The sequence below is a fragment of the Oncorhynchus gorbuscha genome, linkage group LG18, assembly GCF_021184085.1.
Source record: "Oncorhynchus gorbuscha isolate QuinsamMale2020 ecotype Even-year linkage group LG18, OgorEven_v1.0, whole genome shotgun sequence".
NCBI lineage: Eukaryota > Metazoa > Chordata > Actinopteri > Salmoniformes > Salmonidae > Oncorhynchus > Oncorhynchus gorbuscha.
Genome location: NC_060190.1, coordinates 49,174,412 through 49,235,359, shown reverse-complemented (window position 1 = coordinate 49,235,359; position 60,948 = coordinate 49,174,412). Strand labels below are relative to the sequence as shown.

Below are 60,948 nucleotides of genomic sequence, written 5' to 3'. Positions count from 1 at the left end.
TTGTCGGAACCAGAAGCACAAGCATTTCACTACACTCGCATTAACATCTGCTTACCATGTGTATGTGACAAATCAAATTTGATTTGATTTGATTCCACCTACTCCACGGGCCTTTCTACAGGTGTGATGGTGTAGGGATGATTTGCTGGTGACACTGTGAGTGATTTATTTAGAATTCAAGGTACACTTAATCAGCATGTCCAGCACAGCATTCTGCAGCAATATGCCATCCCATCTGGTTTGCGCTTAGTGGGACTATCATTTGTTTTTCAACAGGACAATGACCCAACACACCTCAAGGCTGTGTAAGTATAAAATATATTTAGATTGGTTTAACACTTTTTTGGTTACTACATGATTCCATGTGCTACTTCATAGTTTTGATGTCTTCACTATTATTCTACAATGTAGAAAATAGTATAAATATAGAAAAACCCTGGCATGAGTAGGTGTGTCCATACTTTTGACTGGTACTGTGTGTATATATACATATTTCATAATTTATTTTATTAATTTTTGTATTTTGTTATTGGCATAATAAAAGTGCCAATTGATTCAAATGCAATATCTTTTGAATTAGTTATCCACACTGTAATGTTTTGAAATGCGGGATTTTATTTAGCATGTTTCCTTTTGACCATTTCAATTTGCCATTATCATTTGTGCTGCCGGCATAATCCTAGCTAGTCAAGAACACAGCAAAAGGCAGCGAACACATGTGATTTCCCGTGCTGCATAAAGGTCATCTAGTCCATTGAAGTTGACGAAGGGAAAACTACAATATCGTAGCAAAATCTTTACGAAAGAAAGATGGTGTTTTTGACTTTATCTTGCTGGATTCGCAATCGTGGACCTGATCGATATTGGAAGGTTCAAGAAGTTCTCAGTAATGCACGGGTAAGTTAGCACTGTAGCTACTAGCTAGCCAGCCATTGACTGACAGTTAGCCAGCTATTCTATTTAATTGACATTACAGCATTTAGCTGCTTTGTATGCAACCTTTACTCACCGTAGTGACAGTTTTACACTGCAAATGACTCCTCTATTAACGTTATATAGCTAGCTAGTTATGAAGCTAGTTAAGATGGCTAGAAATTAGCATTTCAGCTAGTTTCCCAAATAGCTGTCTGGTACTCATTTCAGGGCAAGTCTCATTCCAAAGAGGGGAGGACTGTGCCAATTTTAGACTTGTTATAGCTAAATGTAGCTAGTCCTACTCACCTCTTGCACATGTCATGCAGATACAGTGTACAAGTGTGGTAACGTTATAGCCAGTCGTCTTATTCAGTTAGCAACCTAGCTATGTGGTTAAGAAAGATGTTTCTAAATTTTACCTGAGTAACGTTACTAGAGGTCATCTGCCAATTAACGGCAATGAAGTAAAAACCAATCTACCTTTCCATTTGGGTTAAATTAAATTCCATTTTATCCTGGAGATGAATTAAAATTGTGCAATGTTATATACATGGACTTTTCAATTCATTCATTTCAATTCACTTCCTGTATTGTCAGAGTTAAAATGAACTTGGCCCAAAAGAACCCTCATACCCTTGTAGTGTCACCCTTTTTGCCCATTCCCATCATCTGTATTTCTCTTCCCCCTATCTGTGTGTCCATCAGCACTTCAGAGGTAGAAAGAACAGATGCTACAGCCTGGCAGTGAGGGCAGTACGAAGGGCCTTTGTATATGCTACTAAGGCTCGCAAAATAAAACGACGTAACATGCGTACGGTAAGAGCATGTTCAGAATTATAGCCATGTCATTGATCCATCTAATCTGATGTGCTAGCTATGCTATACCGTAGACCTATATGTGCACCCTAACATGTCATCAAGATCTCTCCTCTCATCATTATGATAATCAGCTACGTGTAGATGACTGCTATTGTGTGATCCTAAAACATGTCTTTCATCAGTTGTGGATCTCACGCATCGCGGCAGCATCACGGGAGCACGGCATGAAGTATCCCGCCCTTATACACAACCTGGTGAAGGTCAGTACATTAGGCCTACAGTATATGTCTTAACCTAGTTACCACTCTGTTCCAGCTAATGAGAATTCAGTACACCGCTGTATAGCGTTATTGTTCCCAAGGTCTGATTTCCAATGATGCAGCGGCTCTATAAGGAGGGCAACCACATGTAATCAGAGCACAGAAGATACTTAGAAAAGAAAAACATTAGCTGGAGGGGATTCACTGAAAATGTTATGTATTAATAACAAATAGGGATGAACGGTACAAGTAGAATGTTACATGATTGATTGTATGTACTTTACTGTAAACCCTCTGCACTACCCTCTTATTCCACTCCTTAAAGTTGTAACTCAAATCCTCTAATTCTTTCCTAAGATTTCCTTAGATATTTGTTAGTTCAAGGTGTATACTTATTTACACTTCCATCTCTTTTCTCTCCCGTTACAGAGTAGTGTTGAGGTGAATCGACGTGTTCTGAGCGACCTTGCCATCACAGAACCTAAGTCATTCCTGTCTCTTGCAAAGCTGGCCAGGGCGAGGCAACAGGAGGGATTCGGTGCAGCGCTGGGCGACGGCAAAGAACCTCCTGGTGTCTTCTCACGCATTGTCACACTACAGTGATCTTGCCACCTCCTCCATAGGCAATTGCAATGGACACCATACCACCTCTTTGCAAGTGACCCACCCATCCAATAACCCATTTTCCTTACCTGCAATACGACCAACACGGTTCTGCCCTGCAACCATTAATCCCTCTTTGAATCATGGCTACTGAATGGATACAGACAGAATCCAGCTCCAAACCACACTTAATGGGATGGTATTCATAGACGGTTGAGTGGTGGTCGGGGGCCAGAGTTAAAGAGAAAATACTTGACCTTCATTTGTAATGCCTTGTGTCTATGTATATATGTGTGACTGTGTATTTGTCAATACATGTGGAAAATGATTGTCTAGTAAATAAAACATTTTTATCTATTCAGTGTTCTGATATTGTTGTTAAGGTTACACAAATATATGACAATGAAACATTATGTACTTTATCCTAATGAGTGGTGGTCTCAATTTAGGGTTTCCAAGACTGACTATTAAATGAGGTTATGTAAAGCACTTTACGTAACTAATTTTTAAATTCGTGCTGTTCAACTTTGTCCAACGTAATTGTTATGTAGAATGTTCATAATTATTCAGTAACTGTTAATTTGTTCAAAAATTAAATTCAGGGTTTCCTTAAAATGCTACTGCATTGTATTACGTAGATATCCAAATAGAATATACAATGTTAGCTAATTCCAATTAAACTGCTTTCTGTTGAACGAAGTCCAACAAACTCCGTATGATGCAACTATCAATTCATTTTGTGACATGGCCTTCCAGTGAAGTTAATTATAAGACCTTCCTGTTTTGGGCCATTGCAGCTACCATACCCTCTTATGGGTGTGACTATGTGTTTAACCTCTGCAAAGGACAACCAATGAGAGAAATATATTTATCTTCTTAACCAATCAGCATGGTTGTCTTTCAGGAAAAATATGTCCTCTCCTGCACTTGCGCAAAGACGGCAGCGTGACACGCGTGTGGAGGAAGTGTAGTGACTGACAGCCAAACCTGATCACCTTTACCGGCCTGGGCTGCAGTTTATTCTCCGTTTACCTAAACATGTCCTGGCTGTTCGGACTGAATAAGGGGCAGCCCGAGGCTCCCCCGGAATTCCCGGTTCCACCGCCACCCGCTCCACCAGCTGGCGGCTCCGGAGGTGGCGGAGATAAACCCAAGGACAAATGGAGCAACTTCGATCCAACCGGGCTGGAGCGAGCGGCCCAAGCGGCGAAGGAGCTCGACAAGTCTCGTAAGTGTCTTGCATGATAACTATATAAAATATAGTACTGTAGAGCTAGTAGCTAGCTTGAAACATTTTGTTTATATCCCCAGAAAGACCGATACACCCGCAGCATGCTTTACAGCCTAAGCAGTGATGCTGATGCAACACGGGCCAGTGTCTGATATATATTCTCCTAGTTCCCACGGGTATCTAATCTAGTAAACTATCAAATCCTGATGACAGCTGTCAGTAGAACATAACACTGTAGTAAACGAGAATCACAGGTTTCACTACTTGGTTTGAACGTTGTGCTACACATTTTAATTCATGTTGGAAGTTAGTGTATTCAAGGTGAAAGGTGCAAAGGTCATTCTTTCACACCGTTTGCCAAATAGCTCTAGTAAGTATATAGTTAATCTTTGCTCTAGTCAAACATGCAAGCATTACACTTAGAATTTCAAAGTATACTGAACAAAAATATAAATACAAACAATTAATGATTTTACTGAGTTACAGTTCATAAGGAAATCAGTCAATTGAAATGAATTAGCCCATAATCTATGGATTTCACATGACTGGGCAGGGGTGCAGTCATGGGTGGGCCTGGGAGTGCATAGGCCCACCCACTTGGGACCCAGGCTCACTCACAGGGGAGCCAGGCCCAGCCAATCAGAACAAGTTTTTCCCCACAAAAAGGCTTTATTACAGACCAAAATACTCCTCAGTTTCATCAGCTGTCCGGATGGCTGGGTCTCCGATCCCACAGGTGAAGAAGTCTGATGTGGAGGTCCTGGACTGACGTGGTTACACATTGTCTGTGGTTGTGAGGCTGTTTGGATGTACTGCCAAATTCTCTGAAACAGCATTGGAGGCAGCTTCTGGTAGAGAAATGAACATAAAATTATCTGGCAACAGCTCTGGTGGACATTTGTGCAATCATCATGCCGATTGAGACATCTGTTGCATTGTGTTCTGTGATAAAACTGCACAATTTAGAGTGGCCTTTTATTGTCCCCAGCACAATGTAATGACCATACTGTTTAATCATTCTCTTGATAATCCATCCACCTTACAGGTATGGCCTATCTTGGCAAAGGATAAAATGCACACTAACGGGGATGTAAACAAATTTGGAAAATAAACATTTTTGAGAAATAAGCATTTTGTGCTTATGGAACATTTCTGGGATCTTTTATTTCAACTCATGAAACATGGGACCAACACTTTACATGTTGTGTTTAAATGTTTGTTTAGTTGGAATATAGCTACCGTCATTAAATTAAACGTATATCTGGACGACTAATGTCCAATACCTTGTCTTAATTTCAGGTCATGCCAAAGAGGCCCTGGATCTGGCTCGCATGCAGGAGCAATCTGTTCAGATGGAACACCAGACCAAAATCAAGGTACAGTTGCATTAAACAAGGCACATGCAGAGTAATGTGTAGGACACCAAAAAACAGTACTATCAATCTTACATCTGATCATGCTAATTGTTCCCTTTGTGTGTGTGATGGTGTAAGGAGTACGAAGCAGCAGTGGAGCAGCTGAAGGGGGATCAGCTGCGTATTCAAGGGGAGGAGAGGAGGAAAACTGTCGGCGAGGAGACCAAGCAGCATCAATCGGTGAGAGGAGAGCAGAGGAAGGGTTTAGTGGTACTGCAGAGGGGGTGATTGTGCAGTAGTATTCATTGTACTACATAGAATGTGGTCAATGATGGGCTAATAGCATGGATCATCATGTATGGGTAAACTGTAGAAGGAAGCATTTTCCCTGTAGTAGTTCAAAGATCTTGAGGAGTTTGTAGAGAGTAGAATTTTCTGTAAGCTTGAAATTGTTTGCACAATTAGCTTTAATTCTGTTGAAACAGAGGCTACAATGAGGGTGTGGAACAAGTGATTACATATCTGTCCAGCAGAGGGAGCCATACATTTGTTACTATGGTTACCTTCTCTATTCCTTCACAGAGAGCACAGTTCCAAGACAGACTTGCCAGACAGAGGTATGAGGATCAACTCAAGCAACAGGTAATATCAACTGGCATTAGCTGCAATATCAATTCAGTCCTGTCTTAGGATATAAAGAAGTACAGTGAAAATGCCATGTCCAACTCACTTGAGTGTGACCTCTCCTCGGTGTCCTCAGCAAGCCCTGAATGAGGACAACCTTCGGAAACAGGAGGACTCTGTGCTTAAACAGGAAGCCATGAGGAAAGGTACTGACCCCATATAGTATTCTCACGCAGCCTCCAGGAATATTTTTCTGCTTCGATATTCACTGGTCAATATAGCCATAAGGGGTCTGTCAATCACAAAATGTCCACTAATGTATCCTCTCCACGCAGCAACAATTGAGCATGAGATGCAGCTGAGGCACAAGAATGAGCTGCTACGCGTAGAGGCGGAGTCTAAAGCGCGGGCACGTGTTGAGCGGGAAAACGCAGACATCATCCGTGAGCAGATCCGCCTGAAGGCAGCTGAGCACAGACAGACTGTACTAGAGACTATACGGTGAGACAAGGACATACTGTACTAGAGACTATACGCTGAGACAAGGACATACTGTACTAGAGACTATACGATGAGACAAGAACATACTGGACTAGAGACAATATACGGTGAGACAAGGACATACTCTACTAGAGACTATACCATGAGACAAGAACATACTGGACTAGAGACAATATACGGTGAGACAAGGACATACTCTACTAGAGACTATACCATGAGACAAGAACATACTGGACTAGAGACAATACGCTGAGGCAAAGACATGCTGTACTAGAGACTACGCTGTGACAAGGACATGCTCTACTAGAGACTACACGCTGAGACAAGGACATACTGAACTAGAGACTATACGCTGAGACAAGAACATACTGGACTAGAGACTATACGCTGAGACAAGAACATACTGGACTAGAGACTATACGCTGAGACAAGGACCTGCTCTACTAGAGACTACACTGAGACAAGAACATACTGGACTAGAGACTATACGCTGAGACAAGAACATACTGGACTAGAGACTATACGCTGAGACAAGGACATACTGTGACTAGAGACTATACGCTGAGACAAGAACATACTGGACTAGAGACTATACGCTGAGACAAGAACATACTGTACTAGAGACTATACGCTGAGACAAGGACATACTGTACTATAGACTATACGCTGAGACAAGAACATACTGGACTATAGACATACGCTGAGACAAGAACATACTGTACTAGAGACTATACGCTGAGACAAGGACCTGCTCTACTAGAGACTATACGCTGAGACAAGGACCTGCTCTACTAGAGACTATACGCTGAGACAAGGACCTGCTCTACTAGAGACTATACGCTGAGACAATGACATGCTCTACTAGAGACTATACGCTGAGACACACCTTGTGTATTACACTACAGACCATAATGATAGATACTATTGTAGACCTGACTGTCTCTGTATATTTGTGTGTTTTCAGGACTGCAGGTGCTGTGTTTGGGGAAGGATTCCGGGCTTTTGTGTCAGACTGGGATAAAGTTACAGCTACGGTGAGACCTTGTAGTGGAAATTTCCTGTATTTACCAAATCATGAGAGCAAACCACACACAAGTCAGAGTTATCATAAAGTCCATCTTTAATTATATGAGCTCCATCACAACCCTGTGACTCTCAGATCAATTCAGTGTCAATAAATGAATTCTCTGAGAGTCCTTACACATTTAAACTGAGATCCTTTATAGCAAAGACACACATAGCCAGACAGCATTGGCTATAAATTATCATTCAGCTTTTTCTCCTAAACTATGTTCTTATCTTGCTCTCAGGACCATAAAACAAAACCTATATCAAATACACCCCTCCTGGACAAGAGACACAGTGACTGGCACACAGACATTGTGGAGCCAAGAAATAATTGGTTTAAAAGATATGTTTACATATGAAGACAATATTGACCTCTCCCCTCTCTGCGGCCCAAGTAACTGAAACCTTGACAGAGAACAGATACCTGCAACCGGCCAACAGTATTATTAAAAAATAGACATTCTGATGAGAAGTAACTCACAAGCATATAATGAATATAAAACATCTTATCTATGTTACCCAACTAATTCTGATTATTCCCCCACAACCTACCTTCCACTCTACATACTTGTTTATGCTCATCCTTATGCAAACTGCCAATGACTCATAAATATACTGAACAAAAATATAGATGCAACATGCAATCATTTCATAGATTTTAGTGAGTTACAGTTTATATGAGGAAATCAGTCATATGAGGAAATCAGTCAATTGAAATAAATGAATTAGGCCCAAATCTATGTTTTTCACATGATTGGGAATACAGATATGCATCTGTTGGTCACAAATACCCTAAAAATCATTGGGCCTCACAATGGGCCCCAGGATCTCGTCACAGTATTTTTGTGCATTCAAATTGCCAAATTGATAAAATGAAATTGTTTGTTGTCTGTAGTTTATCTGTTATCTGTAGCACTCTGTTCACAACGTTGACATCAGTAAACCGCTCGCCCATACGATGCCATACATGTGGTCTGCGGTGGTGAGGCCGGTTGGACGTACTATTCTCCAAAACAACATTGGAGGCGGCTTATGGTAGAGAAATGAACATACAATTATCTGGCAACTACTCTGGTGGACATTCCTGCAGTTAGCATACAAATTGCATGCTCCCTCAACTTTAGACATCTGTAGCATTGTGTTGTGTGACAACTGCACATTTTAGTGGCCTTTTATGGTCCCCCTGCACAAGGTGCACCTGTGTAATGATCGTGCTGTTTAATCAGCTTCTTGATATGCCAGGTGGATGGATTATTTTGGCAAAGGAGAAATGCTCACTAACTAATTGTTGAGTGTATATGTTACATGTTTATATCTGATTTGAGTTGTCCTTGGAGCGTCTCTAAATGTAGTGTAATCCCCCCCCCCCCCCCCCACACACCACCAGGTGGCAGGACTGACTCTGCTGGCTGTAGGTGTGTATTCTGCCCGGAACGCCACAGCTGTGGCGGGACGCTACATTGAGGCCCGACTTGGGAAGCCCTCATTGGTCAGAGAGACTTCTCGCATCACTGTTGCGGAGGCAATCAAGCACCCGATCAAGGTAGAGTCCCTGCTGTGCATTATACAGTGCATTCGGAAAGTATTCAGACCCCTTCCCCTTTTCCACATTTTGTTAAGTTACAGCCTTATTCTAAAATTGATTTTTTTTTTAAATGTTCCCCTCATCAATGTGATAACATTTATAAAAACATGTTTTTGCTTTGTCATTATGGAGTATTGTGTGTAGATTGATGAGGGGGGAAAAAACTGATTTAATCCATTTTAGAATAAGGCTGTAATGTAAAAAAAAAAATGTTAAAGTCAAGAGGTCTGAATACTATACTGTATATGTCCTTGATCTGATGCTTGTGGTGTTTTTTTTTATTGTGATTAACTTAAGTTTCCTAAACACACTTTTTTTAGTACGATGAAGGTGCATCTTCTTATTTTTCCCCTCTCTTAGATGTCAAAGCGCCTGACAAGTAAACCTCAGGATGCACTGGAGGGAGTAGTGCTCAGTGTGAGTACCGACACTCGGCACACACCTGAGCACCAGAGAGACATACCTTAGAGTCTCGTATCGATATTATACCCAGCACATGTATGAAAGAAACATCACATTTTATTGGTCACATATATGAGATTAGCAGATGTTATTGCAGGTGTAGTGTAATGCTTGTTCTTCTAGCTCCGACAGTAATATCTAACAAATTACACAACATATACACACATCTGAGTAGGATTTATTTATTTTTTTTTTTTACCTTTATTTAACTAGGCAAGTCAGTTCAGAACAAATTCTTATTTGCAATGACGGCCTAGGAATAGTGGGTTAAGTGCCTTGTTCAGGGGCAGAACGACAGATTTTTTTTTTTACCTTGTCAGCTCAGGGATTCAATCTAGCAACCTTTCGGTTACTGGCCCAATACTAACCACTAGGCTACCAGGATTGAATTAAGACTATATACAAATTGACGACGTATGTCAGAGTGGAACAAGGGGTAAGATACAGTAGAATAGTATAGAATACAGTGTATACATATGAGATGAGTAATGCCAGATGACTAGTGTTCCATTCCTTAAAGTGGCCAGTGTTTTCTAGTCTATGCCTATAGGCAGCAGCCTCTAATGTGCTAGTGATGACTGTTTAACAGTCTGATGGCCTTGAGATACAAGATGTTTTTCAGTCTCTTGGTCCCAGCTTTGAAGCACCTGTACTGGCCTCTCTTTCTGGATGTTAGCGGGGTGAACAGGTAGTAGCTCGGGTGGTTGTTGTCCTTGATGATCTTTTTGGCCTTCCTGTGACATCGGGTGCTGTAGGTGTCCTGGAGGGCAGGTAGTTTGCCCCCGGTCATGCGTTGTGCAGACCGCACTAACCTCTAGAGATCCTTGTGGTTGTGGGCGGAGCAGTTGCCGTACTAGGCGGTGATACAGCCCGACAGGATGCTTTCAATTGTGCAATTGTAAAGAATTTCGAGTTTTAGGTGACAAGCCAAATTTCTTCAGCCTCCTGAGGTTGAAGAGGCTCTGTTGCGCCTTCTTCACCTTCTTCTGTGTGGGTGGTACATTTCAGTTATTCATCATGATGTGTACGCCAAGGAACTTCTCCATTGCGGTCCCGTCACTGTGGATAGGGGCGTGCTCCCTCTGCTGTTTCCTGAAGTCCACGATCAGCTCCTTAATTTTGTTGACGTTGAGGGAGAGGTCGTTTTCCAGGCACCACACTCCCAGAGCCCTCACCTCCTCTTTGTAGGCTGTCTGGTCGTCATTGGTAATCAAGCCCACTATTGTTGTGTCATCTATAAACTTGATGATTGAGTTGGAGGCGTGCTTGGCCACGCAGTCATGGGTGAACAGGGAGTACAGAAGGGGGCTGGGCACACACCCTTGTGGGGCCCCAGTGTTGAGGTTCAGCGGAGTCGAGGTGATGTTTTCTAACTTCACCACCTGGGGGGGGCGGCCCGACAGGAAGTCCAGGACCCAGTTGCACAGGGCGGGGTTCAGACCCAGAGCCTCGAGCTCAATGATGAGCTTGGAGGGTACTATGGTGTTGAATGCTGAGCTGTAGTCAATGAACAGCATTCTTACATAGGTATTCCTCTTGTCCAGATGGGATAGGGCAGTGTGCAGAGTGATGGTGATTGCATCGTCTGTGGATCTATTGGGGCAGTAAGCAAATTGAAGTGGGTCTAACGTGGCAGGTAAGGTCGAGGTGATATGATCCTTGACTACGTAGTCTCTCAACGTACTTCATGATGACAGAGGTGAGTGCTACGGGGCGATAGTCATTTAGTTCAGTTACCTTTGCCTTCTTGGGAACAGGAACAACGGTGGCCATCTTGAAGCATGTGGGGACAGCAGATTGGGATAGGGAGAGACTGAATATGTTGGTAAACACACCATCCAGCTGGTCTGTGCATGCTCTGAGGATGCGGCTAGGGACATTCATAGAGAATGCTGTGCACACGTATGTTTTTGCAGCCCTGCTTTGAGCCAAAATGTTCATCTCCCTGAAATGAATTATTCCCTCTGCTCCGCACAGCCTAACCTAGAAGAACGTGTACGTGATATTGCCATAGCAACTAGGAACACGCGTCAGAACAAGGGGCTCTACAGGAACATCCTCATGTATGGCCCACCAGGTACTGGCAAGACCCTCTTTGCCAAGGTAGGTCCCGCACCGACGCATTTTGTCTATGACAAGAGGTGTTATCTTGGCATCTGTATATGTTGGTAACTATCTCTCTGTGTTCTGAGTAGAAGCTGGCAGTGCACTCTGGGATGGACTATGCAATCATGACTGGTGGAGATGTGGCGCCCATGGGCCGTGAGGGCGTCACCGCCATGCACAAAGTCTTTGACTGGGCCAACACCAGTCGCCGTGGGTATGCTACCCTCACTCGCAGTAGCATCACACTATTTATAGAACTTCATGTAAATGTAACCGTGTGAAACCATGTAACGTAAGTGTCTAGACAACTTGACATTAAATACATTTGCACTTGCATTACACAGACATTCCCATTAAACAATGTATAGAGAATGATGTAAGACCAGCGCAGCTCTGCTAGTGCAACCCTCTCTCTCCTCTGACACAGCCTGCTGCTGTTTGTTGATGAAGCCGATGCATTCCTTCGCAAGAGGTCTACTGTAAGTCTGTTCTCTACCTTCCTGTATTTCATAGCACAACCAAAACTCTGGTCTTGTAGAAATATTGGAAAACAGAGTTCAAGTTGTCTCTCTCTGTTTGCAGGAAAAGATCAGTGAAGAGCTCAGAGCCACTTTGAACGCATTCCTGTATCGCACTGGAGAGCAGAGCAACAAGTCAGTTCTCTACAACTACTTCTTCTATTTAGACATTTCAGATTTTTTTCCCAAGACCTCTGATGCACCATGTCCTTCAGATATCACAGCGCTCTAACGACTGTTGTGTCGTCTCCCCCTCCAGGTTCATGATGGTGCTGGCCAGTAACCAGCCGGAGCAGTTTGACTGGGCCATCAACGACCGCATTGACGAGATAGTAAACTTCGCCCTGCCGGGTCCTGATGAGAGGGAGAGGCTGGTGCGTCTGTACTTTGACAGATATGTGCTGGAGCCTGCCACAGGGGGAAGACAGTGAGTCATACAGCATTACACCTACACAACATGGCAGCACAGGTTTAAATAGGGCACTTTCACAAGCACTCATATACTGGGATGCATAATGCAACTGTTCTGATGTCAAGTAACTAGATACTCCCAGACACTTATGCTGTGTTTACACAGGCAGCCCAATTCTGATCTTTTGCCCAATTATTGGCAAAATCTGATTGGTCAAAATAATTGGGCTGCTTGTGTAAATGCAGCCTTGGAGTCATCTGCATACAGTGACACACACACACACCTACCCACGCACACATGGGGACAGGCATTAACACTGAGTGCCTGGGAGGAGGGAGGCCCCTCTCTGTCCTGTTCCATGTAAATGACCTCTGGCTGAGAGCTGTGGAGTGTCAGGAGCAGGTATTTAAGAGCAGGTGACCCAGCAGTAAGCAGGAGCCCAGCCAGCCGTAGCCATGGTGTCACTAATTAAAGTGGGTCTCTGAGGGCCTGGAGCCTGAGAGGAAGAGGGGCAGGGGGCGACCTACACATAGGGCACTGGGAACTGGACCAGGATCAACAACAACACGCTGACAACAGAGCCAGCTGGTGGAAGGAGCTGGGCCACTTAAGGAGTGTCTCTCCAGACATAGGCAGACCTCATAACACAGGCCTGTTTCCTCTGACAGGCAGGATGCCATTCAGACCTGTTTCCTCTGACAGGCAGGATGCCATTCAGACCTGTTTCCTCTGACAGGCAGGATGCCATTCAGACCTGTTTCCTTTGACAGACTGGATTCCATTCAGACCTGTTTCTGTCTCTAAACCCCCTCTGTCTGCATCTTCCTCTGCCTCTGTCCTTGCAGGAGAATGAAGCTGGCTCAGTTTGACTATGGAAAGAAGTGCTCGGACATCGCTAAGCGGGCAGAGGGCATGTCAGGCAGAGAGATCTCCAAACTGGGCGTGGCCTGGCAGGTATGTGACATGTTTCCCGTGTTGTTCATACATCAATGCTTTCTGAATGGATAACAACCGTGATGCGGTGAATTTTCCAGTTAAGCCAATTTGACATAAATGATTGGTTGGAAGGAGAGCCTGTGCACAGGCTGGAACTTGGTTAGAGATGCGAGAATCAGACAATGCTGACACAAGGTGATTTGGTTAGCCCAGGAAGTCTAGACTCATTTATTCTTCCTCCATGGACTTATTAATAGAAGCAGAGCAGGGAAGTGGATCACTATGTCTGCCATGATCTCCACTGCTGCTGTGTCATGGTCATCTCTCCTGCTGGCCTCATTCTGTGGACAAGTGGGCCTTGTCTGTTAACTACCTTATACATTAATCAATATTCATACACTGATCTTGCAGATAGTTAATACTGTCAATGTATATTTGTAGATACATTATTATAGATTTACTGGACTGTTCGTGTAATGATAAAATCCTTGTTCAGATGACTGTAATGTAATAATCCTTGTATTCCATGTCCTCTTGCAGGCGGCAGCCTACTCCTCAGAGGACGGCGTCCTGACGGAGGCCATGATTGATGCTCGGGTGGACGAAGCCATGCGGCAACACCTCCAGAAGATGGACTGGCTGCATGGGCACACTGAGGCAGGGGCCAAGAGCACAATCTCTCCCAGCGCTGGACCAGCAGACAGCAGCAAGATAGGCTTCACTCTGCCTCTAGGGGAGCCGCCACAGGCCCAGGATGTGCTCACTCCGGCTCTGGAGATGGACAACAAACCAGAGGCCCATGTCATTCAGGAGGAGCTGAAACTAGAGGTGCCAGCCCCACCTTCATCAAACGGTGCCGAACTGCCTGTGGAGGAGGGGACTGTCCCGGCTAAGGGGGAGGGTGTCAAAGCAGAAACGGTGGTAACACCTCAGGGGGAGGTGGCAGAGGGTGTATCCCAGACTGATGCAGCCCCAAGCAGTGAGGGTGGGACAGGGAAGGAGGGGAAGACCAAAGCTCCTCCCAAGGATGGGACTCCAGTTTAACATTAGGGGCCAAAGGAAGGACAGGGAGGACGCCTCCTGTTCCTCCTCACTGTCTGTAGTCTTGGTCTGTGTACATCTGTCTGTCTGACTGAAAGAGTTGGTGGGCAGGGGGAGGAAGGATGGAGGCACTAACATTTTACGAAGCAATCCTGTAGAAGCAGGAGAGCTGTAATATATGATTTGTGTAAAATGTAAGAAAAAAAGTGTACTTTACATGGAAACCCTATGTCTGTAATAGTATTCATGTTGATGTGTACTGTAAGAGATAATACTCTATTTAAATGACGGTGTGGATGGAGATGACTTTGTTTTTATGAATAGTAAAATAATCCAAGTTTCTTACTATGGCTGCATTTTTGTTGTGATTTCTAAAGGAATGGTTTCATAGACATTCACAAGGCACTCGCACAGCTATCTTTTTTTGCAAGTGCATGGTATCCTTTGAATAAGATGAGAAAAAAGAAGAAACCAGCATTCTGCTCTTGATAGTGTCACTGCTCTTTAGTAAGCTTTATGTATCGGCCTCAAGGCCTTCCTCAGATCTTTTGTGAATTAGCACCCTTATGTAGACAGCTCCACCCACATCCATTCCATCGAATGGGGTTGGAGTCGAGGGGAAAATAACGAAGTGTTACCAAAAAGAACAATATGCATGTCATAAATATTCTAATAAAGTGTGTACCTAAAACGTATTAAACACGTCTGTAAAACCAAAATGAGGACATCGACCCACCCAAGCAGTTTTCATAAGTCATTGGGTACAGCGCAAGAAAAACGTCTTGAGTATCTGAAATGGGGGCATTCATTCATGTTCACATTTACAACCTAACACACACAGGCATTTCATCATTAAGTCCTTTAGGAAATCATGTCTGGAGGGTGAAAATCCCAAAACATTCTCTTTTGCTTAGAGTATTATTTATATCACCTCCCCGGTCTGATATCTTGACTTTCTCTATGCCACAAAATCTAAAGGAAGAAATGTCATGTTTTTGGTCATTAAAATGTACTGCGACCGGCCAATCCCTGTCGTTTCTCCTGATTGAACATTTATGTTCACAAATTATGTTTGAGAGAAGAGGTTTTACCTTCATAACACAGCCACATGGGCAATGAATCATGTAGATAACATGGGTGGTGGAGCACGTAATAATGTCATTTATTTGGAACCGTTTTCCTGTGTGTGGGTGGCAGAGATATTCACACTTCATATTGTTGCACTGTGTGCATCCTCTGCATTTATAGCTACCATTCAGAAGAGAGCGTTGAAGAGCCTGGCACCCAATGATTTATGAAAACTTGCTTGATGGGTCGACGTCCTCATTGTGCTTTTACAGATGTGGTTAATACGTTTTAGGTACACACTTAGAATATTTATGAAATGCACATTGTTATATTTGGTAACACTTCCCTTGACTCCAACCCCATTTGATGTATGGAACGGATGTGGATGAGGGTGCACTTTTTTTTTTTACTCACAAAGCTCTGACGAAGGCCTTGCGGCCGATACGTAAAGCTTATTAAAGAGCAGTGATACTTTCAAGAGCAGTTTGCGGGTTTCTTTTTTCAGGGTTTCATTGTCATTGTAAAAATGTGACCAATAAATGCTGATATCATGGTGAACTTTACCTTTCATCTTGAACATGTGTCAATGTTAAACCCCAGTTGTCCCTTTTTAATAAAACCAACATTTAATCTTTACAACACCAATGTTTGGACAGAGATGGGGATGAGAGGCATGGGGGAGGTGCAGGGAAGAGAAAGGGGGTCAAAATTGAATGAGTACATTCCACTCCCTAGAGACAAATGAAGGAATTCATTCGGAATCCCAATGTGTCACAGTAATTGTGACCGAGTTCTCACACAGCATCACTCTCCAATGCCATGACAAGGGCATGTTGCACCTACTTTAGATATTAGTTAATAATTATAAAGTGGGTGGTTCGAGCCCTGAATGCTCATTGGCTGACAGCCATGGTATATCAGACCGTATACCACAGGTATGACAAAACATGTATTTTTACTCCCCTAAATACGTTGGTAACCAGTTTATAATAGTAATAAGGTACCTCAGGGGTTTGAGGTATATGGTCAATATACAACGGCTAAGGGCTGTGTCCAGGCACTCGGCATTGCGTCATGCATATGAACAGCCCTTAGCCATGGTATATTGGCCATATACCACACCCCCTCGGGCCTTATTGCTTACATATACCACAGGAAGTGCCTTTCTAAGCTACCATGATGGAGGCGCTCTACAAATGGCTGTTCAGTGTAAAGTGTTTTGTCAACTATATAGAGCTCCTGAGTGAAACTCTCAGTCTTGGAATTTCGTCTCCAGGTTTCCATGGTGATGACCCTTTGGACAAAATATCAAAGAAATTCTGTAACCTGTAAAACACACACACACACACACACACACACACACACACACACACACACACACACACACACACACACACACACACACACACACACACACACACACACACACACACACACACACACACACAAACTTTACTCATGGTTCTTCAATATTAACACATTGCATATACTGTACACACCACACAGTTAGACAAGCAGGCAGCATATCCGTCCTCTTACCCACCCCTAATTATTTATAATTCCATTCCGTCCCCTAGGCCCCCTTTTAGTACAGTTTTTACATGAAAAGTTTCTACAATAGACACAAAGTACAATACATGACCAAAAGTATGTGGACACCTGCTTGTCGAACATCTCATTCCAAAATCATGGGTATTAATATGGAGTTGGTTCCCCTTTGCTACTATAACAGCCTCCACTCTTCTGGGAAGGCTTTCCACTAGATGTTGGAACATTAGAACGGGGACTTGCTTCCACTCAGTGTTCGGGCACTGATGTTGGGCGATTAGGCCATGCTCACAGTCAGCATTCCAATTAATCCCAAAGGTGTTTGACATTTTACAAACTGATTTGTTGGAAAGGTGGCATCTTATGACGGTGCCACTTTGAAAGTAACTGAGCTCTTCAGTAAGGCCATTCTACTGCCAATATTTGTCTATGGAGATTGTGTGTTTGATTTTATACACCGATCAGCAATGGGTGTGGCTGAAATAGCCGAATCCACTAATTTGAAGTGGTGTCCACATACTTTTGCATATATAGTGTACCTCTTCCAATACACAAACCCCTGTCAAAAAGAAACAACCTCGAGCAAAATAAATATTCTAATTTCAAAACTGACATCTTCAGGCAAAATAAACACATTTTTCTTCAAACTGACAATACACCCTATCCCCACTTCTAGCAAAATTGACATTCTAAAACTAAATATATAATATATATAGCTATTTTGAAAAACAAACACACTCTGGAAAATTGCTTACGCCCTCCTAAATGGATTCTCATTAACTACAATCTTCTTACATAAAATATGGAGGGTGAGGAGTGCACTGTGGGTAAAGACCATGGGGTCACTTGGGAAAGTGCTCTATCCAGTGTCCATAAGAAACAGTATGGTTTGAAGGGTATATCTTGAATAGTCATTGTTTAGTTGCCTATGCGGCTGAAGTCTGGTTAGTCAGTTGACAGCAGGTCTCAGTCTGTCTCAGCCAGTCCATTGCTCTCAGAGGTGATGTGGAATGGGGTGGCCATTGTGCCATGGCTCTCAGAGGTTACGAGGGCTGGGGTGTCCAATGTGCAATGGCTCTCAGAGGTTACGAGGGCTGGGGTGTCCAATGTGCCATGGCTCTCAGAGGTTACAAGGGCTGGGGTGTCCAATGTGCCATGGCTCTCAGAGGTTACGAGGGCTGGGGTGTCCAATGTGCAATGGCTCTCAGAGGTTACGAGGGCTGGGGTGTCCAATGTGCCATGGCTCTCAGAGGTTACGAGGGCTGGGGTGTCCAATGTGCCATGGCTCTCAGAGGTTACGAGGGCTGGGGTGTCCATTGTGCCATGGCTCTCAGAGGTTACGAGGGCTGGGGTGTCCAATGTGCCATGGCTCTCAGAGGTTACGAGGGCTGGGGTGTCCAATGTGCAATGGCTCTCAGAGGTTACGAGGGCTGGGGTGTCCAATGTGCAAAGGCTCTCAGAGGTTACGAGGGCTGGGGTGTCCAATGTGCAATGGCTCTCAGAGGTTACGAGGGCTGGGGTGTCCATTGTGGTACAGCTTCTGCTTAATGTGCACCATGTTCCCACTGGAGTCCTCCAGCTTCCTCAGGTGCACCCGTCTCCCCAGGTCTCTCAGGTTACAGAAGCGGGGAACCCATGACCAGGAGAACACATCTGGACACAGTAAAGGAAAGAAAGTAGGGGGCCGGGAAGACGGGACATAGACAACATTAAATGTGTGATTGAAAGATGAAGGATTTGTCCTCCATTTAATTTGTGTGCGAGTGTGCAGTTTGTGTATGTGTGTGTGGCTCATGGGTGTGGGGTATTTATATCTGAGAATGGAGGTGTGATCCAAATTGACTCATCTAATTTAAGTCTGGGGACACCATGGGCTGAGAGACAGGGGAAAAAGAGCAGGGAAACGGAGAGCAGTGAGTGGAGAGCAGAAAGGAGAGATGGAGAGAGGATGAGACATCTCCGCCATACTAATAAAGCCCGCAGACGTTTCACAGGAGAGACAGGCGATGGGGGAGAATTAAATTACATGAATTTGATTGGTGTGATGGGAGGGAGTTGGAAATCGAGAAAGACAGGGAGAGAGAAATAGTGAATTTTAAGCGTGGGAGAGGGATTCAGAATCTGTACAGAGGAGAGAGAAATCCCAAGACACTGAAACATTGCAGTAGGTCTACTCTGAACTCACAGTTTTAAAACTACGGACAATAAAATGAACGCTGTTTGTGTGCACATGCAAGTGTGTGCTTGTGTGCAAGAGAGGAAATATCCATTTGAAAATATATGATTTTGAATCCCTATACTGTATATGACTCATTTCTGCACCTCTTTGCCAACCACCCCCATCTCTTCCTACACGACAAGCAGCTCCGGGTGTGAATTATACTAATCCCACAACTGAATATAGAAATATGAAGAGAAAGATCTACACACAGGAAACACTGTGACTAGACTAAATGAGAAGAATGTATGATGACTATATCAGTGCCAACAGTTTCATGTAGAAATCTGAGGGGTAAAGAAATCCTGCTGTCCATACCTAAGCCTGAAAACAATGCTGACCTCAAATGACATATAGAAAATCAAAAGAAAAACAGCAGCGAGCTGGGGAAAAAGTAGGTCGATGGCTGAGTCACACATAAATGCAATCGAACCGTAGACAGGTTTACACACTGTACTGTAGTCTCTGGAACTGAGGCTCTCACGACACTGCAGTTTTCATCAAACAAAGCTAATCCAAAGAGGTTTAAAAGTTGAGAGATCATACCTCTGCACCTTCAGACTAATTATTCTCCTGTCTATTCCCTCACTCACCCAAAGAGCATCCTATTTCCCCCCCACCCCATGAAGATAAATCTGTATTCCTTAGTAACTTTCTACTGCTACTGTTTTTAAACCCAGAGCTCCTCCAGTGTTGTGTCAGCATTTTTGGACCAGCTCCCCATACAAAGTGTCTCTCTGCCTCTCAGAGCCTTCCTGTGTGGTTGTTCCTCCTGCTTACTCACCATGGTGCTGTTTGGCCCTCCAGGCCCTGAGGGCAGCGTGCAGCGCCCCGTCCAGCCACAGCAATAACCAGCTGAGGAGGAAGCCCAGCAGCAGCCCCAGCATCAGGTCCAGCTCCTGCTTGGTCACGCTATCACTCACAAAGTAGTTCTCTGCCGAGTCTACCAGAGACTGGTCCCCATCGTACGGGATCACATAGTGGACATGGTGCCTGAAGCCCAGAGGGAGGGGACACAGGGAGAGGAGAGTAGAAAAGAGGAGACAATGGAGGGAGATGAGGAGACGGGAAGAAGAAAGGAGGGAACGCAGGACACAGTGGAGAGGGAAGGGAGGAAAAGGTGAGGGAGGAAAGCGAGAGAAGAGAGGAGGGACGGGAGGACAGAGTGGTAGAGAGTGGGGAGAGGAAGAAGTAGAAAAGAAAATGAAGAAAAAGTGCATTGAGGGAGACAATTACATAAGGAGGTAATTAGATATACCATATATAGAGCATACTGTATATGGTTAGGCTGTGTGTGGTTCCATATGCTTTGCTGTAGTGCTTTGGGTGAGTGAGATGGATGGGTTGGGTGGGTGTGCTGCTGTCAGCCCCATCACTGAGAGGTGAACAGCTGCAGCTGGAGGACAGCACAGGAAACGCATCACTAACAGCTGGCCTCGCTGCCCCATGGGAGTTGGGGTGCAGGGATGCATGTGGACCAACTCCCTCTCCAACTGGGCTGCAGGCATCGCTTCCAGTAGAGAGAAACCATAGCAGCAAGAAGAGAGTGTTGAGGTGAGCAGAAAGGTCAAGGGAGAGAGGTATGTGGCAACAAAAAAGGAGGATGTGGAGTGCACAAACAAGTGGGAAAAGGGAACCTAAGGAAGCATGTGAGAGAGTGAAAGATATTGATATCCAGAACCCTGACAACTCATTAATACCTGGGAGATCTCAAAATGACTCTCTCTTTTTTCCTGTCTTCAGCTCTATCTCACTCAAACACATGATTAAATTCACAAAGCTTTAGTGACATACTCCCTGCTGCTCTCCTACACTGTCTAATCATCTCTCTCTCTCTCTCACTCACTCACTCACTCACACACTCACTCACTCACTCACATCCCATAGCTCATAACAGGTCTGAGTGGGAGGGAGGGGGAGGTATGGCTGTCTGCAGGAGTGAGTAATGTTGTTCACAGGAAAATCAACCCACCGACAGATACAGTTGTTTCCAGTAACATTAAAATGATTGAAGTTACATTTTTTTGTAAAGCCCCAAACAAATCGTTTTTCATTTTATTTAAACTGTCAGTGATGACTAAGATGTGGGCCTAAGGAGTAGACTAAAAACATAACAGGTGACCTGTGTTTCAATGTGACTCTGTCACACTGTGGGAATGTTGAGCCAGAGTCATTTCCATCATGGGCAGGAGCATAGTTCAACTTAGGTCACAGCTGTTCCATACATCATTGATGTGCAGACTGTAATTAGATGATGAAAGTGATAGGAGCTAGACAACATGCAGAAAACACATTATCTCAGATGCTTTACATCACTAGTTCACCAGTGATCAAACCTCTGAGGTGAGTCAACAAATACAGGAGTCAACTATGTTTGTATAACAAACAACATGAAATGACGATGGACCATTGCCATAAACAGTGCACTATACATCACCTGAAGTTTCAAAGCAATGGTTTACTCATGCTCTTGTTTTTGCACAACTTTAAATTGCATAATTTAAAAAAAAAGTTGGTTTTACCTTCCACAGTTGCAATGGCAGACGCGGTCCTCCCCTCGTAAATGTGGTAAGATGTAGTTGTGAAAGCGGTCGAGTAGAGCGTTCATGTCCGTTAGACACGCTACTGCCTGAAAAGAACCATAGAAGTAAACTGGGACAAAACGAGCTACATTCCCATAACACCATATGTTGCCAGACTTCTCAAGTTAATGACAAACAAAAATGTCAATTCTAAAAATTCACTGACTCCAGATAAATTGTTTTCCAATTGACAGTGTGTTTATAGATTATGTAGCCGCGTGTAGCTAGGCCACGTTGATGTCTAGGTTTATTGAAATATCAATTTGACAGCTTTTAAAACGTCACATTGTTACACATAAGGGAGAGCGGGAATGTGCATAACGGTGTTCTTACCATCACAAGTGAAGCTCCCAAAATCATAAAGATCATGGTGGTTGTGGCCATTTGCATCCAAACTTCTTAACAGCAGTTTCTTTCTCTCTCACCAGAACTGTCCAGTGGTACCTGTTCCAAAAAACAACACTCTGTTGGAAGTGAAGGCGCTCATGGATGCAGAATCAGTGTCAAACCCCCCATCCTTGCCTCGTCTATCCAATGTTCCTTTCTCCGCGACATGAGGAGATGCGGATCAGTCTCTCTTTCGCTCCCCTTTGAAAAGCACACTGTGCACTGGCGAAGGTGGTTAATCGAGGTGCGTTCAATGATGAGGAGGCGTGCTGCGTTGTGAAAGCTGTAGCCTATGTCAGAAATGAGATTGTTATTAGGCAATTCCAGAGCACCGCAACACAGAAGCTGGCAGGATGAGGTCGCGATCCATGCGTTGTTGTGATGACTGCCGCCACTGCACATTGTTCCTGGTGTAGCCTAGCTTATTTACCTAGACGCATCCACTAGCATTAGGAAAGGAGGTATCGATGCATGTTTTCTTCTCGTATCAAATCGTTTTCCGTGTTAGCTCCCTCTAGCAGTTGCTTGTTTACTGTCATGCTATCTATAAATATATTATATATATATATATTATAGTCCAACATGTGCTACTTTGGCGCAGCTGAAAGAAAGAACGGTCCCTCCTTGTGCATTCCAGTATTTATTTAGCTGAGGCATTTTTTTGAAAGGCTATATCAATTTCCGCCCGTTTGTCTTTAGATAAATGAAGCAGTTTAGTAGCCTAGGCACGCCTATTCATAGGTCAAGGTTTGAGCGTATGATAATGATGATGATAGCATGCTTCAACATTAATAAACAACGATTGATATAAACGGATATGTACACTTCTCTATCTCTCTCTCTCAATCTCTCTCTCTCTATCTGTCTCTCTCTGACGTTGCAGTTCAAATAATGTATGCCGCACCATTCTGTGGGGGCTAGGCTTCGTTTGTGACAAAATTAACTGTATTGCTTATGTCTATCAGGGAAAAGCAAGCAAGAGGAAGATGAATTAGGCTTGAGTGGATTGGGGCCATGGGAATGACAGCTCGTTCAATAGGCCCGGCCAATAGGGATTAATAGAATGTCACAAATGTAAATTATTTTTCTTAATGTTGTCCTGACTCTCAAACCTGCAGGAAATCCAAGTGTCACAGTGTCCTTATAAGGGTGCACACATAAGCAACATGGACAGCACCGCGACCAGTGGATGTGGATTCAGCACCACGGTCGTGGACAGCACTGCAGTCAACTCCAATATGAGCCAGATTGGACCTGTGTTGTTGATGGTGTGGCTTTGTAGACAGAAGGCCTGTACAGTGACTCTCAAAGTTCTCTGTTCTCCCCACGCATGTAAACACATTGGATTGGTTTAGCATGGGCTATGGGAAGTCCGAGTTTCCACCATATTTCGTATGCCAGTCACGTGAAATCTAAAATGTCACAGAATCAGGTTCATTAAATAGCCTATGACAAACAAAAAACCCTGGTCCTATAGTCCTATTGTAGCTCATGTATGGCAAGGACAAAGTCATTTATCCATGTATGTTACTAGAGATGACAGAGGGAGGTTAGGATATGGGACTGTCAGTTTAACCCTCGCTTTGTCTCTGGGGAATTTCCTTTTAGCATTAACCATAAATCAGTGACCTTGCAGCCCTCCCATCCTTCCCTCTATCAGTATAAACAAACTGCCGCATCAATCAAATCATACTCTCTGACATTATTATGTTCCATGTGCAATTCAAGGTGAGCCAGGCTACACTGTGTCCCAGCCACTCAATTGTTTCTGTGCACTGAATATAACAATTGTATTGCTTATCATTAATCAGTGAAATTGGAGTAAGATCAGGACAGAACAAAATGTTAGTTGGGCATGCTGACAATGTCTTAGGTAAGTGATTAAATGGCCTAGTAGGGCAAAACACATTTGAAATGGTACACATAGTATCATGTTGCCATATGGACATGAGCAGATGGAAGAGGATACAATTGATTCTCACTGCATTCTTTATGAATGCTGTCATTGGGGCTATAGAACCTTGACAAGGTACATTTGTTGATTAAAATCTTCCAACTGCATGCAGAGAGGCGTACGCAGAGCATGCGCTGACCAGCAGGCAAGTGTCGTCACTGACATTTTCAACATATCCCTGACCAGGTCTGTAATACCAACTTGTTTTAAGCAGACCACCATAGTCCACAGTCCACACCCCCATCCACATCGATGGGGCTATGGTGGAGTTGGTCAAGATCGTCAGTGTCCACATCACTAACTAATTAATATGGTCCACACACCCACACAGTTGTGCAGAGGGCACGACAGTTGCATCACTGCTTGGTAAGGTAACTGCAAGGAACCCGACTGGAAGACGCTACAGTGTTGTGAGTACGGCGCAGTATATCACTGGGGCCGAGCTCCCTGCAATCCAGGACCTCTATACCAGGTGGTATCAGAGGAAGGCCCAAAACATTGTCAGACTCCAGCCACCTAAGCCATAGACTGTTCTCTCTGCTACCACACAGCAAGTGCTACCAGTGCACCAAGTCGGGAACCAAAAGGACCCTGAACAGCTTCTACCCCCAAGCCATAAGACTGCTAAATAGCTAATCAAATGGCTACCTCAACTACCTGCATTGATTTTTAATTTTTTATGAACTCTTGCACTGACACTTTATCCCTACCTATATGTGCATAGCTACCTTAAATTACCTCATACCCCTGCACATCGACTCAGTACTGGTACTCCCCGAATAAGAGCTTCTGCTACTTGACTAAACTGAGAAAAAAATGTGCAACACTAAAAAGGATAGTCAATTATTCAAATGTTTTTCTCGACATGTTTATTCATTCATTGGATTCATATGTACATACAGAAATATTCAGGCACTATGGACTGAGTCCTCAGCTTGCAAATAATTACAATGTTTTCATTCTTTTCAATTTACAAAAGAAAAAAATATTCCTCCCTGAAAAAGGTAGCAAATCTTGTTTTTAAATATGAATCATACATAACGTAAATTAAGAGGGCAAAATGAGAACCTTGAAGTCTCTATTTGGTTGTTCATTATATAGCCCCCTATTTAGATTAATTCCTAATTAACTACTGGTACACACTCAGATAGTCACACATTCATACCTAACCGTCTCCACTCTATCCCGTAAACACTACTACTCTCCACAATAAAGAGTAAATGTGACAAAGTATACTTAAAATAAAAAATATATTCATTTTTTAAGAGGAACTCAAATCAATGTTGCTTTGCAATCCACATCACTGTGCAACACTTGAACAAAAAAATCCTCCTTTGGAGGTAGAGGATTTTGACAAAAGAGGCATTTCTCTTTGTGGGGAGGCGGGTCAGTGGTTTCACTATAGAATGGGGGAGGACTTTGGACCCACCTTGGCCCCAAGGAGGAAAGGCAGAGCAGGAGGGAGGGATGAGCCTGTCCACTTAATCGAGAAAGCAGAAAGCAACCATCCCTTCACCCTCGGCCCTGACCAACAGCAGAGATTGAGCATTGTGTAGGTCTGTGTGAAAAGTAATCAGTAAGTTCATACGGAAGTGCACACGAGCCTGTGTATAAACGTGCATGTTTGGTCAGGGGGCGTATGATATTGCAGATTTGGTAGCAGGCGCATCAGTAGAAGCAGACTGTGTGGAGGAAAGGCCTGTTGCTCTTGTCCTCAAACTCTTGCAGCAGCTCGTCCATCTCGTTTTCCATGTCATCGGTGTGCTGGATCTGAGACGGGGAGAAGGGACAGTCTGAACACAACACCTGCTACACTGGGCAAGGCAAATGCATCAAATACAATTTAAGTCCCAGTTTAACAGAATCACAGAGACATACCACTAACTCATGCACCATTGCTAGCTCTCAACACAATCATCCCAACACCACAAAATGCCCCGTGTACCATCTTCAATTACATGTACTGTATGTCACCAACATGTATATGAGCAGAGCTCATTCAACACTGTAGAAAAAAAGACCACCATGTACCCCAGGAGTAGAGTCTCTGACTCCCCATTATACCATGTTCCTATAACAAAAACTGGCATTCCCTATGACAAAGTAACTGTGTGATTGTAGCTGCGTAGGGATGGGCAGACAGACACTCACACACTGACACAGCTCACAGATGAGGAAAGCCCCCAGTGTGGCCTCCTCGTGGTTGTCCTGGATGTCCACGTTGATGACGTGAACCGGTGTGAAGGTCTCCTGCTCCCTAGAGCTCAGGTCTGAGTGGGAGAGTAGTGATAGTTGATCAACATGTAGACAGATTGGCCTAGCGCTAGACTAACTTCAGTTATGCATGCTTTCATGGAAGCGTATTCAATACGTCAGTTGCATTTCACATGCATTAAACCCCATTTACAACAGTTCATAACTTGACATGTGAATCCCTCCACCATTCTGGTCACCAGTCCCCTCACCCTCCAGCACTTGGTCGTAGACCCTCTCCTCACAGGTGATGACCAGGTCAAACTGGTCCTTACAGCTCTGGAAGCGTTCCGGTCGGGACTTAATCCGCTTGTTGCGGTCCAACATGTGCAGGATTCCATTCTGCGTGTATCTGAGGTGCTGAGGGTCAAGGAACACAGCAAGACGAGAGACCACACACAAGACCTCAAACATTAAGGGATCTATGAAAATATATCTAATGTCTCAGATTGACACGCCAGTTAGACAACACCCTCTAGAGGCCAAAACTCATAAAAACACATGAAAGACATTATCTTTGGAAGTTGAATAACTTCAAATAACTGGCATCTAATAAACTACCAGTACAGTATTCTAGATAAACTCACCTTCCTCACCTAACAATTTTACATTTGGAGAAAATATGCTGGGTTTTGGAAGAGGGAGATGAAGTCCAGAAAACATTACAGGAATGATCTCCAATCTTTGCCTGCACTGTAAGGATGGGTGTCAACTCTTGTACACTCCTAAAATAGGGACTTGGGAAGTGAAAGGAGTGTTATTAAGTCCCCACTAACAATTCATACCCCCCCCCCTTTTTTTTACAAGCATGCAGATATCTCAGTTGTCCTAAAATGTTCAGGGGTACAGCTAAAACACAAGCGAGCATACCTTCTAACACAGAACTGTCTCAAATACTTCAGTCTTATTCTGAATCCCAAATGGATTGCTAGCCCCTACCCTGCTATGCACTTCAGTAGATGTGATAGGATTTTATTGGCATCTACAATATGATAATAGCTCCAATGTTCACCTTCCTGCTTACACCTATCCACTTGATTCAGATCCCAAGTGTAGCAGTAGGAGTCCATTTAAGGTTGAACCATGTGGGCTCCAGAGTTATATGAATTGATGCCTTTTCAAAGATAAGAACTTGGCTTCAATGGTAAATTTATTTTTCTGAGGAGTTTGGTTGAGAGCCCTGTAGTGGAAGGAGGGGGTTAAATTATTTACACGTGGAAGCATATACTAAAACAGCACAGAAGGAATGAATGTTCACATTCAACAGTAGTGCCTTGCCAATTTACAATGCAAGATATAAACTACACAGACTAGTAGTTGGGTCAAATACATAGTGCTCAACAAACCAGCATTGATGTTTTGTTTAGTCTACATCCTGGTCTTGATATGGAAAGACCCGAGATATATTCATTCCCTAGATCTTCTGGTTTCTGGGTCCAGAAACAACCTACCTGGGTATAGAGGATAAATGGATACTTGTTTACATGAACCTGTCAAAAGTGAAATCTTTCATGCAGCCCACTCATTAGAAAAAGCAATGTGACAGCATGTGATAAATCTCACAAAAAATGTGAGGACTAGCCTGAGTGCCAGTCTGTATGAGCCATCATGCAAACTCCCATGTCATTCACTGTCATGACAATGTTTGGCTCGACAAGTGCAGCAACGGTGTTTGCAAGAACACAAACAGATCTGGGATCAGGTTAGAACATCCTTTACTACAAAATCACAAACTTTAACATGCACCTCCATGTTCAGTGACCCTTCATGTTTTCATTCATATAATTTGGTATATTTCCAGTGAATATTAAGAGAACAACTCACTGAAGAAAGGAAACATGGAAGAGATGGGGCTGTGTTTAAGGTGTGTGTGAATGCAAGTGTGCAGGGGATACAGCTCCTTGTCCTTGCGGACCAGGTCGTTGTACATCTGTTCATAAGTCGTTTTGAAGTCATACACATTGGGCTTGTCCGGTGCTGGACCAGGTAGCTTCACATGGGACCCTGTCCCAAAAGAGCGCACGTCAAAGCCACGTTTGCTATAGAAACGGAAAGAAATAGAGATTGAAACGGGAAAATATGGTTACTTTCAGACCAGCACATACAATGCGAAAAGCATAGACCACAGCAGGGGAAATGCGTGGATGTCATCATCAATGAAGTTCTCATTACAAGAGCCATATTGCAGGAATATTCTGTAATGACCCAATAGGCTCTCCTTACCTTTCTTTCCATCAGTTTTTTTTAACTTAGCGAAATGACAAATTAGTCGTAAGATGTATTATTTTAGTGTTACCCTGCCTAAAAAGTTACTTCATTTTGAGGCTGTTGGGGGACAATTGCTTTTATGATCCTTTCATGGAATAACCCAGAACATGAAAGTAAATTCTATGTGATGCATAGCAGGTCTAACTATTTGTATCAATTTTTTTCTAATCATATTTTTACAATTTCAGGTAATTGACTGGTTCGTTGCCTACCTAGTTCTAACCAGCTTGTTCTAGTTACTTCCAGCTAGTGACTGACGGCTTTGCCGACTGAGTTAAAAATGCCCTACTTCCGGTAGTCAACACCGGCGAGGAAAAAATTAATTCGCCCTTTCTCCATGTGTGACACTCGTAATTAGTTGAGCTTCATAAAGACCTATACGTCTCAGTCTTGTAAAATATGGAAGTTAACCATATTAGTGTAATAAAAATGCGTCGACCCGTCGTTTGCCGCAAACAGACTGCGGTCGGCGTAGCAAGCCTGCATTGTTGTGTGGAGGAGGGTGAGCTCTCAACCAAGTTTTTTTTAAAGTAGGCCGCTGAAAATCAAAAGTTGCGGCTTCGTGGCATGTCGTCGTAGTTTGTCTTCCAGTAATGTTACCTGAGGATGTTGTGCGCTTCCATGCTGCGGTTCTGGTTGCTCGAGCACACCACCGCCACGCGCAGCGGGTGGCTCGGCATTGCGAATGCTATTTTTCTGAAAGAACTAGCAATCGAATGTTAAGAAAGTACTACACACAACTCGTTTAAACGTGGTACAAATGTAGCTATCACAAAAAGACTGCAGGGAAGACCTTCGTTTTAACTAACCAACCAAATACAACAGGGTATATATAAATGAGTCAAAGCAATCGGATAACCTTCTTTCTGTGAGCCTGTTAAAATGGCGACGGGGAGTTTTATCCACAAGGTTTTACAGCTGATGTCATATGGGGGCAGGGCTTCACACCAAAGCCATTTATGCTGCATCCATGACGTCATCATAAACTTTTCCAGTCTGACCCGACCAGTCCTCAAGCCCTGATGATGCTGGAAAACAGGCTGCAACTGTGCCACATGTATCCGTTATTAATTGCACACAGTCTAGGCATAGGCATCAATATTTTATTTGTACGATGGATGGATGGACGGATAGATACAAATATTAATAATATTTTCTGTACACGGGTACACATACACACATATTCTGTGTGTTTTATTGATTCCACGGAGCCTCCTAAAATAGAGGTTTGGTACAGTATTTGGCAGACCAGCCTGTTGAAGGTCTATGACATACAGCCATCTCTACAGCCATGACAAGATATGGCAATAGGAATCATTCTAGGCTGCCTGGGGGTTAATTGTTGACATTAATTAAATGAATCCTCTCTGAGGTAAAAATGAAGAAAGCACTAATTAAATTACCTACTGTGCTTGCACTTATTATTTGGCACTTAACAGAGGTAATCATAACCAATCTATAACTGGGCTCCAAGAAAATAGAGACATCTTTAGAAATACTGGTTTATACTGGTTGGGACACATTTATTTTTCCTCTGCTCAACTGTAGACAATGTTTCACTCTTAGGTAGGCCTACCGACTACCATCTTACTATCTCTAACACAGCACACGTTGATTACTAGCAGAAAGGCTAATGAGATAAATACACATGAGAGGAAAATATGCACACACAAACAGAGATGTAATTATCTGAGCCCTATCATTTGAAAAGTATTTAATAGTATTTGAAAGTGTGGTGGTCTATTCTGCCTATTCTAGTTCATCGTTCTTCCACAAGCTTGCACAGGTATGATGTATTTTAGTCGTGTGTAAGGTGCGATGCCCTGAATCTCTGTGAGATTTTATTATGTGTGTGTGGTTGTTCAATCACAGTATGTTACATACATGTATTTTTAGTGTATTGATTTAGATGGGGAGTAAAATAAATTTGTGTGATATTGCTTAACAAGGATACAAGTGTGTGCCCGTGTGTGTGCGTGCGTGAGTGACATTAGTGGTGAGAGTGTGTGTGGTATGTGGAGTGTGAGTGCTGTGTCGTGGGGCTCATGATGTTCTCAGTGATGTATGCCACCAACAGGCAGATGATGACCAGCATCACACAGATGGCTCCTCCCACTGTTGTCATTGCGATCACAATGTCCTGCATGCCCAATGGTGAGACGGTGAACTCCAAGCAGTCTCCCAGGTCCTGTCTTTGGCCTGCTCCTCCTGAGTGGGGCGGTGGGGTCAGGGTGGAGGCCAGCGGATGTAGGCAGATGCGGTAGGGGACGTTCTCATGGAGCTCAGTCAGCAGGAAGTCCCTGCAACCGGAGCCAAGATGAAGACCAGCGCACTCAAACTGGGTGTAGCTCCCATTCCACCAGCAGCTCAGCGCAAACCCACCTCTTCTGACCCGTCGTCCACTGAATACCCTCTTTAGTGGTGCAATCAAAATCCTGCTCTCTACCCCAAGCTCTGTCCTAGGGGCCCCTTTCTGTCCCTCTACAATTGTTCCTCTAGTCTTAGTCTCTTGTTTATCTAGGTCATGTCTAGCTGTGTTTCCTTTTGTTGTCCCTTGAGCCTCTCCCCTCAGACCTTCGTATGTCCACTGTAGCAGCACGCTACCATTGGTCAGAATGTTGGCCACCAGGGACCCTCCTGGAGACGGAACAGTCCGGCAGTCTCCATGATGACACCTGAACCCCTGCTGTGTGTGTCGAAAACACAACCTCCCCCCGATTCCCCCATCTGTTACCCGGTAGGCACATATTGGTGCCACTTCTCCCTCCATGGCCATGACCCACCTTGTTTCACCTTGCACATGGTCTGGCCTGCCAGATATCACAGTGGTTCCTGTATTGCCTCTGCTGGTGTTGATGGATGAAGTGCCATTCCTATAGCTGAGGTCCCCCTCCAGCTTTGGTGTGCTCATAGTTTCATTCTTACTGAAATAATCAATACCGTAGTTATGGTGTTGGCCAGAGTTTGGGGAGACATCCACGTCCTTCTCGCTTCCCTCGTCTGATGAAGCTGCTGACGCTGATGGTAATTGCGCATCGCGGCCGCCGCGTGTCTGGTTGGAAACTGCGATTGTTGCGCGACACAGACAGAGAAGCACTGCCGAGAAGGCGACCAGGGACAGCCGCGGTTGGCCTCTCATGTCTTCCCGTTTTACAGGTCCACTCTCACTGTATTTAGTGCAAATTGATAGTGGACTGCGCCTTTACTGTCAGCGGAGATCCGAGGCGAGAAAGAGAGGTACCGGGGCATGTGGCTTCCATAACAGTCTTACACCAACAATGCGGTGTAGCCTCTCACCGGTGCAGAGCACGAAAACAATCTGCAACAAAAGCAGACAGTAACAATCATATACCTAGTTGGATGATTGATAGTTTACAATCCACACTATTAGAGAATGAGCCAGACTGCTATCACTTGGATACGCATGCTTGATCTGTTTATCCATACACGTAATGTTAGTTATGCACACAACTAAACCAACCAATAAATAGGTCACATCGCTGATTACAATTGTTAATGTAACGGAAATCAATGTAAGATGCATTTTGGCTATTTGAGAAAATAACTTACGTCTGGGTTTTCGAGAACGAGGACCGCGGCAGTTATATTTTTAATCACATTTGGCCCAGTCTTGTCCTCCTTTCTTTGATGGTTGTTGTGAGGAAGTGTGTGTTTGTGTGTGTCTGTCAGAATGTTTGTAGCCTAGTCATCAGCAGTCAATTACATCATGAGTCATCATTTCAAATCCCCACTCCAATCTTAATTTCCCTGACACCATTTCCGTTACTTTTTCGTGCCTTTCCATCCTTCCTTCCACCCATCCGTCCTTCCTCCCTCTCCTCTTTCCCACATTTGGTGTTAGGCTGTATGTAGTCTTCAAGGCTGATGTGTGTAGTCTTTTGTTCATTTTATCAAGGCAGTTTATTGGAAATGGATTAGAGGATATTGTCTTGTGCATCTTTATCCTGTAAAACAAATGTCCTATTTTCAGGGGAAAAAAATGTATTGTAGAAGACTATGCAACTTGCAGCAATTAACTCTGGTAACAGTTTTTAACACATTAATGAGATTAGTATATGTTACTTACGCTGACATTTGAATATTGTCAGTGGTAACCCAGGGCTGTAGTTGGTTTTGGTGTGATGCTATTTCCGAACCTACAGCGACCTCAAGTGGTAATAGTTGATAATAGGTCGATAACGTTCCACAATATTCTGGCGCAAGTTAAACGGCAGACTTTGTAGAGAGCTAGATTTCTTTAGCACACACTGAAACACTTCTGAAGATTTTCGGAAACATTCATTTCTGGTTAGATGTACAACCTCTTATAACCTCTTTAAAATAATATCATCGTTAGAACGATCAGATCATTGTTAACCAGAGCTCGATTACAATGAGAGGAGCCTAATCATCATATAGGTAATACAACCCGAAGTCTAACAACACCTACTGGCAGATATAATGGTCACAAAAAGCTTCATATATATGAAGATCTTGAATTTGAGAGTATTTCATTTTAATTTCTGATCAATTCGACTCAGCAGTTCACTGACAAGGTTATTGAAGATAATGATTATATTTCCATTCCCAAAAGGAAACAATAGGCAAGCTAGTAGGGCCAAGGGAGAGGACAGGAACCGTGTGATTAATGAATAATACTGCAGCATCAGTGGATGGGAGGGTTTTAATAAGACCCCTGGGAAGCCCCTGGGGTATGCTGGGTAAATTAGTCTGATGATGCCTCTCTACATCTGAACAATGGGAGCTAACAATGAGGGGATAGAGACACTCATGGGATGGGGCACAAACAAATGGATTATAACATAACACACAAACATCTAAATATACATGTATGGGCCAACAGATATCTGACACAATAACATACCCCTGTTAAAATAGGAAGATTTCACCATGTTTTATTTGTTTGAATTAACCATTTACAGCCAGCTGTGTAACAGGGCAAAAAAATAAATACAAGTCTGGACACCCACTGAAATGAGCTGTATATCTTTATGGTCTCAGGTGTTAATCAGCCTCACATTTCTTGTAGATGTGGCCTGTCTGTGGGGTATGAGTTGATAAGAGGTGTGTGTTTTTGCAGTTGGCCAATGGAGTGAAAAATCTGCATGCCTTAGCAGCAGGTAAGGGCATGGTATCTAGGCGACAAATTATTGGAGTAAATTGACCCTGAGCTGGGTCAGCAACGGTATGGCTTTGTTTGTGTATGAGTGTGTGTGTGTCTATATAAATAGTTCACAATGAACAGGATAAAGGCAGATATACAATGGATACCCTGGTAGAGTAACAGAGTAGGGAGAGTAGCTCTCACCACTCTTGATAGTTGAGACACATCCATGCAATGAATAAGAAATAAATAGTGGCGCCATGCTTAGGACGATGCGATGTCGGAGGTCCTCACTGTAGATGCTATTCTGTTTGGGTTTCTGGTCTTCTCTGGCATCCTGGGAAACATACTGGTCATCCATGTGGTGAGGGGAGAACTATCAAAAAAATAAATGGAACCCTAACTGCCGATAGCCATGGAATATCAGCTTAAGAGGACATCACACAGTGTTAAGTGTAATAATTAATTATACTCTCTCTCTCTCCCTCTCTCTCAGGTGTTCCAGTCGGCCATTGGAAATTTGTCTCGTCGGCTCCCTCCCTCTGACATCATCCTGGTGAACCTGTCGCTGGCCAACCTGCTGACTTCTCTGTTCCGCACGGTACCCATCTTTGTGTCTGATCTGGGTCTGGACGTGTCACTGTCCCAGGGCTGGTGCCGCCTCTTCATGTTGCTGTGGGTGTGGTGGCGGGCCGTGGGCTGCTGGGTCACTCTGACCCTCAGTGCCTTCCACTGTGCCACCCTGAAGCGACAGCATGTGGCCATGGGCCCCCTTGCACAGGAGCATGAGAGGAGGAAGGTGTGGGTGGCTCTGGGGCTTGTCTGGGGACTCAATCTCGCCTTTTCCCTGCCAGCGCTGGTTTACACCACACATGTCCAAGGCAATGCCACAGTGGAGCTGATGGTGATCAGCTGCACCACCAGGCCCCTGCTGGGCTGTATGTGGGAATTCCCCTCGGAGGAGCAGGGCTCGGCCTTCGCCTCCACCTCCCTGGTCCTCAATGAGGTGGTTCCCCTGATGCTGATGGTGGGCACCAACCTGGCTACGCTGCACTCGCTGGCCAAACACATCCGGGCCGTCACCTCGGTAGGCGAGGCAGGGGGAGGGACGCATGGCGAGCTGGACAGACATGTGTCCAGTGAACGCAAGGCCAGTCATGTGATTATGTTGCTTGTGATGCTGTTTGTGGTGTGCTGGGTCCTGCAAGTTGCCGCGGTGACATACTATAACCATAACAGGGGGCACCATGCGGAGGAGCTGCTGACTGTGGCCCACTTCTCTGCTTCTGTGTTTGTGGGCTTCAGTCCCATGGTGGTGGCTCTGGGACACGGCAAGCTGAGGAGGAGGATCATGAGGATGATCGCTGGCTGTGCTGACAGAGTGAAATGTCAACAGGAGAAAATAACAGATGAAATCAAATCTCCAGACACAAGGGAGACGACTGCAAAACAAACCGTTTTCACTATTCAGAAGGAGAGAGAGGTTATCAAATAAGAGGAGAGAGTTAAAGCAAATAAATGAATGAATTAATTAATTAAGGCATACCACTGTATGGAATCATTAATTAACCAATGCTTACCTCCCCTTCAGTCTGTGTTTAAATGTCAACATGTATATAAAACCCTGTCTAAATATGTAATAACCCACCCAATAAATACCATACTACTTTTAAAGTATTGGAATGTTTAAGATCTTCTACATTTGGAGTATTGAAATATTCTGAAGTTTGTGAAACTCTGATGTAGAGGAACCTCAGTGCATAAACTGTCTCAGAGGCTGGGAGATTTGACTGTTTATTAAAGAGCAAACAAGTCAGAACATGTAACAACAACTATCTACAGCTAGGAGTGCCCTCTTAAGTACACTCAATACACCAAAAACATTCTCTCACTCACAAAAAGTCAGCTTACCAGAAATAAGTTGTGTTAATGTAGTCTCACTGACAAGTACAGAGTATCACATTTTATTTCAATTAAGAAGTCAACAAGCTTTACTACAAAACCCCTCCAAACAAGTGACAGTGCTCTCCCTCAGTACTGATCATTGCATCCTTAGAAATGGTCATAAAAATGAATGCGTTTGTCTCTCATAGTGGCCATATTAAAAACAGCCTGCCTAAGAAAGAGGATCAAAATGGATGCCAATGGTTAGAGGAATGCTAACAACCATATAATTCTATGTTACTGTTAGGCTGAGGGCAAGTATAATATCTTTCCACTGACTTCCCCATTGTGTCAGTTGCAGTGTGTGTGTCAGAGTGTGGGCTCTGTCAGTGAGTAAGAATAGACTTAATGACAGCACGCACTGCCAGCACGATGGGCGAAATGGCATTGAAGACGGTGTTGGCAAAGCGAGCTGTAACCAGGAGGAACTCGGCTGACAAACCTTGTGTCACGGTTTTCTTCTGTTGAAGGAAAGGCGGACCAAAACGCAGCGTGGTTTGTGTTCATATTGATATTTAATTAAAGAAAGTACTGAACGCTGAATACAAAAACAACCGTGACGCTAAATGAGAACTGTGCTGACACAAGCAATCAACATAGACAATCACCCACCAACAAACAGTGCAACCCAGGCCACCTAAGTATGATTCTCAATCAGAGACAACTAATGACACCTGCCTCTGATTGAGAACCATACTAGGCCGAAACATACAAATCCCCAAATCATAGAAAAATAAACATAGACTGCCCACCCAACTCACGCCCTGACCATACTAAATAAATACAAAACAAAGGAAATAAAGGTCAGAACATGACACCTTGGTTGTAGTTAAAGTAGTTTATAGAGATGAGGCTGGTTCCCCAAGACCCATTGAAGAGCATTATGAGGGCTGGAATCACCTAGAGAAAGAGCGAGGGCAGGGAGGGGAAATACTGTGAAACTATTTACCTGTTTTCTTCTTCTCTTAGCATAAGGGTCATAAAACATACACATAAACATGCATTTTCTGTAATAACACTGTTTATTAAAATCGAATCTGGATCATCACTCAATCAATCAAATGTATTTATAAAGCCTTTTTTTTATATCAGCAGATGTCACAGAGTGCTATACAGAAACACCTTGGTAACCCATAAGCAATTTTTTCCCACATTCCTCATGTTACAGGTACTTCTCCATCCTTCCATCCATAGTAAGCAGGGTACCTTTAACATGGCATAATTCTGAATCCTGTCCAGCCTCTCTCACCTTGGCAGCTCGTCTCTCGGACGGTACCCTCTTCAGGGCGGGTGCGTCCGTGGTCATGTGTGTGGGGTAGCGGGTCCTGCTATGGGCGTAGAGCGTGTAGAGGGAGGCCAGGTTGTTGATGGCCATCAGCATAATGGGCACTGTCTTGTGGATCACCATGGAGGTGGTGGCTTAGGCCAGGCCCGCGTAGCTGGAGGGGAAGTTCCACAAACAGCCCAGCAGGGTGTGTGTTGTGCTGTTGAACAACATCAGGTTCTGCATGGGAGGGGGAGGAGAGAGGAGGTGAGAAGAGGGGAGGGGAGGAGAAGATAGGAGAAAAGAGGAGAGGGGTGGGAAGTGTTGGAGGGGAGAGGACAGGAGAGGAGACAAGGCAGGGAATACAAAAAGGCAGGTCCTAATCCAGGCACTTGTCATCTCCCGTCTGGATTACTGCAACTCGCTGTTGGCTGGGCTCCCTGCCTGTGCCATTAAACCCCTACAACTCATCCAGAACGCCGCAGCCCGTTTGGTGTTCAACCTTCCCAAGTTCTCTCACGTCACCCCGCTCCTCCGCTCTCTCCACTGGCTTCCAGTTGAAGCTCGCATCCGCTACAAGACCATGGTGCTTGCCTACGGAGCTGTGAGGGGAACGGCACCTCAGTCTCTGGAGGAGGACAGCTACAGAGAGAGAGCTGGGTGTCAGTTTTTGTGTGTGTCTGTGTGTGTGTACACAATAGTGTCAACCGGAACAATACTAATTCCAGTAATTATGGCATGGTATATTGTCAGCTTGCTTTCATTTCACATAGCATATCTCCAATCACAGACCACACCACCCTCCCTTGCGCTTGCATTTTAAACTACCATTCCTCAAAGATCAGCCCAAAACCCTCTGATATTTACATTTACATTTAATTCATTTAGCAGACGCTCTTATCCAGAGCGACTTACAAATTCTTAAATACCAAATCCTATAATCACAAACCTTTTACTTAGAGCCCAAACCACACACAATCCCCATACCTGCCTCACCCTTGTCTCGAGCACCCACATAAAGCCATTATTCTTCAGCATCCTCTACTCCAGTGCTTGACACCTGTCCCAGACCAACCCAGCTCCAGGTCAGTGATGACCAGCAGGGCGTTCCTCAGGACAGACATGAGCAGGTTGGAGAGGGCCATGTTCACCAGGTTGATGTCTGAGTTATGTACTCCACTGGGGTCTTTGAACACATCCTCCGCGATCACACCAACCACTGTGGTGTAAACTGTGATACCCAGCAGGATCAGAATAATGTAGAAGGCGGTCTGAGTGGGAGACATGGTGACACAGAGCTCCATCCCCACCGGCCCCTGCCCTCTCAACTCCGACATTGGGGCCTCCATCTCAGCTAAAGAATTAGAGTGAGTCCTGGGTAGAATACTTTGTCTCTCTGCATCCTAATCCAGGGCCCTATTTTCAAAGTTTTTTTTTTTTTTAGAAGAGTGAGTAACTTTTCATGGAGTAACTTTCCCTAGTTACTCAACTAACCTCTGCTAGGCCAGAGATATTGTGGGGGGTTACAATCCCAGAGTTCAGCTACACGAGAGATTCATCAGTCAGCCTAATTAAAACATGCTTCCTTGACAGCTAGGTTCATGATCATGTCTAGCTTCCCTAGGTAGGGATGTAGAGGTGTGTTTGGTTGTGGTGCTGAATGGGTGGCAGGTAGCCTAGCAGTTAGAGGGTTGCCAGTTTGAATCCCGGGTACGACAGGAAAACCTGGCAGAACGTAAAGCTAGTAACCGGAGGGTTGTTGGTATCAAAATCCTAGAAGCCATTAAGCATGGTACTTAATCCCCCACAACAGCATCAGAACCTGTATGTATGAGTCTTTCGGAGGGTTTGGGTTAAAAGCGGAAGTCACATTTCAGTTGAACCCTGTGTGAGGTTGACCAATGAAGTGATCTAAATCACTTGATGCCATTCATAAAACAAGACAACAGATCATCTAAAAGCATTTTTATTTCAAAAATATTGTTCAGACAAAAGCTTTGGACTATGATCTTAGAGCATAGTTTCCCAAATTATAATGTAATACAAACAATCTACAAAAGTGAAAACATTGGAAAGTCTGGCTTGTATTTGGTCCATGATGTGCTGTTCCATAGGTCATTTATGATAGCTCTTCCTTGATAACACCTATGAGAGTTATCTTCTACGTGAGTATTCATCTCTCCTTCCTCTTCCCCGCTCCCTCTCCCGTTCCCGCCGACGCTCCCGCTCTTTTTCCCTTTCTCTATCCCGGCGACTGATTTTCTGGCGGTGGGTGGGAGAGACAGAGCGCAAAGGAGAAGAGACACTGCGACTGCGTCTGAAAACAGAGAGTGAAGTTGCTCTCAGAGCTGAGACTCAATATGGAGTCCGCATGAAACAGAGTAAGGCACAGTGCTTCTTCCATACCTTCTTCTGGAAGGAGACATGGACTGAGTCTCTCTTCTCTCATCACTACGACTCCCTCTTTTCTTCCTGAGAAAAAAAAAGAAGAAAAGCAAAAATAGAAGAGTCTTCATTTCATGAGGGAAAGCAGCTCCATTCAATCGCACAAATATACTCAGTACATATATCCCCATACTCCAGTAGAGGAAGAATACTTACTCGTCTCCGTTAGTGAGTTTCCGGCAGGCATTTTTTAGGGCGACTTGATTTAGGGGGAGACTCCCTGTTGGTCTGTGGTACAGCAGGCGACGCTAGGACAAAGAAAGATGAGAATAAGGAACTTTGTAGGAGGAAATAGTTAAAGTCAAAGGGTTGCTAAAGGAAATGATGAGCACATGAGACAAACAGAAGTGGAGAGGACGGTAATAATGTATATTTTTTTAAAGATGCCAGGATGCAAAAATAAGGAAATAGAAACAAAAAAACATTATATAAAACATTAAGATATCACTTATTACACAGTGTGTTTCCTATGGGTGAGTGGTGGGCGTCTGTCTCACCTGCTTTGGAGGCAGGGGAGAAGCTGGAGGGGACGTCCAGGGTGGGGGTGCCCACAGCCAGTAGTCCCCCTCCTGCCAGCTTAGCCTTGGCGATGCGTGCATCCAGGGCCAGGTGACACTGCTCCACTTCTTTTAACATACTGGGGAGGGAGACGTTGGGCAGTGAGTACAGCCTCAGGATCCGCCCACAGATCTCCCTCAGGTCCTCCTCAGACGCACCAAACAGCAGGAACCAGGGAGGCTGGTCCGGCAGAGGGATCTGCATAGAAGACGGGAGGAGGGTGAGGAATCAGACAGGTGGTCATGTTGTTGTTATGGACATCCGGGAGCTATATAGACCAGCTAATCATGTTTGCGCATATGTCCTTAGATAAAATCTTGGTTTGTGTAGTAGGTGTGCTGATATGTGCAGGTGTATAAATGACAACCTGGGATGGTATATTACTGTAAAATACCTTATGTGTTAGCATGTTTAAAGCACATAAGTGTACACTGTAGTGTCCTACCTGAAGTGTTCTGGCTGACAGGTAGATACAGGCACAGGCCACGGTCTCAGCACTGAACCTCAGGAACACATCTGTCCTCAGACTGTCATTCATGTAGTTCCTAGAAAACAGATAGCAGCAGAGAGAGGTAGAGAGCGAGATGAAAATAGATACATAAGAACTCTTCATAATATGACATGTCAAGATACACTGAGAAATGATTAAACAAAATATCAAGAAGATACTCACCAAGCTGTCTGTACCAGCTTGGTGTTCTTCTCACACTCCAGCACCTGGAGGTACATCACAATGATCTGTGACAGAGCAGCACAAAAACTGTTAGGGATGTGTTCCCAAGACCAGATGCAATGGTTATTGCCATAGACAAGATAATCTGTTAGGCATGTTATGGTAATACAAATCCAAGCCTACAATAGCAATCGCAACAAACCAGTAGAGCAAACAGGGCCTAAACCACAGTGGTTATCAATTGTCCTGTTTTAGATCAAATGCGCCACGGAATGTATTGAAGGTGGTGAGGTAAGGAGTCTGCTGCTTGCCTTGTGGGGGTGTTTGACATGCACACAGAAGCCCAGCTCCTTCAGTACTCTCCTCTCTGTCTTGATTACCTGAGCCTTGGCACTGATGTAGCTGGCATCCAAAGGCATGGGGACCTGGGCCCTGGAAGATACACATGGTTAGCGATATACAGAATACCGCAAGAGGGTTGGGAGAACTGGAAGAGTAGTTCAGAACCCCTTACCTTTTGCCTTTGCTGTGTTTGAGGTGGTAGAACACATTGAGAACATCTCGTACCCTGCGCGGTTCCTCCTCGATCTTTGAAGCCAGGTGCACACAAGCCATGGCAACCATCTGGAAAGAGACAGGCAGGGAGGTAGATGGGTATTTTGAGAAGGGGAAAGAGGACAAATAGCATCATGAGATTAGTTTGTCACAGCAACAGTGTGAACAAATAGTAAAGGGGTGAATGTTTGTGCTAAGTCTGATAAAGGACTTTTGCAGTGGAACTGGTTGCCAAACAGAGCATGATAGTGAGGGTCCTACCTCTGCACAGTGTCTGACGAACGATTTGCAATAGTAGAACCTCTGGAAAAGGATCTGCCCCGTGGCCATGGCTACCTGGAGAGAACGTTTATCGATTAACTTGCTAACTACGATTTAAATCCATCGCATGGCCTGCCTCATTGGTAAACAACATGCGTCTTTAACTTAGCTGTTGATTCTAGACATGGTCTCGTGTTTGACCTGTACAATTAGATTTGTCTGACTTTGATTGCAAATTCTACTTAACTTCGGCACAATAGTTAGCTAGATAGCTGTTACCAACCTGCGGGAGTCTAAGCAGAATACCCGCGGCCTGTATCAACTCACAGCTCCGCATCCGCAGCTGCTCCTCGGTATCCGCGGAGAGCCCATGTTCAGCGGACGGACTCTGCTGTAGTCGCTCCAGTGGCAGGAGACAGTTATCTAAAGTTAGGGTTACACCAGAGTATATCTTATCCCCTATAAGAATACCCTCCCCGGGAATTCTCAAGTCTTCTGCCGCCATCACATATTCAATAGTCGGTTGCATGACACCAGGCAAGACCGAGGCCCAGTCCAGCACGGGACTCCAGTACAGCCTCTACCGATTGGATGGGCCGTATGTAAACCGCGCCCCTTGCTATTCTTCATACGGGTTGTGGTTGGTTATTGTTGTCTTGAATTTCGTTTCGTAAACCAATAATAGCAGTATCTTTTAAACGGGTGTAAGCGGTTAATTTTTATTTCTGCAAATTCCGGTGTTTCATCGTTTTGTCAAAGTTTGCATTGTTTTAATACCATGTTATTTATAAGCGTGTTGCAGTTGAAAAGGTTATTTTCTCTTGAGGGAAGAGCCTATCATTGATAAAATGGACTCACTTGTGTAAAAATAATTGCCGTTTAATAGGCTAAATCTTAATGCAGATCAATTTATGTTGGGGCAGCAAGGCTACAGCATGTGACAATCGTGTCTAGAGATATTAATGGTCATACTGTACCTGACAACAATCATGCAGTTGCCTGTGTGTGTGTGTTGTATTGATTTTTACACTCCAAAATAAAATTACTTAAAAAAGGAGAAGCAATTCACACTCGTTTTATTACCTCATATGATATTAACATTGAGTACATAGAATACAAGGGTCGTTCCACTTAAAAAAGTACAAGAAAGTATTTCGACACCCACCATCTCAGATTGTATTTAAATAATTTCTGTAGATAGAAAAAAAATAGATTAGCAATCCTGCAAAATTATTTAGTTGATCTCTGAGAAATTCATCTAATTGATTGCACCCAAATTGGCCATTTAAATGTATAAGATTCGAATAATATTCAATAAATATAGTACTTCAAATCCGATTTCCACCAAATATTTTACTATCAATGAAATACACATGACGAATCTCAAAAGCCACCCACGGACACCCCACACCAAAACCACCCCAACAACGAGTATATATTATCAGTTCTCTATGTCTGAAAAGTAGTATGGAGCTGCGGCTCGGAGTATTGTTTCTTTATCCTATGTAATGAATTCTCAGTGAATTTGGTGATGTCCCCCGTTTATAAAAATCAATAACTGAAGTCGTTAGGTTTATGTGCAATTATACATCCTGATACTACCAGGTTCGGACCACTAGATGGTGCTGTTCCTGCTATTAGGTGATTTTTTTACAAATCCCCTCAACGTTGGTTTCCTTACCAGGTAAACACTAAAATTTCTAGCATTTGTGGCACAAATCCAATGCAAGTCAATGGTACCCATATTAGCATGTTCACACTTCATGTCCAAATCATCCTAATGTACCAAAACATGTATTGTGTAACTCAATAGCTAGGTTTCCATCCAATTGGCAACAGATTTTCATGTGAATATTCTAAAATACACATAAAGAAAATATGCACATTTTCCCACCTGTGGTGTATTTCCACCAAACTGACTTGTTTCCAAAAAAACAATTAGTAGGTGATGGCTTAGTGCACACAAAATGTAGTTTTTCACTCAAGTTTTCATATACGGAATAAATGTTTTCAATGTGGCATTTTCCATCAATAGTTTTGTCAACAAAACATGCACTCTTTAGCCAACAACTTTCAGTGCGGGTAGGCTGTGGAGATAGTCTACATGATGAGATTATTATGGATAAGAGACAGAATATTTTTATTTGTCAAACGGCAGTCAAGCATCGATCATCATGTCACCAGAATAAGACCTTCAATATTTATTGGAAAAGAGCATCAAAGTCATCACTCTACTGTGCACTTTCACCACCCTGTGAAGTTCATGATAATTTATTTAATCTGTAGCCTAATAAACAGCATGCTTTCCAGAGTCATAGTGGGAAGAGTCCTAGGGCTGTTATGGTGACCATAATACCGCTTTGTTAACTGTTCAACACAGAATAGCCACACAATAGCCACACGCACTCCCTTAAATCTTTGGAGAAAATATATTTTCTATTTTATTCAATTGGTTTCTTCATACTATAAAATAATGTAATGGAATTCTAAGAAAATCGTGTCTGCTAAATTAACTAGCCATATCAGGGCCTAACACAAGGACAACTCAAGAGTATGCTATTCTGTTGTTTTGAAATCTGTCTAAAATAAATAATGGATTTATTGTGATGGTGTAGGTTGTATTACATGGATTTATTAGACTTTTTAAAATGTAGATGTTCCAAAGGTCTGCATCAGTGGAGGAGCTAGGAGATGCTAAATGTGTTTATGTTAATTAATGGTCAATTACTGTGAGACCGGCAGTTATTCGCTTGACAATCACAGCTGACAAAATGTCATGACCACCACAACCCTAGCGAGGACCACACACCATATCACTTTGTGACTCTAAGTTTACTTCAATATGATGGATATTTGTAATTTGCACCACCTTTTCTTGCATAATTAATTTTTCATACACAAAAAGATCCCACCATGTCGAACGAATTAATGATCCGTCTGCATTTATACAATTGTAACGAAACTTCCTGTTTCCATCACAGCTGTCATGTTTTTTAAATTTTTATATTTAGGACTTTACTGGCCTAAAAATTGTGTATGGAAATGTGGTTCCTGTTATTAGTTACAGATGATTTGGATATGAAGTGTAAAAATGCTAATATAGGTACCGTTGACTTGCATTGGATATGTGCCACAAATGCTAAAAAGAAACAGTGGCTCGGTAAACAAAACCAAAGCATCGGTTGCCTTGTCCATAAACTGCTTACAGGGTAAGGAAACCAATACGTCAGTGCGTCAGTTTGAGATTTGGGTGAACTATCCCTTTATTAACATTGAGGCTGCATATAGTTGTTGGAGGTGAGATTGGCGCAGAGGAGGCTGGTGGGAGGAGATATAGAAGGTAGGGCTCATTATACTGGCTGGAATGGAATGAATGAAATGGTACCAAACACATGGAAACAACCGGTTGGACTCCGTTCCATTGATTCCATCCCGGCCATTACAATGTGTCCGTCCTCCTATGGTTCCTTCCACCAGCCTTCTCTGGATTGTCGTGGGGTGTGGGGAGTCTGTGGGTGACGTTTGACAATTTCTTTGGATTCCTCGTGTTTTACTCATTGTTAGAAAAAAGTTTTGGATGTTAGGTACTATATTTATTAAATATTATATGAATCCTATTCATTTAAATGGCCAATTTGGATGGAATCAATTAGTTTATTTTCTCAGAGATCAAATTATATTTCAACAAAATATTGTTGCTGGAATGCTTATCTAATCTGTTTTTTTTTTTACTACAGAAACTATTTCGGAACAATCTGAGATGGTTTGTGTCATGGCTTGCTGATATTACATGGAACAACCCAGAAAATGAGATGTTTTCCTGTTTTCAGATATTGCAATTTATCTACCCTCTCTATATGAGACCAATGCATTGCTGTTCAATTGGAAAATGGACTTAGTTTTTTGCATTATATTCACACTTAGGGGTGTACTGTGCAGCAGAGAAAGAGTTGAAAAAGTTGAACATTGGCCTGATTGTCACAGTCTGTGGTAAAATATGTGTCCCACTAGATGGCGATCTTCACAAGCAAGTTCACAAGAGCCAGGCTGATGGGTTCATATGTGGACTGCAGCCTATTATGTGGAAGCTAAACTGAAAACTGAATATAAAAAATATGTGAGAAAGCATACAAGTACATTTTGATTTTACATCTTCTTTATGAAGTAAATATAGTTATATATTTTTTTAATCAGAAATAGTTCAAATGCCTATGTGTAACAGCATGCCCACACTATGACCAGATGGATGATGGGAGAGAAGTTAGGAGGTTCTATGTCTTCTTTGTTCCCCTCTAGCCACCCTTATTTCTCTTCATCCTCATCCACCTATCCCCCATCAGTGGCAATCCTTCTCATTGGAAACAGAGAAATGGAATCCATCCATTTGGATCACAACAGCTCTATGCTGAAGCTGCACTTCTTTATCTTGACCCAGGACCTCTCTTCCTTATGAAATGACAACATAATCCACTTACATGGCCTTCAGAAAGTATTCATACCTCTACTTATTACACATTTTGTTGTGTTACAGCTTGAATTCTAAATGGCTTAAATGTATTGTCTACATGCAATGCCCCATAATAACAAAGTGAAAACATATTTTTAGACATTTTCGAAAATGAAATACAAAAATATTATTTTCAAATGTTTTCATGCTTTGTCAAATTGGCTCTTAATCGTTGCTTGGCAACCATTTTCAGGTCTTTTTTTCCAAATAGATTTAAGTCAAAACTGTAACTCAGCCACTCAGGAACATTCACTTTCTTCTTGATAAGCAACTCCAGTGTAGATTTGGATTTGTGTTTTAGGTTATTGTCCTGCTGAAAGGTGAATTCCTCTCACAGTGTCCAGTGGAAAGCAGACTGACAAAGGATTTTGCCTGTGCTTAGCTCCATTACGTTTATTTTTTATCCTGAAAAATCCCCCAGTCCTTAACGATTACAAGCATACCCCTAACATGATGCAGCCACCACAATTATGCTTGAAAATATGGAGCGTGGTAGTCAGTAGTGTGTTGTATTAGATTTGCCGCAAACATAACACTTTGTCTTGAGACAAAAATGTAATTGCTTGCAGTATTACTTTAATGCCTTGTTGCAAACAGGATGCATGTTTTGGAAAATGTTTTATTCTGTACAGGCTTCCTTCTTTTCACTCTGTCAATTAGGTTAGTATTGTGGAGTAACTACAATGTTGTTGAGTCATCCTCAGTTGTCTCCTCACAGTCCTTAAACTCTGTAACTGTTTTAAAGTTACCATTGGCCTAATGGTGAAATCCCTGAGCGGTTTCCTTCCTCTCAGGCAAATGGTTAGGAAGAACGTCTGTATCTTTGTAGTACTTATTGACTCAAGACATTTCAGCTTTTAATTTTAAATAAGTTGTAAAAATGTTGAAAAACATTATGTGATATTGTGTGTAGGCCAGTGACAAAAAAAATCTAAATTTAATCCATTTAATTTTGGGCTGTAACACAACAAAATGTGGAAAAAGTCAAGGGGTGTGAATACTGGATAATCAAGTGGTTTGAAGCGACATAGAGATGTGACTCCATTGTACCACAGCATTGATGTGGCAATAAAGCACATCAAATTTCAAACATTTCCTCCACTTCAGCTCTCTGACTGCAGGCAAATCTCATTGATAACCGCAAAATACTGCTCTTTCGAAGTGAGAGAGAGAGGGAGAGAGAGAAAAAGGGGTTATTACTTTCCTGTTGCACAAGAGTGCAGTTAGACATATGAAGATGACTACTTCCTTAAAATTACAATGACTATAATGTGGCGATTCAATAAATAGTTCAAGTCCAATATAAGGCTGGGAGACCTGTGTGTGTGTGTGTCTGTGTGCGTAGTGTCAGACCAGTTTGTGTGTGTGTGGTGCAGCAGAGCCCCTCTCCCAGGGCCGTGCGGTAGACAGGTGACACACACACTCGGCTGCTGGGGGCCAGGTGTGTGAGCAGCGTGGACAAGGAGCCAGGGAGCAGGTATAGGGAAGAGGACGCAGGGCGGGAGGGGATCTCTGTCTCACCCATCTCCCAGCTGAGCCAGTACCCCCTCAGACCCTCTTCGTGGCCTCGCCACCGGACCTGCACCTCATCTCGCCCCACTGGGGTCAGCTGGAGGTCAGCCAGGGCAGGCAGCACTGAGATACACACAAAGATAGAGGACAAGTTAGTGTCTGTGATTTGTTATAAAAGCCATAAATCACAGAACGAAAAAAGAGAGGGGCCAGGCCCAAAGGTAAAAGTGGGAGGGATGGACTCCTTATAAATGACTACGATAAATACACAGAGTATACAAAACCTTAAAAACACCTGCTCTTTCCATGACATAGACTGACGAGGTGAATCCACGTGAAAGCTATGATCCCTTATTGATGCCACATGTTAAATCCACTTCAATCAGTGTAGATGAAGAGGAGGAGACAGTTTAAAGAATGATGTTTAAGCCTTGAGACAACTGAAACATGGATTGTGTATGTCTGCCATTCAGAGGGTGAACAAAAACACACACATCTTACCCTCCTGAGTGCAGGCCTTGACAGACAAAGCCTTCTCTTTGCCAGTGGAGTACAGGGCGCTGATGGTGACCAGGTATTGTGTCTCTTGCTCTAGACCAGTGAGCAGAGTGGTATTCTGATGTCCGTGTAGCATAACCATGTGGACCTGTCCACTGGGTAGAGCGCCATACTCTATCTGGTACCTCTGGACCTGCTCAGGCTGCAGAGGACCCCAGCTCACTCGCACCCTGTCAGGACCTGAGTCTGACACCGTGACCACTGCCGGGCTCAACACCTCTAGGGTGTGTGAGAGGAGAGGACAGGGAGGAGAGGGGAGGGGGATGACAGAAAAATAAAATAGATTATTATTTTGCACAACAAATTGTTAAATAATGTAAAAACATCTATTCCAATCCCTTTCTTTCCATCCCCTCTTCCTCCTCTCCCAGTCTCTCTTCCTCCTGCCCTCTCACCGGGCAGTGTGGTGAAGTTGGCACTGAGGGTGTTGAGGTAGTCCTGGTTGGACTTTGGGGTGAGGGAGGCAGTGTAGCTGGTGTCTGGTTGCAGACCACTCAGCTTTATCCAGCTGGCATCCCCAGGGAGGGTCCGTCTGTGGTACTGCACCCCGCTGCTGGCCCCGCCACTAGGCTGACCCTTCCTGCCACCTGGCAGCATAGAATTATAGTGGACCTCATAGAAGCCTGTGTTGGCGCTGAGGACAGGACGCCACTGCAGCACGGCACTGTGGGAGGACACCTCTACCACCCGCAGGCCCTCAGCACGGATCAGCTCTAAGAGAGAGAAAGAGAGGGGGGGTGGGGGAGTGCGGGGAGATATACACCTCAGGTGGGAGTTTGCATGGACACTACAGTGGCTGCAATCTCAGGACTGTCTATAAATACTTGAGTCTGGAAACTCAGTTCTAGTCAAGTAGTATAGTCCCACCTCTGTAGTTTTAGAAGTGAAAACGGTATTTGTGCAGAATGGTTTTATACAATGCTGTGCTGTTTGAAGGGCAAATTGTCATCTTTTTCCTCTGTCTGCATCCACCCTTTGTGAGTCACTACCCCCTCTCTCCCTCCCCCCCGCCCCACACACCAATGATGGCCTCCCTCAGGTCCTCTGTGATGAGGCTGATGTCATCGATGTCCACAAAGTACAGGTGGGACTCGATGGGTGCGGTCACCACCCTCCGCAGCACCTGGTAGTTCCCGTGTCCTGTAGAGACAGCCAGCACGGACACGCCCGCCGTTCTCAACTCTGCCATTGGTACATCCACCACGCCCGGCTCTACCCCATCCGTTAGCCACACCAGCACTTTAGGGAGCTTTGTTTCATCTCCAGCTCCAGTCCTGGCTAGCAGCCCCTGCGCCAGAATGAGGGCGGCCTCTGTGTTGGTGTCCCCCTGGAGCTGCCTGGTCATCTGCAGTGCCCCCTGTAGGCCAGGCTGGGTGCTGTGGGCGTCCAGACCAAACTCCAGGTGTGGCTCAGTGCCCACCTGCAGCAACCCCACCCTTACCTGGCTCTGCCCAAGTGAGAAGGGGAGGAGAAGCTCAGACAGGAAGCGCAGCAGGCGAGAGAACTCATAGGATGACACACTTCCTGAAGAATCCAACAGGAGCAGGATGTCCCCTTCACAACAGTTCAGAGCTGAGAGAGAGAGAGAGAGAGAGAGAGAGAGAGAGAGAGAGAGAGAGAGAGAGGAGAGAGAGAGAGAGAGAGAGAGAGAGAGAGAGAGAGAGAGAGAGAGAGAGAGAGAGAGAGAGAGAGAGAGAGAGAGAGAGAGAGAGAGAGAGAGAGAGAGAGAGAGAGAGAGAGAGAGAGAGAGAGAGAGAGAGAGAGAGAGAGAGAGAGAGAGAGAGAGAGAGAGAGAGAGATCACACTAAAGCTATTTATCCCTGATACTGTATATCTACAGAGAGAATTGTAAGCAGGCATGTGGCTGCAAGCCCAGGAACAGATTCCACAAGGCAACAAAAAAACACATTGTTTGCCAATGTTATTACCTGTCGTGGTAGTTCTTTACTTGCTAATCTTCCTATGTCCAAATCTAAATATTAGCTCTTCTTTGTGTGATCAGTCAAAATAAACTTTAGACTGGGATCCAAGCCATAGAACACAGGACAACACAGGACAAGAGAGAGGAAAGGAAAGAGGGATGAAGAGACGAGTGCTAAAATATGGATAAAGGTATGGGGTTGAGAGATGACTGTCAAGGGGAGTGAGAGAAATTAAACAAATTAAAAACTGAGGATAGTTGGAAGAAACGGACATAAACTAGAGAAAGAGACAAAAACAGAGAGAGAGAGCGAGAGAAATATAAAAAGAGAGACAGAGAACATTATGTGCAGAGAATAGCCACAGTCTGGCCAGACACACTCTGATGAGCACATTATAATGGTCACTGGATCTTTATTCTCAGAAACAATTTAGCCCCAGTTGCTCTCTCAACCGTCTACATACAATAATAATTTCCAGTAAAATCTAAATCGCTTCTCCTAACACTCCAGTTTCTACACCCCAGCTTCTACTAACAAAACAAAAACACATTTGCAGTAAATTCAAATATAGTAGCTCATACATTTTCATTTGTCCTGTGTCTGACTCTGCTCTCTGCTGTGTGTTACTGGTGTGATAGAACGCCCAAGAGGCTGACTGCCAAAGCAGGTTGGCAACAGCTATACAGTATACGGTTGGTATAACAGTAGACATACCTCTGTCACCTCAGAGACAAGGGCATGTCAGATGAAACCCATCTATTTTTCCATCAGCTGTCATGACCTGTTGTAACAGGTGTATAACCCTGCAGGAATGCAGGAGCAACCCAATGATTTTGCTGTTCTAACATGCTATTGGGGTGATGCACTGACATGCTCTGGTCTAGTAAGAACAATACAGGTATCATTCAATCACAAGCTGACGCCTGATGGAGGTACAGACGCAGACGCACAGACAAAGGCATACACAGATGACTGCCATCATCCAAAGGCACATATACATATTATGCGTATTGCAGCACTTCTTCCACACATTTTATTCCACTTCCTGCAGAGCCTTTGTTACTTTTATCTCCCTTTATCCCTTTCTCCCTCTCTCTCTCTCTCTCTCTCTCTCTCTCTCTCTCTCTCTCTCTCTCTCTCTCTCTCTCTCTCTCTCTCTCTCTCTCTCTGTGTCTCTGTTCCTTTCAGAGAGCCGTCTTGGAACAACATTCCACAATCATTCAACTTTTATAGAGCGCTAGAAAATGATGGTGGTGGTAGGGAGAGAGAGGGAGGGATGAGAGGAAATGAAGGAGAACAGAGATGAGGGAGAGCAGAGCAATCAGGAGAAAGGTATCAGCCAATGTCTGAAAACAACCATACAATAGTAACTAACACAGATGGAGAGGAGAGAGGAGAAGAGAGCGAGGGAGGGATGGGAATGGAGGCAGAGGCGGTATCTCCTATTAACCCCTTATAAAATAGACAGAAGCTTAGTGAAATATTGGGAGAAAAGACAGTGCGTAAGTACTGGGAGAAAAAGAGAAGCATCATCAGAGCGAAGAGATCAAAGGGATTTACAGCTCTCTTCCCTCTGCATTCCACAGTGAGCTGTTTGTGAGCAAGAGAGACTGCGTGTGAGGGCTGTAATAGAGAAGAAGTATGGCTTTTCCTTCAAACCCGAAGTCTCTGTTTATGTAATTAAAAAGTAGCTAAAAAATCCATTAAGCTTTGTTCCCACCTTTATGACCTGCAGAAAAATGTATCCAAAGGCTTTGCTTAATATTTTTTCAAATAAACCTGAGTCATAGATCCAAATGTTTACTTTTAATTAGTTGGGGACTACCATAAGCGTGGATATATTATTACAGCTTTGTTACTGTAATTTGGCAAACAGAATGTTACCTGTTTCCAGAACAATTCTGGCCGAAGTCAGCAGGACAAATGTTTTTCTTGAAGACAGCAATATCAATGAAAGACAGAGCTTCCATTGTCTCCCTTTCAACTGTAATGCCAAGAGCTGGAAGGCTCTCTCTCTCTCTCTCTCTCTCTCTCTCTCTCTCTCTCTCTCTCTCTCTCTCTCTCTCTCTCTCTCTCTCTCTCTCTCTCTCTCTCTCTCTCTCTCTCTCACACACAAACACTTTACATGAAAAATATGAACTCTGTCAATAATACAATACACTTATACTAGACCCTGTAAATAAGTTACTATTTTGCGGATTTAGGCTATACCACACTAATAGGCCATGTGATCAGATAAATATTACGACGCATCCTAAGGTCATTGTTAGAAAAGTCATGATTATCTAATGATGTGACTGAGTATCCCGACTTTAATCAGCGCCAACTGCAGAATGGAACATTGTTGAAAATCTACAGGAAATATGCAAAAGCCATCTCTCTAACCGTGACACACCTGTATAAGGTAGGCTAAACTCACCTGCGTCAGGCACAACGCTTTGTGTGTTGCTTGGCCGGAGTAACACACCGAACAGCAAACAGGAAAATCCAAACCACCCCATCATAAATTGGATCAATACGTTATGATGATATTGACCAAACAAGTGCACCTTGGATCTTCCCATGTCACTGTCCATGTCATTGTTGTCCTTCCCTTTCACATTCCCTCGAGCTTCTCATGCGCCAAGGGATCAGTCCGTTTTTAGTTGTACAAGCCTAATTGTATCAAGGCTGAGAAGTCATTACGAACTACAACCCCCCCCCCACACACACACACACACACACACACAGGGCACTCGCGTGCGCACACGCAGACAGCGGAGACCGCGTTATCCACACTACCTCATTTAAAACGTATTAGAAGGCGCGACACTCCCACTACCACAGCACGAATTTACCCCCCTTTCCACAAGATCAACTGATAAGGAAGTGCTTCTTCGATTTCATGTCCTCCTCGGCTCTGCTACTGTTTCACCCTCCAATATATGTTGGTCCTCTACTGCCCCTTCTCTTTCCCTTTCTCAAGCGTCCTCTCCTCAACAGTCAATAGTTTTTCGGCGTCACGTTTGTTGGACTTCGACCCTGTTTCGGACATTATCCAGGATACTTCACATTAAATAGCACACGTGATTAAACCTTTATCAACTCCATTAGTAGGCTATTATGGTCGCTCTACACTCATACACTAAATGACCAAAAGTATCCTCATCGAACATATCATTCCAAAATCATGGGCATTAATCTTAGGCCTCACTCCCCCTATCTGAGATACCCAATGCAGCCCTTCACATACACACCCGTTCTGCCAGTCACATTCTGTTAAAGGTCCCCAAAGCACACACATCGCTGGGTCGCGCCTCTTTTCAATTCGCTGCAGCTAGCAACTGGAACGAGCTTCAGCAAACACTCAAACTGGGCCGTTTTATCTCCATGTCTTCATTCAAAGACTCAACCATGGACACTGACAGATATGGCTGCTTCTTGTGATGTATTGTTGTCTCTACCTTCTTGCTGTCCTATATATATATATTGTATTTTTATTTAACTAGGGAAGTCAGTTAAGAACAAATTCTTATTTATAATGATGGCCTACCAGAAGGCAAAAGGCATCCTGCAGGGACAGGGGCTGGGATTCAAAATAAATAAATATCCCTGCAGGATGCCTTTTGCCTTCTGGTAGGCCATCATTGTAAATAAGAATTTGTTCTTAACTGACTTGCCTAGTTAAATAAAAATAAAAATATGGAGTTGCTCCCCCCTAAAACAGCCTTCACTCGCCTGGGAAGGCTTTCCACTCGATGTTGGATCATTGCTGTGGGGACTTGCTTCCATTCAGGTACAAGAGCATTAGTGAGGTCGGGCGCTGATGTTGGGCGATTACGCCTGGTTCATGGTCGGTGTTTCCAATTCATCCCAAAGGTGTTCGACGGGGTTGAGGTCAGGGCTCTGTGCAGGCCAGTCAAGTTCTTCCACAGCGAACTCAACAAACAATTTCTGTATGGACCGCGCTTTGTGCAGTGGGGCATTGTCATGCTGAAGCAGGAAAGGCCCTTTCCCAAACTGTTGCCACAAAGTTGGAAGCACAGAATCATCTAGAATGTAATTGTATGCTGTACTGTTAAGATTTCCCTTCACTGGAACTAAGGGGCCTAGCCCAAAGCATGAAAAACAGCCCCAGACCATTATTCCTCTTCCACCAAAATGTACAGTTGTCACTATGCAGTGGTGCAGGTAGCATTCTCCTGGCATCCGCCAAACCCAGATTCGTCCATCAGACTGCCAGATGGTGATTCGGCAGCTTAGCCTAGTGGTTAGAGCATTGGACTAGTAACCGGAAGGTTGCAAGTTCAAATCCCCAAGCTGACAAGGTACAAATCTGTCGTTCTGCCCCTGAACAGACAGTTAACCCACTGAAACGTCATTGAAAATAATAATTTGTTCTTAACTGACTTGCCTAGTTAAATAAAGTTAAAAATAAATTTTAAAAAACTCCAGAGTACGTGTTTCCACTGCTCCAGAGTCCAATGGTGGCGAGCTTTACGCCACTCCATGAAACCCATTTCATGAAGCTAACAGTTCTTGTGCTGACGAGGCAGTTTGGAACTCAGTAGTGAGTGTTGATCTTTATGCGCTATGCATTTCAGCGCTTGGCGACCCCATTCTGTGAGCTTGTGTGGCCTACCACTTCGCGGCTGAGCCATTGTTGCTACTAGATATTTCCACTTCACAATAACAGCACTTACAGTTGACCGGGGCAGCTCTAGCATGGCAGAAATTTGATGAACTGACTGACTGGTTGGAAAGGTGGCATCCTATGACAGTGCCACGCTGAAACTCACTGAGCGCATCAGTAAGGCCATTCTACTGCCAATGTTTGTCTATGGAGATTGCATGGCTGTGTGCTCGATTTTGTACACCTGTCAGCAACGGATGTGGCTGAAATAGCAGAATCCACTAATTTGAAGGGGTCCTCAAATACTTTTGTATATATAGTAATACCTGAACCCCCTTCAGTGAAAAGGTTTGTGCTCTACTTAGGGATGGGAGGAGCAGTGTTTGGGCATGTCCTGAGACAATGCAGGCTAACAGGGTGGAGTGGCAGCAAACTATTCATTGCAATAAACACCTAAGAGCCTTTTATTTTGATTGTTGCACTGACTCTATGCACACTCACAGGACTCTACACAGTCACGCAATATTGAATTAGCATATTTTTTAAAACAAAACATACCTGCCCAGACCCACTAGCCTCCACCCCTATGTCCAGCGCCCTTATCACTTTCCTCCACATGGCCACAAGCTGCACGATTTTGTTTTTCTCTGTCGCCCACGCACTTTACATTTTTAGATAAAGCAGTTGACCTTTCCATTGCATGAACGACAGAGGATTGGCTCATTTTCAGTTTGTGTCTACCTTTTTTAAAGATAATTGTGCACCCTCACATGTCATGTCTTGAATATACAGACAGACAAAATAAAAGTACATTTACATTGCAATACCTCTGACATCCATCTCTCCACCTACACCCAAAACCTTTGAATTTTGTAACATTCCCAGAAGGCATATTGAGTCATTAGTAGTTTTACACTTCAGACATGACTCTGCCCCTCTGCTGTAGAACTTCTCTTCTATAATACATTCTGTACATTCATTTATACTGGATTAAGTGTACATTTTTACCAAATGTTTTTTTTGCATCAACATTACATACACGTGTCATATGAATAGATCTGTCTAACAATCAACAGCACACTGATGTGCTCAACACAAAGCACTACTATGAGAAAAAAGACAAAAGGCTGCATCCTGCCTCTCATTTTGGTCTGGCCACAGCACCTCATCTACATCACAAGTGATGTTCTCCCAGGCCACAGCACCTCATCTACATCACACGTGATGTTCTCCCTGGCTACAGCACCTCATCTACATCACGTCTCTCAGTTCTGAAGAAGATTCACAAATATGATATGATTGGTTACAGTGAGTTAAAATAATCTATTTTCTTTCATTATGAAATTACATTACTGTAACATTGGCCAACAATCATTGAGTAACAGGCCTACTGATATGCCGGACTGCAGTATACTACAGTATACATACATAAAGAGCATATTGTAGATGGTAGGTCATTTACTGGTTGTCATTTCTGAATGTACGGATGATAGATGAAACCGTGTAGCGGCTCAGGTTGGCCTGAACTCTCTGCCCAGCCTCCCTCATACTCAATCCATGGTTGTGCACACGGTCAACCAATGTGGCACTGATCTCATCTGAGACAACTGTCCTTCCTCGTCCTCGTCCTCCTCTTCCTCCTCTTACTTTCAGTCCTTCACCTCCAGCTCTTGTTTCACCATTGACTTCCATTTTCCTCCAAAACAGGAGAGCTCATTTGTGGCCTTTTATAGAGCTAAAGCTTTGATTTCTAAGTGAACAATTCAGCAACTAGTGTTTACACCTGTGAGGAGTGGGCGTTGCCAATTGGTGTATAGAGCTTGGAATTGTGATTGGCGTTGCTTTCGAAAGGGACTAAATAGATTTAAATTTTGAATGTTGTGCCTAATGTAGAGAACTGTGTGTAGTGTTTTGCATGTATTCATTCTGTAAGAGCTGCAAGATGTTTAGCAGTTTTTTTGCCAATAAATAGTATGCTTTATTTGAGTTGAACCTATGGTTGTTGGCTCTCTTCAGCAGTAAAGGATTCTATTCCCTATAAAGATTTTTGAATTTTATTTTCTAAATCAGATAAAACTTTTGAAGAGTATGATATCATTCCCCTAATGTATATTTTAAAGGCATCCCAAATGATATCGGGGGTAGGCTTTTCTCTGTCCTCTATGTCTACATTTGTAACGGTAAACATTTTTATTTTTCCATTTACGTATTTAATACAATTCTGTCGCTAAATGCATTTTCTATTGGTGCAACTAAGCATTATACCGGAGAATGATCCGAAATCACTATATAATTCATTTTGAATCCAGTAAATTGTTAAGTGCATTTTTGGAAGTAAAAATTTTGTCAATTCTTGAATAGCTTTTCTTACTTTGAGTAAAAAAAGTTATTTTGTAGTTGGGAATAGTAATCTCCAGGTGTCCTGTAAATTAATTGTAGAGATTTCATTTTTCAGCTTTTTTGGAGTCTCCCTAAATTTGCTTTTCTTATTACAGTTTTTGACAAATGCATACACATGATTTCTGAAACTATGACTCCTTTTCTCCAGACAAAACCCCAAAACACACACTTAACATGCAAAACGTCACACATCTCTTGCAAAACCAAAGACTTCATTCAAAACTATTTTAACTCTTCTCAAAATTGTGTTTTTGCATCAAAACCCTACACACAAACCATGAAATGATAAGCTCTTATACACGTCAACTACATACGGAAGTGACAAATGTAAAACGTTTGAGTGTGCCTCAAGTACCACTTTCAGTGTGTAAGCGACTGTAAAAATAAACTTTACGACGTCTGTCAATCTTATCAACTGTATGTCTTTGTTCACCTGCTAAAATAATACTTCCTGTCTGGATTTGTTCTAATATAGTTTGAATTCTATCAAAAACACCAGATATGGCTCCTGGTGGGATATACAATGAAATCAATGTGTATTTTTCACCATGTAAGGTACAATTCAACATTAGAAAACAGTCTTCTTGGTCCATATGCTGGGATATAAGGGGAAATGGTTTATTCTTATTTATCAGGATACCTACACCTCTGCTGTTACTACAGTAGTTGGCGTATAGGCTTCTCCAACCCAGCTGCTCTTTAAATGTTCAACTTCTTTTTTTATTTTTTATGTAACTCATGCAAAAAAAAAACATATCTGCTGACAATCTCTTTAGGAGTTCGGGAACTATTTGCTATTTTCCCACATCATGGAGCCCTTGGACATTTCATGTGATAAATTGGATTTTGTTGGTCTGTATTTTTATACAATCAAACTTAATCTTATCTGTTCTGTCTATCATTGAAGAACCCAATAAAACATTTTAACAGACATGACATGAGTGCGGTGGGCATTCCATAGAATGGGAAGATCCTAGTATACATACATAGTTATTGTACAAATTACATACAGTGCCTTCAGAAAAGATTCAGACCCCTTGACTTTTTCCATATTTTGTTACATGTTAGCAAATTTATAAAAAATCTATTTAAAAAATAAATACCGTATTTACATAAGTATTCAGACCCTTTGCTATGAGACTCGAAATTGAGCTCAGGTGCATCCTGTTTCCATTGATAATCCTTGAGATGTTTCTAGAACTTGATTGGAGTCCACCTGTGGTACATTCAATTGGTTAGATTTGGAAAGGCACACACATGTCTATATAAGGTTCCACAGTTGACAGTGCATGTCAGAGCAAAAACCAAGCCACAAGGTCGAAATAATTGTCCTTAGAGCTCAGAGACAGGATTGTGTCGAGACAGATCTGGGGAAGGGTACCAAAACATTTCTGCAGCATTTAAGGTCCCCAAGAACACAGTGGCCTCCATCATTCTTAAATGGAAGAAGTTTGGCTGCCCGGCCAAACTGAGCAATCGGGGGAGAAGGGCCTTGGTCAGGAAGGTGACCAAGAACTTGATAGTCAAACTCCAGAATTACTCTGTGAAGATGAGAGAACCTTCCAGAAGGACAACCATCTCTGCAACAATCAACCAATCAGGCATTTATGGTAGGGTGGCCAGACGGATGCCGCCCCTCAGTAAAAGGCACATGCAGCTCACTTGGAGTTTGCCAAAAGGCACCCAAAGACTCTCAGACCATGAGAAACAAGATTCTCTGGTCTGATGAAACCAAGATTGAACTCTTTGGCCCGAATGCCAAGCGTCACGTCTGGAGGAAACCTGGCACCATCCCTACCGTGAAGCATGATGCTGGCAGCATCATGCTGTGGGGATGTTTTTCAGCGGTAGAGACTGGGAGACTAGTTAGGATCGAGGCAAAGGTGAACAGAGCATAATACAGAGAATTCCTTAATAAAAATATGCTCCAAAGAGCTTAGGATCTCAGACTGGGACAAAGGTTCACCTTCCAACAGGACAACGATCCTAAGAATACAGCCAAGACAACGCAGAAATTCTCTGACTGTCCTTGAGTGGCCAAGCCAGGGCCCGGACTTGAATCCAATCGAACAGCTCTGGAGAGACCTGAAAATAGTTGTGCAGCAACGCTCCCCATCCAACCTGACATAGCATGAGAGTATCTGCAGAGAAGAATGGGAGAAACTCCCCAAATACAGGTGTGCCGAGCTCGTAGCGTCAAACTCAAGAAGCCTCGAGGCTGTAATCGCTGCCAAAGGTGCTTCAACAAAGTACTGAGTATAGGGTCTGAATACTTATGTAAATGTAATATTTCAGTTATTTATTTGAATAAAAAAAAATGCAAAAATGTCTAAATCTGTTCTTGCTTTGTCATTATGGGGAATAGTGTGTAGACTGAGAAACAGCCATTTAATACATTTTAGAATAAGGGTGTAACGTAACAAAATATGGAAAAAGTCAAGGGGAATACTGAATACTTTCCGAATGCACTGTATGCTACATTTCCTCTTTAATAGTGTCTTTTCAGTGTCCATGTATCTCATTGGCATCGGCCAATTCTATTATTACTTCCTAGAGAAGAACAGTTACTTGGGGACAATAGTCTAAATTATATTTACATTTACATTTAAGTCATTTAGCAGACGCTCTTATCCAGAGCGACTTACAAATTGGAATTGGGGGGACAGAAAGGAATATTGCCTCAATTTACGATAAGCCGGTCTTGGGCATCACTCTATGTAGCCTAGTGTGTTTATCTGCTTTTTCCGCTTCTGCCTCTCCTCAGTGCACTGGGCTCTTTTTCAACTGGAAATGTTTCCTGCATCCTGTTCAGGGCTTCATCTGCGGTGTGAAATCTAATCTCTGTGTTCCTTTTCCACAGTACTGCCGGGAATCTGAGTTTAGACTTGATTCCTTTTTCCTCCAGTACCTGTATGATAAGAATGAATTGCTGGAGTTTTTTTCCTCTGTCTAGCAGACAGGTCCTGGACAAATCAAATGGACTGGCCCTAGACCTTGATCTGTGTTCCCTCCTGTGCCCTCAGAATGTTGAATTTGGTCTGATAGTTCCACAGATTAAAGATTACCATGCAAGGGTATTTAGCGTTCTTCTGCTTCACGCCGATCCGATGGCAATGCTCCAGATCCTCTGATATCAGCTTGATCACGGAGCTGGAAAGATCCCCAATATTCTCATGTTATTTAGTCTCAATCTGATTTCTGGCTGATCCAGTTCATCGTCTAAAGTTTGCACCTTTGTTTCCAGAAGGTCCATTTTGTTGTCTTGGTCATCCATGAGCCCACCATATATATACATATACATATCTGACTCGATAGACTACTTTTCTTTTGAGCAAATCTACTTTTTAACAACAGATTGTAACAGTTTGTTTATTTTGGTGAGCATTGAGAGCACTTTAGCTCTGTTTTCCTGGAAATCCTGCAGCTGTTCGCTGTTCTCATTTGCATCTCCATAGCCATGACGTTTTGGTTTTGAGTCTCAGCATTGCTTTACTCACAGACTGGTGTGCTGTTGTGAATAACTGATCACTCACTCCCGGTTACTTGGTGACATATTAATCTATCAATTCTAAGGCTTAATTTAAGATATATTGTCTGGTTTCTTCATACACCCATAGTTTCAGTACGCACATGCGCCTCGCATTGGACTAGTAACCGGAAGGTTGCAAGATTGAATCCCTGAGCTGACGAGGTAAAAATATGTTCTGTCCCTGAACAAGGCAGTTAACCCACTGTTCCTAGGCTGTCATTGAAAATAGGAATTTGTTCTTAACTGACTTGCCTAGTAAAATAATAATAAAAATATATATATATTCACATCACCAAATAACTGACTAAAACACACTGTTTTGCAATGAAGGTCTATGGAGGCCTCAACAGCACTTCCTGGCGTAGCAGC

General features: G+C 43.5%; 8 protein-coding genes and 1 pseudogene across 13 annotated transcripts; 3 read left to right on the top strand and 6 right to left on the bottom strand.

Moving 5' to 3' along the window:
• The first annotated feature begins 664 nt into the window (after positions 1–664).
• mrpl20 (mitochondrial ribosomal protein L20) lies at positions 665–2,954 on the top strand. The gene is made up of 4 exons (XM_046311521.1): positions 665–897; positions 1,621–1,731; positions 1,917–1,994; positions 2,424–2,954. The coding sequence occupies exons 1-4, from the start codon at positions 811–813 to the stop codon at positions 2,595–2,597; spliced, it is 450 nt and encodes a 149-aa protein (XP_046167477.1). The 5' UTR covers positions 665–810; the 3' UTR covers positions 2,598–2,954.
• Positions 2,955–3,516: 562 nt separating this feature from the next.
• Positions 3,517–14,784, top strand: atad3 (ATPase family AAA domain containing 3). The gene is made up of 16 exons (XM_046311713.1): positions 3,517–3,825; positions 5,128–5,204; positions 5,322–5,423; positions 5,766–5,825; positions 5,944–6,013; positions 6,143–6,308; positions 7,273–7,342; positions 8,764–8,919; positions 9,322–9,378; positions 11,401–11,526; positions 11,619–11,743; positions 11,957–12,008; positions 12,112–12,182; positions 12,307–12,474; positions 13,305–13,413; positions 13,936–14,784. Exons 1-16 carry the CDS (start codon positions 3,636–3,638, stop codon positions 14,437–14,439), a joined length of 2,103 nt encoding a protein of 700 aa, XP_046167669.1. The 5' UTR covers positions 3,517–3,635; the 3' UTR covers positions 14,440–14,784.
• A 3,751-nt stretch (positions 14,785–18,535) lies between these two features.
• LOC124003768 (transmembrane protein 240-like) lies at positions 18,536–22,896 on the bottom strand. 3 transcript variants are annotated; one of them, XM_046312331.1, is made up of 5 exons: positions 22,670–22,896; positions 22,186–22,529; positions 21,793–21,899; positions 20,055–20,263; positions 18,721–19,019 (listed from the first exon to the last, which is right to left on the bottom strand). In XM_046312331.1, exons 2-5 carry the CDS (start codon positions 22,240–22,242, stop codon positions 18,844–18,846), a joined length of 549 nt encoding a protein of 182 aa, XP_046168287.1. In that variant the 5' UTR covers positions 22,243–22,529; positions 22,670–22,896; the 3' UTR covers positions 18,721–18,843. The 3 variants fall into 3 exon arrangements, with proteins under 3 accessions (XP_046168288.1, XP_046168287.1, XP_046168285.1); XM_046312332.1 differs by lacking the exon at positions 18,721–19,019 and adding an exon at positions 18,536–18,705 and having other exon boundaries at positions 22,186–22,896; XM_046312329.1 differs by having other exon boundaries at positions 22,186–22,896.
• A 2,143-nt stretch (positions 22,897–25,039) lies between these two features.
• LOC124003936 (RNA polymerase II subunit A C-terminal domain phosphatase SSU72) lies at positions 25,040–29,629 on the bottom strand. The gene is made up of 5 exons (XM_046312589.1): positions 29,315–29,629; positions 28,342–28,485; positions 26,659–26,798; positions 26,345–26,463; positions 25,040–25,963 (listed from the first exon to the last, which is right to left on the bottom strand). Exons 1-5 carry the CDS (start codon positions 29,392–29,394, stop codon positions 25,862–25,864), a joined length of 585 nt encoding a protein of 194 aa, XP_046168545.1. The 5' UTR covers positions 29,395–29,629; the 3' UTR covers positions 25,040–25,861.
• Positions 29,630–29,820: 191 nt separating this feature from the next.
• LOC124004101 lies at positions 29,821–32,526 on the bottom strand. Its single transcript, XM_046312887.1, has 2 exons — positions 32,285–32,526; positions 29,821–32,033 (listed from the first exon to the last, which is right to left on the bottom strand). The coding sequence occupies exon 2, from the start codon at positions 31,851–31,853 to the stop codon at positions 30,705–30,707; it is 1,149 nt and encodes a 382-aa protein (XP_046168843.1). The 5' UTR covers positions 31,854–32,033; positions 32,285–32,526; the 3' UTR covers positions 29,821–30,704.
• Positions 32,527–34,095: 1,569 nt separating this feature from the next.
• Positions 34,096–35,436, top strand: LOC124004347 (olfactory receptor class A-like protein 4). The gene is made up of 2 exons (XM_046313183.1): positions 34,096–34,203; positions 34,336–35,436. Exons 1-2 carry the CDS (start codon positions 34,117–34,119, stop codon positions 35,332–35,334), a joined length of 1,086 nt encoding a protein of 361 aa, XP_046169139.1. The 5' UTR covers positions 34,096–34,116; the 3' UTR covers positions 35,335–35,436.
• Positions 35,437–36,109: 673 nt separating this feature from the next.
• LOC124004173 lies at positions 36,110–38,384 on the bottom strand (annotated as a pseudogene).
• Positions 38,385–38,997: 613 nt separating this feature from the next.
• LOC124003176 (cyclin-L2-like) lies at positions 38,998–42,228 on the bottom strand. Of its 4 annotated transcripts, none has more exons than XR_006833193.1 (10): positions 41,823–42,228; positions 41,540–41,614; positions 41,238–41,347; positions 41,104–41,155; positions 40,724–40,788; positions 40,496–40,595; positions 39,990–40,248; positions 39,649–39,740; positions 39,454–39,519; positions 38,998–39,364 (listed from the first exon to the last, which is right to left on the bottom strand). XR_006833193.1 is itself a non-coding variant. In XM_046311250.1 (8 exons), the coding sequence occupies exons 1-8, from the start codon at positions 42,066–42,068 to the stop codon at positions 39,658–39,660; spliced, it is 1,059 nt and encodes a 352-aa protein (XP_046167206.1). In that variant the 5' UTR covers positions 42,069–42,211; the 3' UTR covers positions 39,648–39,657. The 4 variants fall into 4 exon arrangements, 1 of the variants encoding a protein (XP_046167206.1); XR_006833194.1 differs by having other exon boundaries at positions 41,035–41,155; positions 41,867–42,210; XR_006833192.1 differs by having other exon boundaries at positions 41,035–41,155; positions 41,823–42,207.
• A 370-nt stretch (positions 42,229–42,598) lies between these two features.
• Positions 42,599–52,731, bottom strand: LOC124003175 (von Willebrand factor A domain-containing protein 1-like). Its single transcript, XM_046311248.1, has 5 exons — positions 52,458–52,731; positions 49,137–49,688; positions 48,512–48,829; positions 48,060–48,335; positions 42,599–47,681 (listed from the first exon to the last, which is right to left on the bottom strand). The coding sequence occupies exons 1-5, from the start codon at positions 52,612–52,614 to the stop codon at positions 47,338–47,340; spliced, it is 1,647 nt and encodes a 548-aa protein (XP_046167204.1). The 5' UTR covers positions 52,615–52,731; the 3' UTR covers positions 42,599–47,337.
• Positions 52,732–60,948: the final 8,217 nt, after the last annotated feature.

Bases quoted from the DNA above. Each gene is read 5' to 3' on its own strand.
- atad3 (XM_046311713.1), top strand. From the start codon at position 3,636: ATGTCCTGGCTGTTCGGACTGAATAAGGGGCAGCCCGAGGCTCCCCCG. The intron at 5,205-5,321 runs GTACAGTTGCAT...TGATGGTGTAAG, and splicing joins AACACCAGACCAAAATCAAG to GAGTACGAAGCAGCAGTGGA. The intron at 5,424-5,765 runs GTGAGAGGAGAG...ATTCCTTCACAG, and splicing joins AGACCAAGCAGCATCAATCG to AGAGCACAGTTCCAAGACAG.
- mrpl20 (XM_046311521.1), top strand. From the start codon at position 811: ATGGTGTTTTTGACTTTATCTTGCTGGATTCGCAATCGTGGACCTGAT. The intron at 1,732-1,916 runs GTAAGAGCATGT...GTCTTTCATCAG, and splicing joins AACGACGTAACATGCGTACG to TTGTGGATCTCACGCATCGC. The intron at 1,995-2,423 runs GTCAGTACATTA...CTCCCGTTACAG, and splicing joins TTATACACAACCTGGTGAAG to AGTAGTGTTGAGGTGAATCG.
- LOC124004347 (XM_046313183.1), top strand. From the start codon at position 34,117: ATGTCGGAGGTCCTCACTGTAGATGCTATTCTGTTTGGGTTTCTGGTC. The intron at 34,204-34,335 runs GTGAGGGGAGAA...CCTCTCTCTCAG, and splicing joins ACATACTGGTCATCCATGTG to GTGTTCCAGTCGGCCATTGG.
- LOC124004101 (XM_046312887.1), bottom strand. From the start codon at position 31,853: ATGAGAGGCCAACCGCGGCTGTCCCTGGTCGCCTTCTCGGCAGTGCTT.
- LOC124003175 (XM_046311248.1), bottom strand. From the start codon at position 52,614: ATGGACAGTGACATGGGAAGATCCAAGGTGCACTTGTTTGGTCAATAT. The intron at 48,830-49,136 runs GTGTGTGGGGCG...TCTCTCTCTTAG, and splicing joins CCTGAGGGAGGCCATCATTG to AGCTGATCCGTGCTGAGGGC. The intron at 48,336-48,511 runs GTGAGAGGGCAG...CACACACCCTAG, and splicing joins CAACTTCACCACACTGCCCG to AGGTGTTGAGCCCGGCAGTG.
- LOC124003768 (XM_046312329.1), bottom strand. From the start codon at position 22,242: ATGCAAATGGCCACAACCACCATGATCTTTATGATTTTGGGAGCTTCA. The intron at 20,264-21,792 runs GTAAAACCAACT...TCTGGGCTTCAG, and splicing joins TGCCATTGCAACTGTGGAAG to GCACCATGTCCACTATGTGA. The intron at 19,020-20,054 runs GTGAGTAAGCAG...GGGCTTTATTAG, and splicing joins GAGGGCCAAACAGCACCATG to TATGGCGGAGATGTCTCATC.
- LOC124003176 (XM_046311250.1), bottom strand. From the start codon at position 42,068: ATGCAACCGACTATTGAATATGTGATGGCGGCAGAAGACTTGAGAATT. The intron at 40,249-40,495 runs GTAGGACACTAC...TCTTCTATGCAG, and splicing joins TGTCAGCCAGAACACTTCAG to ATCCCTCTGCCGGACCAGCC. The intron at 39,741-39,989 runs GTGAGACAGACG...TCTTTGTCCTAG, and splicing joins CTCCCCTGCCTCCAAAGCAG to CGTCGCCTGCTGTACCACAG.
- LOC124003936 (XM_046312589.1), bottom strand. From the start codon at position 29,394: ATGCCGAGCCACCCGCTGCGCGTGGCGGTGGTGTGCTCGAGCAACCAG. The intron at 28,486-29,314 runs GTAACATTACTG...CCGTTTCTATAG, and splicing joins GAAGCGCACAACATCCTCAG to CAAACGTGGCTTTGACGTGC. The intron at 26,464-26,658 runs GTGAGGGGACTG...TCTCCCACTCAG, and splicing joins CTACGACCAAGTGCTGGAGG to ACCTGAGCTCTAGGGAGCAG.